Raw genomic sequence first — 65,365 nt, 5'->3', positions numbered from 1 at the left:
CCAGAAAATATGTATGAGCATGACAGCGCCCCAAACGGTGTTGTCGCGTGATGACTGTTATCAAAGATGACTAGAATAAGATACCTGACTCTTGCAGTATGTATCGGACACGATTGTCGCTGCGTGTGAACGAAAGTCGAACTAATTTGTATACTGGTATTTTGATGATGACGGCCAGGTGGCGAAAGTGAAGCAATATTTTTCGATATCCTTGTATGGTCCTGCTATCTAATTTTCAATACCTTTGCACGGCGCGACAGTCTAATTTTTTAATATCCTTATATGGTGCTGTTATCTAGTTTCTATTTGTATCAGGCGGATTATACACGTTAAATCGATATTGCTAATCACCACAAAATCGTGCTTGCGGATAGCTGGCGAGACATCAGCCGCGTTCGTAAGGTTGGTTGGACTGAAGCAGGGGGATGCGCTCTCCAACTTACTGTTTAACATCGCTCTGGAGGGTGCAGTACGAAGAGCAAACGTGGATAGAACGATCATCACGAAATCTCACATGCTTCTTGGCTTTGCGGACGACATCGATATCATCGGTATCAACCGTAAGGCCGTGGAGGAGGCCTTCGTACCTTTTAAGAGGTAAGCAGCGAGATTGGGACTATTCATTAACTCTGCCAAAACGAAGTACATGGTAGCTGGCAGAGAGCGTGAGAGTCCCCGTAGTGTTGGTGCTGAGGTGGAGATAGATGGGGAACGATTTGAAGTGGTTGACGAATTCGTTTATTTTGGTACGCTTGTGACATGTGACAACGATATGAGCGTGAAGTGAAACGACGAGGTGCATCTGCGAACAGGGCTTTCTACGGACTGCGTAACCAGCTAAGGTCCCGTAGTTTGCAAACTCGCACAAAACTAGCGCTGTACAGGACGCTGATACTTCCGGCGACCCTTTACGGACATGAAGCATGGACGCTGAAGGGAGCTGATCGACGAGTGCTGGCGCAGACGCATGAATCACGAGTTGTACCAGGTATACAAACATGCTGATATAGTGAAGGTAATACAACGGGGCAGGCTTCAGTGGGCTGGACGTGTAGCCAGAATGCCTGACGAGAGAGCCGCCAAAACTATCTTCAGTAGAGAACCAGGAAGAGGCCGTCGACTCCGTGGTAGGGCTCGCACGCGGTGGATGTGCGCGGTGGCAGATGATGCACGATCTGCTGGTGTACGAGGAGACTGGAGAACGGCTGCCCAAGACAGAAGAAGCTGGACATCTCTAATTCGTTCGGCCCTAGACCGGTTAACGGTCCGTTAGCCAACAAAGTAAGTAAGTGAGTAATCACCACAATTTTATGCGCATTTAAGTAATCAGTTGGCAGCACTAACCGTTGTAAAGGTTTCGTGGGCAAAATGTATGAAAAAAATGGTATCTTGTTCTAGTAATCTTTGTTGCTGGTTACTTTTGCGGTTATACTTCAGTCCAACAGATGTTTACAAAGTACACTTGATCCGTGTGTGCATCTTTCCATACCTTAGTGTATCCGTCTTACCCGGCCTAGCGACAAACTTTTCTGACGATCGTAGCGCTCTCTGTCGAAACATTTCATGAGTTTTTCGCTGTTTTTCGGCAAAGACGACTAGAACAAGATACCTGACTCTTGCAGTATGCAGCGGACACGATTGTCGCTGCGCGTGAACGAAAGCCGAACTAATTCGTATACTGGTAATTTGATGATGACGGCAGGGTGACGAAAGATGTAGCAATTTTTATCAATAGCCTAGTATGGTCCTAGCCATCTAGTTTTCAATATCTTGATAAGGTGCTGCCCTCTAGTTTTCATTTTCATCTGGCGGACTATGCACGATAAATCGATTTTGGTAATAATCAGTTTAATGTGCATTTAAGTCATAAGATGGTGGCACTAACCATTGTAAAGGTGTCGTGGGAAGCATGAAAAAGTTGGAAGTCGGGTTCTAGTCATCTTTGTTTTCGGGAAATGAAAATTACATCAAATAACGCGTTTATGAACATATTTTTGTTTTGTTTAAAAATATGACAATTTGCTCGCTGAAAATCATGTATCTTAAAAATATTCATGAATTCATGAAAGTATCAACTGACAGGTATTAGTAGTCAGATGATCCAATAAATGACACGAAATGAATATTCCTGCACAAGTTCAACAGATAAACGCGTTAATGCACTTACCATAGCTTATTTGACAGGTTGGCGAATGACTGGACCAAAGGCGCAATATTGTTCCGATATGCGAACTATTAGCCTTTCAGCTACCGAACCACTACCTCGTGTTGGTGCCGACCGGGATGTGAGTAACTAGTAGGAACTACTGGTTGCATACTGACAGGGGAAGCGAGCTTCCCTTCTCGGAAGGAAGTTTCCTGGACACGTAACGCCACCATAAGCGCTCTAAGTGACGCACCCACAAGGTTATGTCAAAGTCCTTGTTGCGTTCGGGACTCGAAACAGTAGCACTACGTCGGTCCTCCTGCAAAAAAGTGGAGATGACCGTGGGCCTTGCAAGCCTGCACCGCGCAAAACATGAAGCAACAAACGCTATAACAGCTTGTTTGACAATGTTCTAAAATTATTACAGTTTTACTGCATATTGGTAATCTCATCTAATCAAATCTCCGTATTATGACAATTGCATTTTGTAGGTTGCGTCATACTACGCTTATCTTGGCACTGCAACACATTTCTATACAACTTATATGCAAATACGCAGTAATATTTCGCGAACGCCTCGGTATCAAATAAGATAAACTCCATAATCCTGAGTTCTTTAAAACTTCATAATTTGCAAAAAATTAATAAAGAAATGATGATAAACCTTTTTATTTTCGTAATAATTTTCACATACAAGAGTATGTTTACTTAAATTTACAATTGAAAATTTGTTGGATTCGTTATTTCTTTGAATTAATTTGCCCAAGTAATAAAAATACAATTGTTTTTTTTTTCACTACTCTACTACTTGTCATCTTCATGGACCTTCAGTTCACATAGACAAGGTAGACAAGGTTATTCAAGGTTCAGTAGACAAGGTTATTCAAGATTTAGAAACTGTTTAAGAAAGGAACATTAATTCCACTGCTAGGTAATCCATATGTTTCTTGTTCGAAATTTTATCTAATCGGATTATAGCTATCCCTATTTAAACAGTAATCCAGCACCCGTGAGCCTCGAGTACCCAACAGTACGTATTACCAACATGTTCAAGTTCCTCGCCATCGCTGTCGTAATCCCGGTTCTGGCTCTGGCCAATCCGACTCCCTACCGTACATGTAAGTAGAATCGAGTCATAAGTCATGATCTAACCAAGCAGAATTCTAACTCACAGTTGTTTCTTGAAATCCAACAGGTCCCAATGGGGCCCCAACACCAGCGACCTTTTCGGTTGGAGACTGCACTGCTTTACCATGCACGATCGTTCGCGGAGAGGCTCTATCGGCTTGGGGTTTGGATATAATCAGCCCGGCGTCAACGTCCACCGTCGAGGCCTACATAGAAGTAACTCTGGCTGGATTGGATCTGGATTTTCCAATACCCGAAGATCTGATAGATGCCTGTGCTAATGGAATCACGTCTTGTCCACTTGTTGAAGGCCAGTCGTTCGATTATCACTTCCTCGACGAAAACATGAATCTGCCGCTGGGAGGTATCACTGTTCAGATCCGCGTAGGACTACGAGATGGCGCTACGGAAATTTCGTGCATTGAGTTCGATGGAAATATTGTGTAGACATTTTCAATAGGACAATTGACTGGAACTAAAATCGGTTAAGCATCATTAAACCGTTTATTTTTGTTTAACTTGTTTTGTTTTTGTGACTCTTTCGTGATAATTTGCCTAAATAAGAAAACAAAAAAAAATATCGAAGTTCTATCTCTGACACTTGACTGGTTACTTTGGAGAACCCATTGCTCTATTTTTTTATGTATTACTTTTGCATAAACTTTTTTATTCATACCGAAAAGAAATTGAAAAAAACCAAAATCCATCACTTAAAAGTAAATTACCAACTGACCGCATTGACAGAGCTATCGTGAAGAAGGCGTTGATCGAGAAATTCGGTTTCCAAGTCCAACGAAAATATTCAACTAACAGGTTAAAATAGTTTTAGCAGTCGTGAGGTGTACGATCCAAAAAAATTTGTTAGACAATGTTTGAATGGTTGAAAGATTTTTAGTTTAATTTGTTTCATTGACGTTGATTGTGAATTGTTACTGAATTTCCACTTTAAAGATCTCTTGAATGCGATCCTGTCTTAACTTGATTTTGATAGATTCAACTATTCAAGATCACCTTTTTGCCTGGTCATTAAAGCAAAAAAAAATAGTTTTTTGGTACATGTTCAAACTATTGGAGCGAACTGTTCGAACGATGCACTGTAAAATCAATGTAGGATGGAACAGCAAAAAATGAATGCGAAAGCTTGGGCACCGATTTGCTGCAGAGTTTTGTTCGAAGTTGCATATCTGTTCTGTGGTGTTACGGTCAAAAATTGGTCAAGCTAAACTGTGTGTAAACCGGCCGTTTTTTATTTAAAAAATCAAATCATTTTTTTATTATCAAATTCGATTCGTACAGAATAAAGGAAAAATATTGGCTCAAGCTTCCTTTTTAGCGAATGCGGACCTTCATTTTGACTCTTTTTATCAAAATTGTACAGTCTTCTTGGACACATTATTCGTGCAGAACACCAATTAGCCTTGAACTGCATCTCGTTGACAACTATTTTTCGTGTCTTCTTGAGGTTTCGCTTGATTGTAGCTCAGTATTTTTCTATAGGACGAAGCTCTGGAGTGTTGGGAGGCTTTATGTCCTTTGGCACTACCTGAACGTTGTTCGCGGCATACCACTCAATGGTAATTTTCAGTGATGGTAATATGCAAAATCCGGCCAAAATAGAACGGAACAACTGTGTTGCTTGAGGAAAGGCAACAGACGTTTTTTTTCAAGGACTCTTGCAGATAAATTTTATGGTTGACGGAACCTTTCGCAATGAAAAGACAAAATGTTGCTCTTCAAACCACAGGAACAAATGACATGCCACACGAGATATTTCTTTGCGAACTTCGACAGCTTATTGTGTTTGAAAATCTCTGTCACATTTTTTTCCCAGTTTCCGTATAACATTCCTGTCCAGGAAGCTGTTCAAAGTCTGCCTTGACGTATGTTCCATCATCCTGTACCACGCAATCAAACTTCGTCAGCACCACTACGAAAAACTTTCGCGATCGTTGTCTGGTCGACTTGTTTTGCTTATCGTTACGATTTGGGGTCACCTTCATTCGGTAAGTCGACAGTCCGGCTCGTTTTTAGCTCAGTTCACAGTTGTGAACGACATTCCCAGCTTACTTGAGACATCTCGGACGGAAAGGTTGGAATACCGCTTAAAATCGCTGGCCTTCGGATTTCAATTTTCCCTAGATGCTGTCTACCTGGTAGCCGAACGTTCTGCAAACACCTTTATTACGTTGGTGATAGTTAATTCGGCCAACTTTGCGTTCGAGTAGCTCGTATTTTCACAATGTGTGAGTAAAATTTTGTTGCGTAGCTTTTCTTGCTTGGAGGCCATTTTCACAGCCGAAGAACAAATGTCAAAATCAAACATAAGGCACGGATACACATCTTTAAAGTGAGAGGTGCTCAGGTTTTTTTTGATACACGATGAAAATAATACTACAAACTGATGTTGGCCAATTTTTGACCGTAACACCCTTTATCAGCTCCGAAATTGAAAAAAAAACAGATTGAGAGCGAGTTTTCCATTCAACTAACTTAAGGGCAGAGTAGCATGGACTAGTGATGACTAGTATAAGGTGATTTGGTCTGACGGGACGAAAGTAATGCTATTTGTGTCTGATGGTATCACAGGAAAATGGCGGCGAACCAGTGAATGTTTGGAAAAGGAGTGTTTGCGGATAGTCGGGCCTGGCGGTGGTAAGTTACTTTACCAGCATTGTTTTTTCAACCAACTGAGGATGACTAGAATCATGGTGTGGGGATCCGTCAACCTTAAATAAAGGAGCTTTATTTGGACAAAAAATAATAAATTGAAGAACAATTAACAGTGTTCTAATTCTCTAATGGGTTTTCTGGAAGAAATCTAATTTTTCTCTGGGGAGGATAAACTTTTTTCTGCATACTGCCGTTGAAGTGGCGTTACATACTTTAAAGAAAAGAAACAGCTTTTAAATGCAAACAGTTTTTATCCAACTATAAAAGATATTAAAATGAAAAAAAAAAGCAAAGCCTTGGTGCTACATTCCGATTCGGAACTTGACCTTCTGTTTATTATACACAGACTTCGCAGCCGACAGTTGGTGTACAGGACAATTGCGGGGCTAGCGCTACCATCCTACTGACACCAACAGTATCTCCCGAGCCGAGACTCGAACCTACGACGACTGGCTTGTTAGGCCAGTATCGTACCTCGAGACCATTTGGGAGATGTGATATTAAAATGAATGTGTCGTAAATTAGCTAGAATATGCAAGATTTCAAAGATATGATATTATCACTGACATGTAATTAGAAAGATTCTGAGAAACATGAAAAAGCCTAAGAAAAAGCCACTATTCGATGGTTCGACACAGAAAAATAATTGAAAAGTTCGTTTCAAGTGGAAATAAACGATTCTAATATCAGGTTATCAGGTTGCTACCCAATTGTAACATTATCACATCTACACGATATTTCCGTCAAACTCGACGCACGAAATTTCCGTAGCTCCATCATTTGCACGGTAATACCGCCCAGTGGCAGGTTCATGTCGTCATCAACGAAGTGATAATCAAACGGCTCGCCTGCAACCAGAGGACAAGACGTGATTCCATTAGCACAGGCATCCACTAGATCCTCGGGTATTGGGAAATCCAGATCCAATCCAGCCATTGAGACTTCGATGTAGGCTTCGACGGTGGACGTGGATGCCGGGCTGATTATATCCAAACCCTCAGCCGATAGAGCCTCTCCGCGAACGATCGTGCACGGTAGTTCGGTACAGTCTCCAACCATGAAGACCGCCGGCGTAGGGGCTCCATTAGGGCCTGTTTGGATTAAAGTAAACAACTGATGAACTCAACTCTGTGTGGTTAAACCGTTTTCTGACAAAATTTCACTTACAGGTACGATAGGGAGTCGGATTGGCCAAGGCCAGAATCGGTATAAGAATAGCGATTGCAAGGAATCGAAACATGTTGCTAATACGTACTGTTGGACACTTGTGGTCCAAGGAAACAGAATTTCTGTTTAAATAGGGAACTGCCATAAGCCGATTAAATAACATCGTTGACCGAAATTTTAGATTTTTATTTGGTACTGCAATCAATATTTCCATATTTAGGTGAATTCATTGATTTTACAATTCAATCGATTTATTATTAACATGAACCCCAAACAACAACATTTTTTTGTTTCTACAACATTTGGTAAATAATAACATCATTCATGCGATGCTGCACGATGTACTCTCTCGCATGTTTATGCTTGAAAAAAAAAAAATAAACCGACAAAATAAATTAGACAATCCAATTTGAATTGTCTACTACTTCAGTAACAATTTATTATAAAAACATATAGGATCATATTCTGTATAAAAATAATTGTGAACTAACGTAACTGTTAATTGACCTCCAACATTTGGTGAAAGTGTTGTATAATGCACCCTGTTGCGCATTTGTTGCGAGCCATATAACCTTATCAAACTGCAACAAAACTGAGTGGTACCGAATTAGCAAATGTCTTGCTATCATCAGCCCCGTGATATAAAATGATGCAAAAAATCGGAAAAGGATTAAAGTCAATAATGCATAACTGAATTTTGCTGAGTTCATTATTGGACTTTACCAAATAATATTAAAAGCACTGATAACGAAATGAATGAAAAAAAAAGCATTTTTTTCACAAAACGATATAATAAGTATAGCAAACCAAATAAGTTGCTTAGATATATCAGTTTTTTTTTTTGTATCATCAGAAAGAGCTGCACTTTCTAAGCAAAACGTGATTTTCAAAAACTTCGGTTTTTAAATCACGAACAGCTAGCTGGCATCTCTATCTTATTTGCTTTATTTCATCGCAGCTAACATCGCAGCGGATCCGCAATTTGCCGGCCCCATTGACAGATGCTATGTTATGCGTATGAAAAGTGGCGGTGATATGCTATCTCGTTTACACACACGCTGAGATGTTAGTCCTCGAAACATGGCGGGATGCAAGCTAGCTGATCATGAATTAAAACTGCTCGAAATCGCTTGGATGACTGTTCGCCCATGTACCAATTGTCATTCTTGTGATTTAGAGCAATTTTTATTACTCATTATCAAAAATCGAAGGACAACGATATAGCGTATGGCGACATCCCACCCCCCATATGTAACGAAACGTAACGCCAACACCTATCCATAAAAATTACGTAACACTGTAGAAAGATTTTCTTGATAGAAATGTTCGTTTCTATCAGAGATTCAGAGATTTTTTGTTACGTAACGCTGAACTCACCTCCCCCCTCCCCTGTGTAACAAATCGTAACGCTCAATAATACCTCCCTCCTCCCCTCCCCCTATGAGCATTACGTTATTTGTGGTAACCACCTTTACCCATTTGTCGAATTTGAAAATGTGAAAATATGTGAGATTGCATGATAGCGCTTAGCGATAGCGACAGTGTTGTTATGCGACGACTGTTATTTGACCGGAAATTTGAAATGATCATTTATTGTGGCGATAAAGTTAATTTCCAGTGATATTGGTGTTACTCTGTGCTTAGAGGTCTTTGTTTCTATATTTAAAAGCTCCAGGTATCATTCTGAGCTCGACTTATGTTCTTAAAATGATACTCACTCGGACAGTGCTCAGTAATGAGTTATATGTATGTACTGAGCGTTCTTTTATGAGCTCTATGCGATTTTCTGTAATTGTTGCCTCTAGAGTTATAACCCTGTTTGTCCTATAACATCCTCTGGCAGCCATTGATCTTCCCAGCATTTAGTTACATTTCTTTTGTACAGCTTGTTATTTCACTGAAAGGTTCCGGGCCAGACTGGGCTTCGCTAAGCTACTGCCTGTTGTTTGCCTTCAATGCCGTAGATCAGAATACCAGCTCAAATTAACAGAATTCGTTTGACATATACAGTCACTCGACAATAGAGCTTTCTGACAGCTCAGTTACGCACACTAAATGCGGGTTGTTTGCCTCATAAATAACTCTTGCTTAACTCTACCGGGGTTAAGAAAATCGAAATATGTAGTCTTTTTTAGTTGCTCGGCACTGGAAATGAAATACTCATTTTGTAAGATTCTATCTGTAAACCAATCACACAACCCGGGCAGGAATAAATTAACTTCAAAGTCAGCGGAAGGAAATAAAAATTTCGCAGTCAATGCAGGCATTTTGACAGCTCTTTGTTGGCCTCATTTTCCATCCGATTTAAACGGTGTAAAGTGCACCAATACATGCACGATTGGAAAGTTTGACGGCGCAGGAAGGTATTTTCAGCTTAAAACTTTCAAAACTTTTGAAAAATTCTACCCAACATTGTTTTTTTTCACAATTTTTTTCGAAATACTTACTAAGTCATCACTGTTAACAGAAAAAAAATTAATCCACCTAGCAGTGCAGAAACCTTCGTTATACTAACTATTACTACATATAAATTTATATTAACTATTACTACATATAAATTTGTTATGCCAGTAAACCATAAATCGTTTATAATTTAATTCAAAAGATAATTTTCCAGAGGGTAAACCAAATAACATCACTGAATCAAACCTCGATGAGGTTCTCACATACATTCTCAATACCACAACGGCTTCGTTTTCAAAAATCGCGAGACCCAGAGAATAATGATTATGCCAGAGTATGGAATAGCATCGAATATATCCTACGAATTTCAGCAAAGTTCTACAAACATGCTCTCAAGAAATCATAGTCTAGAATTATACAGCGCGTTAAATGCTTTGTTACCATAAAAAAGTTGCTTGATTCATACGTGTGATTATTTCAAGAAATCAACAAAAAATTTGATAAAATCTGTGAGGATGAAGTGCTAAAAGATTTCATTGAAACTTCTATAACTGTTGTTGGAATGTCAATTCCCAGTACACATCAGATGCTGTTTAGAGTTGTTAAATTAATTCTATTTCAAATGCATTTTTTCAAAATTAAAGTTTTTCGCAAGACTTAAGAATTTTGACTGTTTAAAGTGTACTCGGAAACGTAACTCTTGTTAAAGACCTAGGTTGTATCGTGAAATCTGAAACACTTTCAGAACTTTATAGAACATGCTGCCAAAACGAGGATTGGGATAACATTATTACTCTGTTTGCACTGACCTTTAAATAAATTTAAAATAAATTTAGAAAACAATATTTTTATTAAACAAAAGCGAAGTGAATCAAGTAAACGAGAACCGGACTCAAATAAGCATTGCAGTTTCCTCTGAAATCTATTGAATATTGTTAGTGAAAAGCTATTAAAAATAAAAGGTTCATTTATTTATACCAGTTAGAACGAACTACACAGAGTATGAAAATTAGGCACAGATGTCTTTTACTCTTAGTTTCTTCTGAGGAATTAATAGTAGTTGAAAAAAGAGAGAGCGGGAGAAAGAGAGATAGTGATATAAAAAAGGATCGAGAGAGAAATGATCCAAAAAGTAAAATACTCCATGTTTAAAAATTCTTTGGAAAATACTCCAAAAATCAAGCAACCAATAAAAAACTCGCTCAGTATGATTTTCGAAAGGGCTTGGAGCTTCCATTTGCACTTGTAAACACTTAAATCGAATAATGCATTCTTGTGAAAGGTTTGATTTTTGTTTGTTTTTTTTTGTTCGATTTTGATATGCTACACATATAAACAACATATTTACAAATACTAACGTACATACACACATACACATGTATATAGGCAATGTTCATTTAGACAAACTGAGTCGATTGGTATACGGCACTTGACCCTCAACAGATTCATTTTTTGTTTAAAGTAAATACCCTATGTTAAAAAATACTCTATGATCAATATCTCAAAATCTGAGCCAGTAATCAAAAATCCACTCGGTAGCATTCTGGGGGAGCACAGTAGCTTTTGTTTGCATGTAAAATCATCAAAATCGGATATTGCGTTCTATAAGAAAGGTACGTTAGTATTTTGCGTCACATACATACAGACAACACACATACACACACAAATAAACACGAAAAGACATTGCTCAGTTCGTTGAACTGAGTCGAATGGTATATACCATTCGGCCCTCTGGTCTTCGGATCTATTTTGCGTTTTTCGACCGATTTTATAACTTTTGTTTAGTATAACAAAGGTAAAACCATTTAACCTGAGACTCAAACCATCTCCGTACCTTTCTTAATTCCAATGAACGTGTATTATAGCCGTGTAAAGTTGCTTTTGTTTCTCTAAACAGTGAATCATCGCATCTCGATATTCAAACTTTTTCTTACTTTTTACCGATAACGTTCATTAGGTTCTGTTGATTGCTGGTCACGGATAGAAAGCCAACATGCTTGAAGGGATGAAACTGCCAGGACAAATCAGGAATAATATTTGATGTATAGACCACATTTTGAATACGTGTGTTTCAAAAGTGATGGAACACGGAACCATCTCAAAACAAATTCGTTTTTGCAAAAAAAGAAATTGCTTCATTGACACATAAATCATCCTTATGCCAAGAAAGGATAATACGGGCTTGTGATGACTGTATTCCTGAAGGTACGATGTTAATCAAAAATATTTTTTCTTATTTTATTGACGGATATTCTTGCAGTTCGTTTCAGGAAAATTTACCAGCCTGTTGTAACGCGATGGAATAGTTTGTTTTACTGCATACATTCGATAATTCATTTGAAGATTCCGTTATTGAATATCCGAAGCATGGATCGAGGTACAGAACTGGCTATGATTATTCCAGATGAAGATGGTTTCGAGTGGTTAAGATAATTAATGATGCCGTTAGACGACATTCGTGTCGCTTCAGGACAACTGTCCTCCGACAAAACACCTACTTTACAATATGCTATGTGTTACTTGGTAACTCTAAACAACCTTGAATTAAAGTATCACGACTTTGGCAAATACGCTAGAGGAATCAGTTGCCTTTTTATCAACAATCTTAATAAAAGAATCCCTAACAAAGGAAAAGAGGAATTTTCGGTAAGCACAATATTTTTCTAGTTATATATATATTCATGGCAACCTTGCCCGTTTGTTATTGTGCTTATTTATTTTGACCGTGTTTTTTTTTGTTATTTCGATTGTTTTAAAGTTTTTTTTTTTTTTTTAAACTCTAATATTTATTTAGGCCCAACCGCAAAGCATAACGGGGCCGAATATCTTTTGGAGTAGGGAAAAGCCAGCTTGAGTAGAGCCTGTATCCCGACTGCTCCTCCTCAAACAGGCATAAAAACCCTCTCATCTTTTCTCTTCTATAAATACAATTTAAAAATACATATCATTTAAACCTACGGCTAACAATAACAACAATAAATAAAGTTCTTCTCTGTATGAGTAAATATCAATTCTTAATACTATTCGTTAAGGTGTGATGGTTCTCCTGTTTTAAAGTTTTGATACTTGTACTAATCAGTCCGTGGTTTGTTGCGATGTCGCTTTCTGGGAAGATAGTGGAGTTTAGTGCATTACCAGTATTCTGAGTGAACTTGATCGAAGTGAAAAGTGCTTTTGATCTGCATATACATCAGTTCTACCCTCCCCGCGCATTTCGTTTTCTCCTGAAGCGCCATCTGTGAACAAGCATACTAAGCTCAACAGATCCTCTGTATACATTCATTGCAAGCTACGTAACCCGCTAATAATTCGCCATCATTGCTTATTCGGCAGCCGAAGAGGAAAGTTCATTTTCTTGTGCGCTCCGCAGTTCGCTTAAATTAATTTACCGTTTTTTCTAGCGCTCGCTGGTAAAGAACAGTGCGTGGTAGTGGTGAAGTGCTTGCTTTTGGCGCGTGTGCTGGAAGGTGCGGCGCTTGTTTTCTGGTTTGCTTCTTCTCCCAGAAGAACAGGGCGATTCGATCGAAGCTCCGGCGAGGTAAAGGAGGCGGTGACGCCGTTTCTCAGACGGTGCAACATCGTAACTGTGCTGGAAGGTGTCGTGCTAGTTTTTGGCGCGTACGCTGACAGAGGAAAAAATCGGCGGCGCCGTTTTGCAGTCGATGCAACTCGAAACCGCTAGTGCTGATTACAACTACATACAAAGATAAGTGACACTTCTTATTTATTCTCTCTCCCACTTGTGTATATACATAACTGATCCATCTTTCATACTTTTTATACATACATATATTCATTTTTTTTACCTTGTTAGCATTAGTATATTACATATTCTTATATTCGATACATTGCGCAGCCGTTGAATGGCGGTTGGGGGTCTGGCTACCCCACCGGACCTTTCATCCTCCTCAGAGGCTGAAGAGTCTGGCATGGACTTTGCCGAGATTCCCATAAATGACAACAACGCTTTCTTTGACGTAGTAAAGAAGCGTAAAAGGCCCCGTAAAACTGCCCCGATTGTCCCATTCACTGATGATGTGCCAATACGGGTCAAAAAGTACCAGGTGAACCAACCCGGTCTTCGTTGGGTCGTGTTTTTCCGACCCAAAAATAAACCTCTCAGAGTTATGCAGATATGCAAAACTCTGAAGAAAGATTACACCAGCTTGACTGAGATTTTTAAAGTCAAAACGGACAAGTTGAAGGCAACTTTTTCCGATCCTCGACAAGCAAATGCTGTCGTCCAGGATCCAAATTTCAACATCGAGTACCGCGTTTATATACCGGCAAGCGTTGTTGAAATAGAAGGGGTTATTACCGAGGCTGACCTCACTGGAGAAGATGTCATGAAAGGTGTTGGATGTTTTAAAAATCCATCCCTTCCTGAAATAAAGATCCTTGAATGCAGAAGAATGTATTCCAAGGATAATACGGGCAAATATTCCCCAAATGACACGTTTAGAGTCACTTTTGAGGGAAAAGTACTCCCGAATTTTGTCGAGCTCCACAAGCTTCGACTACCCGTAAGACTTTTTTTTCCGAAAGTCATGACGTGTACGAACTGTTTGCAGTTAGGGCACACGAAAACCCACTGCAATAAGAAATCTAAGTGCTCCAAGTGTGGTGAAATCTCCAAGATTAACCACACTTGTATCGAACGGGACGTAAAATGCTGTCTATGTGGAGGTGAACCACATAAAACAGAAGCGTGCCCAACATATAAATCACGCTCAGAAGCGTTGAAAAAAGCGACCAAGCAACGCTGTAAGCAGTCATTTGCACAGATGCTAAAGACTGCCTTACAGCAACAGGAAAATCCATACTCCAGCTTGGAAAATGACGAATCCAATGATGATGAAGAGACATATCAACCGCTTCCGTCAAGCGAAGCAGTGCGAAAACGGCCCAACGCGTCCTCTCCTAAACTTCCTAGAAAGGAGCAGAAAAAGACGCTTACAGACACTCCAAGAGGAACTCCTCCTAAGCAAAACAACGCAAAATCGTCACCTCCAGGATTCAAACTTAATGCCGAGGCTAACAATTTCGATAAAGAGTTTCCCAAATTACCAGGAAAACAATCTGCTTCCGCCAAAACACAGTCATCGGAATCAGAAATACCGACCACTGATGGACGTATCTCATTCAGGATGATCGTTGAATGGATATTTACCACTTTTGGTCTATCTGATTCCCTCAAGAGTATGATTTCGGCTTGGCTTCCAACAATTTGCATGTTGGGTAAGCAACTAAGCACCAAATGGCCCCTCCTCGCGTTCGTATCTTTCGATGTCTAATTCAGACAGCCGAAGTGACGAATCGACAACAAGGATCATACAATGGAACTGTAGAAGCTTGACCCCCAAATTAGATAAATTTAAACTCCTGCTTCACGATATCAAATGCGATATTTTCGCGCTATCTGAAACATGGTTGTCAACTGATACGACACTAGCCGTTCAAGACTTCAATATAATCCGTTTAGACCGAGGAAACTCTTATGGCGGAGTTCTCCTTGGTATCAAAAAATGCTACCCATTCTTCCGTATTCCTCTCCCAGCAATTGATGCAATAGAAATTGTTGCTTGCCATATAACAATTGCTGGGGAGGGCCTCACTGTCGCATCAGTCTACATTCCGCCTAGAGCGGTTATTAACCGGTTGCAGCTGTCACAAATAACGGAACTGCTTCCGACTCCACGCCTCATCCTGGGAGATTCCAATTCTCACGGTACGGCGTGGGGCGCATCCAGGGATGATAGCCGCGCTGTTCTTATTGAAAGCTTTCTCGATGACTTCGATATGACCTTATTGAACATACCTGGGTTAGCTACGAGAATTGCAAGGCCTCCAATACGAGAGAGCACATTAGACTTGTCGATGTGTTCCTCCTCAATGGCTTTGGACTGCAAATGGGAGTTTATTCAAGATCCCCATGGTAGCGACCATTTGCCAATCAGTATTTCGATTATGAGCAGGCTCCATTCTGCTACCACAGTCGAAGTAGAGTATGATCTTACCCGAAATGGGGGGAAAAATTCTCGTACACAATATCCCAGGGTCTCGAAACAACGGATTAGCTTTCTCCATCCGACGAATACAACTTTCTTGCAACATTAGTGCTAGATAGCGCGTTGCAATCTCAGAAGAGACCTGCCCCTGAGAACAAGTTGAAAATTCGTCCCAACAAACAATGGTGGGACAAAGAATGCACCGAGATGAAAAAAGCTCTAAAAGCATCATACATAGCATTCAGGGATGGTGGTTCAATTGAGCTTTATGATCAGTTTAGGGAGCTGGAAATAAAACAGTCTAAGCTGCACAAACTGAAAAAAAGATCATACTGGCAAAGTTTCATAAGCACGTTACCCAGAGATGCTTCTATGAGCTATCTCTGGAATACGGCTCGAAAAATGCGCAATAGGTCCGACAGTAATGAGGCAAATGAATACTCTGAACGTTGGATCTATGAATTCGCAAAAAAGGTATGCCCAGACGCTGTCCCATCACAGCAAAAATTCAGTGACCCAACGGCGATTGAAGAACCAGAATTTACCATGTTGGAGTTTTCAATTGCCCTCGCGTCTTGCAAGAACAAGGCTCCAGGACCGGACAGGATCAAATTTAATTTGATGAAAAACCTGCTGGATTCAGCCAAGATACGATTTCTTAAACTGTTTAATAAACTTATCAGGAACAATATGGTCCCGAAAGCTTGGAGACAGGTTAAGATTATCGCAATCAAAAAGCCAGATAAACCTGCCGCAGATCACCGCTCGTACAGGCCGATTGCGATGCTCTCATGCATACGCAAATTGCTTGAAAAAATGATCCTGCGTAGGCTCGACAACTGGGTGGAATCAACTAACCAACTATCAGAGACCCAATTCGGCTTTCGTAGGGGCAAGGGCCCTAACGATTGCCTGGCATTGCTAGCCACAGAAGCGGAAATGGCTCTTGGTAGCAAACAACAAATGACCTCGGTTTTCCTGGATATCACAGGCGCATTTGATTCAGTTTCAATCGAAATTCTTTCCGAGAAACTGCATCAAAGAGGATTCTCCCCTATATTGACACATTTTTTGATCAACCTGCTGTCTGAAAAGCATTTACTTTTCAACCACGGTTCTTCAACAATAACACGAACAAGCTACATGGGTCTCCCCCAAGGCTCTTGTCTGAGTCCGCTGTTGTACAACTTCTACATCAGTGACATCGACACATGCTTGACGAACGGCTGCACGATGCGCCAGTTAGCTGACGACTGTGTAGTTTCAGTCACGGCGTCTCTAGCCGCAGACATGAAGAACAGCCTGCAAAACACGCTCGACAATCTGACCGTTTGGGCCAGTTGTCTTGGAATCGAGTTCTCGCTTAAAAAAACGGAGATGGTAGTCTTTTCAAAAAAGCAACCACCACCTCGTTTTGAGCTATTTCTGTCCGGAAGACCCATCACTCAGTCACCTAGCTTCAAATATCTCGGAGTATGGTATGACTCTAAGTGCACATGGGAAAAACATGTCAATTACCTGAAGCAAAGATGCCAACCAAAGATCAATTTCCTTCGAATGGTAACAGGAACATCATGGGGAGCTCATCCAGAGGTTTTGATACGACTCTATCAAACAACGATTCTGCCCGTAATAGAATACGGCAGCATATGCTTCAGAGGTGTCGCCGCTTCACACATGCTGAAACTCGAGAGGATACAATACCTTTGTTTGCGTATCGCTCTAGGCTGCATGCAGTCGACACATACCATGTCCCTAGAGGTCATAGCTGGAATACTACCACTCAAAGAGAGGCTGTTTGAGTTGGCTTTTCGTTTCCTCATTAGATCGGAAATAGCAGATCCAATGCTTATTGCGAACTATGAGAAATGTTTGGAAGTTGTTCAGAAACCCTGTATGTCAGTATACCAGCGGTTCATGTCCATGGAGATAAACCCTTCGGTTGTTGCTCCATCCCGTGAGATTTCAACATCGCTCAACAATTCTTCTGTTGTATTTGATTTGACGATGAAACAAGAAATCCATGGAATTCCCGATCACCTCAAACCAACAGTTGTGCCATCAATATTTTCGGCAAAATTTGGCCACCTCCCAAAACAGAACTCCCTTTTCACGGACGGATCTGTGATGGATGGACAATCCGGATACGGCGTTTTCAACACAGATCATCGCATATCTCGCAAACTGGCACAGCCCTGCTCGATATACGTAGCTGAATTAGCTGCCATACACAATTCGCTGCGAATTATCGAGCTCAAGACACCAGACAATTACTTCATCTTCTCGGACAGCCTCAGTTCTATCGACGCTCTCCGATCGATTAAACCGGTCAAGCAGCCGTCCTATTTCCTTCCGGAAATTAGACGGATATTAGAAGTGCTGGTTGATCGGTCTTTCATTATCTGCTTTGTGTGGGTCCCCTCTCATTGCTCAATCCCAGGCAATGAAGAAGTTGATTTATTAGCAAAAAGGGGTGCCATAGAAGGAGATATATTTGATAGACCGATCACCTATACCGAGTATTTTCATCTGCCCTGACAACTGGCTCTGGAAAACTGGCAGGAAAAATGGGATAAAGACGACCTTGGGCGATGGATGCACTCGATCTCGCCCAAAGTGTCTACAAAAGCTTGGTTCAAAGGGTTAGATTTAACTCGAGATTTTCATTCGAGTTATTTCGCGCCTAATGTCCAATCACTATGTTGCAAACGCACACCTCTATCGAATAAACTTAGTCGATAGTTATCTGTGCGGAAGTGGAGGGTACGAAGATATTGACCACATAGTCTTCGTATGCCCTAAGTACCACAGAGCAAGGGCCAAGCTTATAGATTCTCTCCGGAAACAGAAAGTGACGTTTACAATGCAAGTACGGGATGTGCTTGCTAGCCGCAACCCCGCGCTTGTAATACCCATTTACGACTTTTTAAGAGATATCAAGTATCGAATTTGATTATCTCTATGCTTTCTCTCCTCATTTCTCCCAACACAACAATCTTAAAAAGTTTCACACTAATTCTGTTTTTTTTTCTTCTTTCTTTCGTTCATCTTTTTTATAGAAACATGAATCATCGCTTCTTTTTGAGAGACATGATCCACCGAACTTAGATATAAGTTTTGATTTCAAAGAGATAAGAAACCATCACCCTCATCGAATAGTAGTAAGGATTAGTATTTAGTTATAAAGAGAAAAAACTTTGATGTTAATGTTAGTCGTAGGCTTAAATGACATGTATTTTTAAATTGTATTTTTAAAAGTGAAAAGATGAGAGGGTTTTTATGCCTGTTTGAGGAGGAGCAGTCGTAATACAGACTCCACTCAAGCTGGCTTTTCCCTACTCCAAAAGAAATTCGGCCCCGTTATGCTTCGCGGTTGGGCCTAAATAAATATTAGAGTTTAAAAAAAATCCGCACACACGCGATATAGACTGGATCAAAGTCCATACAACAATAAATCAAACTTCATATAGATGAAGAAGTACAAAAATGAACATCTTTTATTTATAATTTATCTTTAAATTACCGAAAAAGTATATTTGAGTATCAACTGGCTCCTAAAGTTTCACACGGTTTTCAAATTTTTGATATCAGCTGAAATTGTGCAATTTTCGTAGCGTTTCGTAGTAACCGGAACGCCGGAACCTCTCGAAGCTTCCCGGTACGACTTTCCCTTGCGCACCTCAGTCACAGCTCGTTTAAAATTGTTTGCCGTATATTTATACTTGTTTTCTTCCATTATATGCTGAAAACAAGAAGAAAGTTCAACAATATATGCATGATACACACGCTGTACGGTTTTCGATTCAAGCAAATAAAAAGAATCAAAATCCGTACGGCACAGTTTTTGTTGAATAAATACAACTTACACTATTTATTAGGCAATATACAGTTCGAAAATGACAAAGACTTACCTTTTCCATCAATTTTAAAAAGATTCACAGAGTAAAACACTTATATCCCACTTGAAAATCGTTTTTATCTGAAGAACGTTTCCTTAGTAAATTCTCTAACGATACAACGAAATGACAACTGAAACCGATACACGATTGATTTTTCATTTTTAATATTTTTATTTCATGGCCTACTGGCGCATAGTTTAATTTAACAGAAAGCCAACAACTCAACGGATATGTACATGTAACTATCATATGAATTTTCACTTTTATAATGCTTAAAACTGAAGGAAAACATCAAGGTGTACGGATTTCGATACTGTACGGGTTTCGATCCAGCACGGTATAACATCTGTTGCTGAGTCGATTACTTGTTGTATGAATGATGTTAAAAACGAACTTGGTCAAATTAACACATTCATCGGGTCGATTTCGGATAAACTGTTGGCGAATGTAGCACCGGCAATTCCGCTTTCCGTTCGCGGAATTAAACGCCCAAGGGTTGTCTCACCGAATGAAACTCCTAGAAGACCGAAAGTTTTATCAGATTTGATGGGTGAAACAAAATCGGTAGAAAATTGTTCCAACCTGGTGGCTACTGTTCCGCAACCAACAGAAAAATGTTGGATTTATCTCTCGCGCATTGACCCTCATGTCACTGAGCATCCTCAGTGACGCGCTTATTAAAGAATGTGTGCCAGAGGCTCAGCCAGTAGTACGCAAGCTCGTGAAAAAAGATGCTGATATTAGGTCATTTGCGTTCATCTCATTTAAAGTAGGCATTGAAATTGGGCTTAAAGACGTTGCGTTGGACGCAAAGAATTGGCCTAAAGGAATATATTTCCGCCTGTTTGAGGATTTTTGGGGACCAAATGCACCGAAAATTCCTCGCATGGTACATGGAATGCAACCGCCTGCTTCGAACAGTGCACACGCTACACCTCTGGCCTAATTGTGAGATCATCGTTGCATGCTTGTGCCCAGACAACGGTTATTCCAGCTAAATCATCGCTTGAAGACGTTTCCACTACAATCGACTTGACGGATTATACTGACGACCAATCTGTACTTTCTGGATCCTGCCCGGGACGCACCGAATTATGCAACTTGGAAGCCCCCGATCCGCTCAACACAGTCGCGCCACTGCAGCCTGCGCTCATCAGTCGTCCCGGTCCTGTGTTTGAGTATGGAGAAGGGGTCTTCCAGCTTGCTAGTGTTGGCAAGTATTCTACTGTATATAACAATTCAACACCTGATATCCCCGCACCTTCTAGACATTCACCGACAAATCATTCCGACATCGTGACTAATCCTGGCCTACGGATATTCTACCAGAACGTTCGCGGTCTCCGGACAAAAATAGATGACTTTTTTGTGGCCGTTACCGATTGGTAGTACGACATAGTTGTATTGACTGAAACGTGGCTAGACGATCAGATTCATTCAGTACAGCTTTTTGGCAGCGCTTTCACCGTGTATCGATGCGATCGCAATCAGAGCAATAGTTCTAAGACGCGTGGTGGAGGAGTTTTGATTGCTGTGTCTAACCGTTTTAGTAGCTATTCTGACCCCGCTCCCGTTTCTAATACTCTCGAACAGTTGTGGGTATTAGTTACAATGCCGCTTTACAAAATCAGTGTCGGCGTTATCTATTTGCCTCCTGATCGCAGAGCCGATGTCACTGCTATTGAAAATCATGTCCAATCTATCGGATCTGTTTTGTCTCGTTTGAACCGGGACGATCCCGCATTGCTATTTGGTGACTACAACCAGTCTGGTTTGATTTGGAGTTGTAGAAATGATAATATGCCAGTTGTCGACTATATCCAGTCGCAGATCTCAGCTGGGAGCTCAGCCTTGTTAGATGGTTTCAGCCTAAACCATCTGTCTCAAATAAACTACGTGACTAATAGTAATGACCGTCTCCTTGATTTGGCCCTGACTAATAATGAAACATTGTGTGCACTTTCTGAGGCAGATGAGCCGCTAATACCTCTAGACTTCAACCACCCTGCGCTGGCAATCACGGTCCAGCAATTAGTGCCCGTTGAATTTGAGAATTGTCCAACCGAACAAAATTAAGATTTTCGCAGAACTGACTTCGACCATTTGAGCTATTTAATTTCTCAAATCGACTGGCAATTTTTGGAAAGTGGAACCTCCCTCGATGATGCAATTGGGTATTTTAATGACACCATCAAGACTACACTTGTTCAGTGTGTTCCTGTTCGCCGGCCAGCACCTAAGCCTCCATGGTCTAACACTCGCTTGCGTCAACTGAAACGACAGCGGTCTTTGGCGCTACGCAAATATTGCAGAACACGTAACCCGTTAACGAAACAAACATTCAATCATGCTAGTAACTCCTATCGGATTTATAATCGCTACCTGTACAAACGGTATGCTCTTCGGATGCAGAGTTGTATCAGACGAAACCCCCGACGTTTTTGGTTGTTTGTTAACAGCAAAAGGAAAGAAGAAGGTCTACCAAAGAACATGTTTTTGAACAATCGTCAAGGAAACACGACATTCGAAAAGTGTGCTTTATTTGCTCAACATTTTCAGCAGATCTTCCGCTGCTCTACTGCTACAACTACAGAAATAGATTCAGCTTTAGATGGTATCCCCAGAGACGTCATTGACTTCAGCTCATTCACGGTTACCGACCGCCAAGTGGAAGCTGCAATCGACAAAATGAATTCCTCTTTCGCTCCTGGGCCTGATGGCATTCCATCTTGCGTCCTGAAAAAATGTAAAGCTGTTTTCGTACGCCCACTATGCTTGCTATTTAACTTGTCGCTTCGACGATGTGTTTTTCCAACCAGTTGGAAAATATCGACCATGTTTCCGGTGCACAAAAAAGGTGACAAACGCAACATTCAGAATTACAGAGGCATAACCTCTCTTTGCGCTTGTTCAAAAGTATTTAAAATCGTTTTTTTTGATGCACTTTTCGCTAGTTGTAAACACTATATCTCGATCGATCAGCATGGTTTTTATCCAAAACGCTCTACCGCTACTAACCACGTTCAATTCACTGCAACGTGCCTGCAGAATATGACCGAAGGAGCCCAAATTGATGCGGTTTATACTGATTTGAAAGCTGCATTTGACTGCGTCGACCATGGTATCCTGCTCGCTAAGATGGAGAAACTTGGAATGGCCCCCGCTCTGGTACAATGGCTGAGGTCCTATTTGGTAAATCGTACACTCTACGTGAAGATTGGATCGCAACATTCTGCTCATTTTTCAAATATATCAGGCGTTCCGCAGGGCAGTAATTTTGGACCACTGCTCTTTGCATTGTACATAAATGATGTATCGTTAGTGTTGCCAGAAAATTGCCGAATGTTTTTTGCAAACGATGTAAAGTTGTTCAAGACAATAAGAAATACTTCAGACTGTCTCGAACTTCAGCGACTAGTCGACGTTTTTTTAAAGTGGTGCTCCATTAACCTGTTGACAGTTAGTATCCTGAAATGCTGTGTGATTTCGTTCCATAGGAAAAATGTTCCGGAAATGTTCAGCTATACTATGCTTGGTCAAACTCTGACAAGGGTTAACCAGGTCCGAGATTTGGGCGTTACGTTGGATTCAGCCCTGTCCTTCAGGCCACACTATAATGAGATCATAGCAAAGGCGAACCGACAACTCGGTTTTATTTTCAAGGTAGCCTCGGATTTTCATGATCCACTGTGCCTCCGATCATTATTCTACTCTCTGGTGCGATCTGTCCTTGAAACAAACTCCGTAGTGTGGTGTCCATTCAACGCAAACTGGATGGCAAGAATTGAATCCGTGCAAAGGAAATTTGTACGGTACGCTTTACGTTTTCTTCCGTGGCGAGACCCGCAGCAGCTACCGGCGTACTCGGATCGCTGCCAGCTTTTGGGCATGGAAACGCTGCAGCAAAGACGTTTCGATACACAGGCTGTGTTTGTCTTCAAAATTTTAACCGGTGAAATCGACGCCCCGAAAATTCTGCAGCAGTTAAATTTGTATGCTCCGGAAAGGTCTTTAAGGCGGAGAAACTTTCTATCGCTACCGCATCGCACTGCATCATATGGGCGTTTCATGTCAGCTAGCTTCAACGTCGTAGCAGATTCATTCGATTTTAACATCTCAGTAACAACATTCAAACAAATTCTTCGTAGACGACAGGTTTAATTGTTTTTGAAGCGTGTTTCAATTGTTTTTAAAGTGTTTCTTATCGTTTGTAAATATTAATTAGCATTTAGTTAGTAATATATATTATCATTAAGACCACCAATGTGTCAGATGATTTAACAATAAATAACAAATAACAAATAAAATAGAAAAACAATATCATTGTAAATTTCAGTTCTGGGTAGGAAATTTTTTACACCCTAGATTTAAAGGTTCTGTGATGAAATTGGATGACGACCATTAAACATTTGAAACCGTGAAGAACAAAATTTCGCGAGAGCACTCATCTCGGACTACGACAAAGCCAAAAAAGGATAACGCTCTGATGAATACATACGTAAATACAGCCAATTCTACTTGAAGGGAATTAGAGCAATTAATTGAACCACTCATGAATCGGGAAGCCGAGTACTTAAACCTAGGTGTGAACAGTAAACCTGACCTAAAACGTGAAATACTTGTATATTTGAACCACACGCCCCGAGCAGATTCGGTAGGTGTTGACATATTTGATGGTGGAGAGCTGAACATGTGAATCTCCCATTATTATCATGTATTGCTCGGCAATATCTTTGCATCCCAATCACCTCAGCGGCTTCAGAGAGAACATTTTCGGCAGGCGGAAATATTTCTACTTCACAGCGTCACTCTTTGGACCCTACAAACCTCGAAACACTCGTATATAACAAGGAGAATTTCGATAAGCTACAAAGTTCCAAATGGATTTGGAATGAAGAAAGTGCTATAAAAATAATTACTATTTAACTCATTTGAACCATAAGAATTAATAACCTTAAAGAATCGATGTAAGTAAACCAAAATATTTTATTATTATGTTTAAGAAACATTTATGTTTTTTTCGGAATTTCGTTTAGTTTCGATCGAAACTAGAGACCAACTTCGTTTCGTTTCGAGAATTCGAATTCTATCTTGATTTCGTTTCGCCTAATTTGACGAGACTGAAATTGAGGGTCAATTTCGTATCGTTTCGCTTCGACACCTGAAAAGTCTATTTCGCACACCCCTAGTCTATAGCGTGTGTGGCTAGCTAGAGCATGTCTTTACCGTGTGTGGCTAGCTATATAGCGTGTGTGTGCATGTCTATAGCGTGTTTGTGCATGTCTATAGCGTGTATGGCTAGCATTAAAGCGATTAAAATTTACATATATACTTGCAAATAAATCACCTCATGTTGATTTTAATATCACAGTAATTCATTCAGAACTAAATCAAAAATTTGTCATGTTGGAAAAACAATATTAAGTTGTCAATAAATGGCATTGACAAACATAATTAACTTTTTTTTTTTTTATCAGAGCAATAGTTCTAAGACGCGTGGTGGAGGAGTTTTGATTGCTGTGTCTAACCGTTTTAGTAGCTATTCTGACCCCGCTCCCGTTTCTAATACTCTCGAACAGTTGTGGGTATTAGTTACAATGCCGCTTTACAAAATCAGTGTCGGCGTTATCTATTTGCCTCCTGATCGCAGAGCCGATGTCACTGCTATTGAAAATCATGTCCAATCTATCGGATCTGTTTTGTCTCGTTTGAACCGGGACGATCCCGCATTGCTATTTGGTGACTACAACCAGTCTGGTTTGATTTGGAGTTGTAGAAATGATAATATGCCAGTTGTCGACTATATCCAGTCGCAGATCTCAGCTGGGAGCTCAGCCTTGTTAGATGGTTTCAGCCTAAACCATCTGTCTCAAATAAACTACGTGACTAATAGTAATGACCGTCTCCTTGATTTGGCCCTGACTAATAATGAAACATTGTGTGCACTTTCTGAGGCAGATGAGCCGCTAATACCTCTAGACTTCAACCACCCTGCGCTGGCAATCACGGTCCAGCAATTAGTGCCCGTTGAATTTGAGAATTGTCCAACCGAACAAAATTAAGATTTTCGCAGAACTGACTTCGACCATTTGAGCTATTTAATTTCTCAAATCGACTGGCAATTTTTGGAAAGTGGAACCTCCCTCGATGATGCAATTGGGTATTTTAATGACACCATCAAGACTACACTTGTTCAGTGTGTTCCTGTTCGCCGGCCAGCACCTAAGCCTCCATGGTCTAACACTCGCTTGCGTCAACTGAAACGACAGCGGTCTTTGGCGCTACGCAAATATTGCAGAACACGTAACCCGTTAACGAAACAAACATTCAATCATGCTAGTAACTCCTATCGGATTTATAATCGCTACCTGTACAAACGGTATGCTCTTCGGATGCAGAGTTGTATCAGACGAAACCCCCGACGTTTTTGGTTGTTTGTTAACAGCAAAAGGAAAGAAGAAGGTCTACCAAAGAACATGTTTTTGAACAATCGTCAAGGAAACACGACATTCGAAAAGTGTGCTTTATTTGCTCAACATTTTCAGCAGATCTTCCGCTGCTCTACTGCTACAACTACAGAAATAGATTCAGCTTTAGATGGTATCCCCAGAGACGTCATTGACTTCAGCTCATTCACGGTTACCGACCGCCAAGTGGAAGCTGCAATCGACAAAATGAATTCCTCTTTCGCTCCTGGGCCTGATGGCATTCCATCTTGCGTCCTGAAAAAATGTAAAGCTGTTTTCGTACGCCCACTATGCTTGCTATTTAACTTGTCGCTTCGACGATGTGTTTTTCCAACCAGTTGGAAAATATCGACCATGTTTCCGGTGCACAAAAAAGGTGACAAACGCAACATTCAGAATTACAGAGGCATAACCTCTCTTTGCGCTTGTTCAAAAGTATTTAAAATCGTTTTTTTTGATGCACTTTTCGCTAGTTGTAAACACTATATCTCGATCGATCAGCATGGTTTTTATCCAAAACGCTCTACCGCTACTAACCACGTTCAATTCACTGCAACGTGCCTGCAGAATATGACCGAAGGAGCCCAAATTGATGCGGTTTATACTGATTTGAAAGCTGCATTTGACTGCGTCGACCATGGTATCCTGCTCGCTAAGATGGAGAAACTTGGAATGGCCCCCGCTCTGGTACAATGGCTGAGGTCCTATTTGGTAAATCGTACACTCTACGTGAAGATTGGATCGCAACATTCTGCTCATTTTTCAAATGTATCAGGCGTTCCGCAGGGCAGTAATTTTGGACCACTGCTCTTTGCATTGTACATAAATGATGTATCGTTAGTGTTGCCAGAAAATTGCCGAATGTTTTTTGCAAACGATGTAAAGTTGTTCAAGACAATAAGAAATACTTCAGACTGTCTCGAACTTCAGCGACTAGTCGACGTTTTTTTAAAGTGGTGCTCCATTAACCTGTTGACAGTTAGTATCCTGAAATGCTGTGTGATTTCGTTCCATAGGAAAAATGTTCCGGAAATGTTCAGCTATACTATGCTTGGTCAAACTCTGACAAGGGTTAACCAGGTCCGAGATTTGGGCGTTACGTTGGATTCAGCCCTGTCCTTCAGGCCACACTATAATGAGATCATAGCAAAGGCGAACCGACAACTCGGTTTTATTTTCAAGGTAGCCTCGGATTTTCATGATCCACTGTGCCTCCGATCATTATTCTACTCTCTGGTGCGATCTGTCCTTGAAACAAACTCCGTAGTGTGGTGTCCATTCAACGCAAACTGGATGGCAAGAATTGAATCCGTGCAAAGGAAATTTGTACGGTACGCTTTACGTTTTCTTCCGTGGCGAGACCCGCAGCAGCTACCGGCGTACTCGGATCGCTGCCAGCTTTTGGGCATGGAAACGCTGCAGCAAAGACGTTTCGATACACAGGCTGTGTTTGTCTTCAAAATTTTAACCGGTGAAATCGACGCCCCGAAAATTCTGCAGCAGTTAAATTTGTATGCTCCGGAAAGGTCTTTAAGGCGGAGAAACTTTCTATCGCTACCGCATCGCACTGCATCATATGGGCGTTTCATGTCAGCTAGCTTCAACGTCGTAGCAGATTCATTCGATTTTAACATCTCAGTAACAACATTCAAACAAATTCTTCGTAGACGACAGGTTTAATTGTTTTTGAAGCGTGTTTCAATTGTTTTTAAAGTGTTTCTTATCGTTTGTAAATATTAATTAGCATTTAGTTAGTAATATATATTATCATTAAGACCACCAATGTGTCAGATGATTTAACAATAAATAACAAATAACAAATAAAATAGAAAAACAATATCATTGTAAATTTCAGTTCTGGGTAGGAAATTTTTTACACCCTAGATTTAAAGGTTCTGTGATGAAATTGGATGACGACCATTAAACATTTGAAACCGTGAAGAACAAAATTTCGCGAGAGCACTCATCTCGGACTACGACAAAGCCAAAAAAGGATAACGCTCTGATGAATACATACGTAAATACAGCCAATTCTACTTGAAGGGAATTAGAGCAATTAATTGAACCACTCATGAATCGGGAAGCCGAGTACTTAAACCTAGGTGTGAACAGTAAACCTGACCTAAAACGTGAAATACTTGTATATTTGAACCACACGCCCCGAGCAGATTCGGTAGGTGTTGACATATTTGATGGTGGAGAGCTGAACATGTGAATCTCCCATTATTATCATGTATTGCTCGGCAATATCTTTGCATCCCAATCACCTCAGCGGCTTCAGAGAGAACATTTTCGGCAGGCGGAAATATTTCTACTTCACAGCGTCACTCTTTGGACCCTACAAACCTCGAAACACTCGTATATAACAAAGAGAATTTCGATAAGCTACAAAGTTCCAAATGGATTTGGAATGAAGAAAGTGCTATAAAAATAATTACTATTTAACTCATTTGAACCATAAGAATTAATAACCTTAAAGAATCGATGTAAGTAAACCAAAATATTTTATTATTATGTTTAAGAAACATTTATGTTTTTTTCGGAATTTCGTTTAGTTTCGATCGAAACTAGAGACCAACTTCGTTTCGTTTCGAGAACTCGAATTCTATCTTGATTTCGTTTCGCCTAATTTGACGAGACTGAAATTGAGGGTCAATTTCGTATCGTTTCGCTTCGACACCTGAAAAGTCTATTTCGCACACCCCTAGTCTATAGCGTGTGTGGCTAGCTAGAGCATGTCTTTACCGTGTGTGGCTAGCTATATAGCGTGTGTGTGCATGTCTATAGCGTGTTTGTGCATGTCTATAGCGTGTATGGCTAGCATTAAAGCGATTAAAATTTACATATATACTTGCAAATAAATCACCTCATGTTGATTTTAATATCACAGTAATTCATTCAGAACTAAATCAAAAATTTGTCATGTTGGAAAAACAATATTAAGTTGTCAATAAATGGCATTGACAAACATAATTAACATTTTTTGACGTCAGCTAAGCCTCGAAGTTTACTGAGTGTATTTTAACATTTATCTGAAAGTTTTTTGAGCCAGTGAGCCTGAATCACAAAATTTGTCGCTCAAGTCCTAATATTTACAGCAATCAGTTGTAAAGTTATCTACGTATCCGCAAAATGCGAAAAAATTGTTATTTGAGCTGTTGTACTATGGGAAATTGTTAAATCTTGTTCGTGTTAAACCTAGTTAACCGAGAATGCACTATATGCGCTCGACTATCATCATCTCTTCATAGCCACTGTCTAAATTAAGGTATCTTAGTGCAACTTGATACAGAAATCAGCCTCAAAACAATTCAACTTCATTCTTGTTTCGAATACGGCATCAAGTGAAATCGTATAGCTGCACATAGCTTCTGCTGTTGTTCATTGTCGTTACCGGTGCCGGCTATAGAGGTAAACGTCATCTGGAGCAGAGAGACCATTCAATTGATTAACCCCAATTGAGTGTATTCCCAAAACCTATGGCAAGAAATTCATTGACATGAGACAGGCTGTCGTATTCTACGTTAACTCTGCGGTCGTGTCGAATAAAGAACCTCTTAAACTTTTTTTTTGAAAAAAAAAACGGAATATTTTTTTTACCGTGTATATTTTTTCGGAAAGACAAAGTTATTATCTACAACTTTGCCGCAGACGTCACACCGATCAAACAAATCGTGTTGGCCCTAAACATGTTTGTAATCATTAATACCTTCCCAAAATAGCATTTTTCAATTGCTGCTCAAAAATGAGACGTGTTCCAAAAAATTCAACCGATAGTTCAAAATGGCATCTTTTGCCTATAGAAACGTCAATACAATGTTCCAGTCAAATCAAAAATGGTCGATTGAGTTGTTTACCCGTTTTTTTTATGTAATTGCTCGTATATTAAGTGTTCAACTAAATATTTGTCCAGCTGCTAAAAACGTAGACTTGCAAACAAAACAGCGAATTGATTATGTTTTCCTCATCGAGCGGCACTAATACATCCGTACATTAATAGGTCTATAGAGATAAGTGACTTTTCACCTACGCACACCAGTAAACGTGTAAACCCGTGTAAAGTTGCTTTTGTTTCTTCCAACCTGTTAATCATCGCATCTCGTTGCTTCGACTTTTATCACTTCTTCATCATTTTAGGTTGATTATATTTAGCACCTTCTTCCGAATTCTGATCACGAATGAGAAAATTTATTCAGAAACAAGTTTTAAACATATAATGAGTGTTCAACTGAATTTTTGTCCAGCTGCTAAAAACATAGCATTGCAAACAAAACAGCTAATTATAAATATTTTCCCCAACTAGTGGCACTAACACATTGTATTAGTGTATTAGTGCACCTAGTTGAGGAAAGTATTTACAAATCGCCTTTTTGTTTGCTAAGCTATGTTTTTGGCAGCTGGACAAATATTCAGTTGAATACTTATTATAAGTTCTAAACTCGTTTCTGAATGAATTTTTCATTCGTGATCATGAATCGGGGGAAGCTGCTGAACATTATTGACCAAAAATGGTAAAAAGTGATAAAAAGTCGGAGCAACGAGATGCGATGATTTACAGTTTGGAGGAAACAAAAGCAACTTTACATGAGTTTACACGTTCATTAGTGTGCGTAGGTGAAAAGTCACTTATCTCTATAGCGACACCAGCGGTATTACAGGCGGTTTTTGTCTTTGCTAATAAGTGTGCTAGGGTGTTCCAAAAACAATCGATGTCGAAAAAGTCAAGGTGCTCAGCCCTAAATTGAAAGATAATGTTATTTATAGCATTTCTGTAGAACATTTCGACTTTCTAAAAAATCATTTTCAGGTTGCCCAAACGTAATTTATGAAAAAATGACTTTTTCAAGCTACAAACCCACTCTTTTACACTTTTTTCAATTCTGTTCGATTCCTTAATTTTTCCATATATTTTTTTTTATTTTTGTGGGGTTGTTGTTGAATGTTTTGCATGGTTCAGCATTGCATTTAGTTTTTTGACTTCCAGAGCCCATTAAACATCACAAAAAAATTATTTTTCTAATAATTTTTAGATAAAACCCTTCAAAACACAAATAAAAAAAAATTTGATCAAGAACTGAAATTTTCTTTGCAAAGCGGGATTCACGACGAAAATTTACATGAAAAAAGATACTTGATATCTTATCGGGGAGCTGAGATATTGGCATTTTTCTATGTGATGGAAAACTGCATTTTAAAAAATATGTTAAATAACAATTTCATTTTGAGAGATGAAAAATAACAATGTTCAGAAAACAAATGCATTTTTGGATGGGTGATAACTTAGTAGGAGGTTTAAAAATTCGGAAAAATCTGCGAAAGAGGTTAGAACGAAAATTGTGATTTTTAGTACCTTCTTAATGAAAACTCAATGTTGCTCGTAATATGCAAGAGATAGAAACATGATGTCTTCGGTAAAGTTTCTTGTTTCAAGATAACCTAAAACTTTGCCAAAGACACCTTGCGTTTATCTTATTCTGATTAAAAAGTAAATTTTTTATCTCACTCATTGGTAGATCAATCACCCATTTTCCCACATTAAAATATGCATTTTTGAAAATACTGCAACTTTTCCTAACATACCTTATGGCTTTAATCAACATTTGAATAACTATTCAATTAATCGCACAAAAAAGGCGAAATAAAACACTGTGTAATGGAGATATTGAGCTTTAGTGGCATCAGTGCGTCTTGAGCTGCCCGACAGATCAGACGTGTTTTCGGTTGCTTGTGGGCTGGTCTTTGACTGCCTATAGCTTCAAAGTTTGTGTTTTGTCAGTGTATCTTTTAAAGATTACCTGGAAGTTAACTTACATCAGTCTTTCTCAAGACTACCTATTTCTTTCTTTCTCAATACTTGCAATTTGATATTATTTTTGTACTTTTTTCGTATCACCTGAATTGGCAGGACGAAAAAAGAAACCACGCATCGCTACGGGGAGGAAAAGAGAGGCATCTCTTTCTGAAACTAGCTTTTGCAGTGAAAATTTATATGATATTCTGCCTGAGCAAGAAGCCGGCGAAATCGAAATGTTCGAAAGTAAAACTATTCAAAGTGAAATTTCTGTAAAAAAGGAGAAAGTTCCACCTATTGTGGTAACTATTGCTTCTGAATTCAATATTTTTAAAAGAGAACTTTCTACGTTTCTCTCCGACGTCAAAGTTACTTATCAAATTGGCCGAAGAGGCGAATGCCGTTTACTGGCCCAAACATTGAAAGATTGGAATCGTCTTATTCAGTATTTAACTGAAAAGATGTATAAATTTTTTACATATGATACAAAGAGCGCCAAGCCGTTCAAGGTCGTATTGAAAGGTCTCACCAACGATCAAACCGTTGATGAGATCAAAATTACTTTGACAGAATTACTTGGTATAGCTCCTACTCAAGTAATTCTGATGAAACAAAAATCACGAGGCGAAAACATTCAGCGAACTGGAATTTCCCTTGTAAATTATTTAATTCATTTTAACCGTAGTGAGGTTAATAACTTAAAATTTTTAGAACAAGCACATGCTTTATATAACGTGCGTGTAAAATGGGAATTATATCGAAAGTTTGGCGGAGGTGAAAAGCATATCACCCAATGCCGTGTTTGCCAACGTTATGGCCATGGTTCAAAGTTTTGTAACATGGACCAAAAATGCCTCATTTGTGGAGACTCTTCTCACAAAAAGGACACATGTCCTGTGAAAGAGAGTAAAAATTTTCGCTGTGCGAATTGTAACGGCAACCATATGTCGAATTTTTATCAATGCCCAGCCCGTTCAAAACAAAATTCTCCAAGCGTACCAGTGACGCATAGTTTACCTACTCCTTTGCATACCCGTTTAACTTATGCACAGGTTACAGGTAGTTCGAACATTATACCGCCTAGTGTTGGTAGTTCGAAAATGACCGTTAATATGGGTAAGCAAAACACGCTAGAAAATAATTGTACACCTATTACTCCAGCTAATATTGCTGCCGAAAATATTTTTTCTAATGTCAACTGCCTGGGGCCTATTACGGCAGGTAAACTTTCTTTTTTGCAACAGGCAATGTTCGATCTTATGAACGCCATGTTGCAGGCAAAATCAATGTTTGAAGCCATTCAAATAGGCACAAATTTTACTATTATAATTGTTTCTAATTTAAACTATTATAATTATTACTATTATAATTGTTTCTAATTTAAATGAGAATGAGCTTTTTAATTTTTTAACAGTAAATAATGTGCATATTGCAATTATTACTGAAACATTTTTGAAACCTAACATAAAATTAAAATATGATCCCAATTACGTGGTTCATAGATATGATAGGATTCAGGGTTCCGGCGGTGGAGTTGCAATTGTTATTCATCGCCGAATCAAACATCGTGCTCTTCCCCATCTTAAGACGAAAGTTATTGAAACTTTGGGAATTGAAGTTCAAACTGAACTTGGGATTTTATTTATTGCCGCAGCATATTTACCATTTCAATGCACACGCGAGCACAAAAATTATTTTAAAGGTGATTTACAAAAACTCACCAGAAATCGCTCGAAATTTTTTATAATCGGCGAATTTAACGCTAAACATCGTTCATGGAATAATTCTCAAAGTAATTCCATTTACGCTAAACATCGTTCATGGAATAATTATCAGGTTGATCACCGATTATTTCCGGGGTAAAAATACCGACTATAACTATGTTTTCAATGATAACGGAAGCACTTAATATTACACAGCTTTAGTGGCATTTTTGACAAAATCCATAGTTTTCCATCACATGTAAAAACGCCAATATCTCAGCCCCCCGATAAGATATCAAGGCTCTTTTTCCATGTAAATTTTCGTCTCGAATCCTGCTTTGCAGTAAAAATTTCAGTTCTTGATCAAAAGAAATTATATGTGTTTTGAAGGGTTTTATCTGCAAGTTATGAGAAAAATTCACTTTTTTGTGATATTCAATAGGCTTTGTGAGTCAAATAATTGAATGCGATGCTGAACCAAACCATTCAAAATATTAAAAAACAACCCCTCAAAAATAAAAAAATATATGGAAAAATTTACGAATCGAACAGATTTGAAAAAAGTGCAGAAGAGTGGTTTAGTAGCTTGAAAAAGTCACTTTTTCATAAATCACGTTTGGGCAACCTGAAAACGATTTTTTAGAAAGTCGAAATGTTCTACAAAAATGCTATAAACAACATTATCTGTCAATTTAAGGCAGAGCACCTTGGCTTTTTCAACATCGATTTTTTTCGGGACAGCCTAGTATGCACGCTTTGTCATAGCAACACCAGCGGCATTACTGCCTAACAAAACAAAATTTTAAAATAATCGTTATTTTTCTGGACGACTCGTAACCGGGTGGAACGTTCGCTTGTCTGTGGTTTTGCTATCTTTTGTTTAGGTTGTTTAGGTCATCAAACTAAAGAAAGAATTAGAATCCCGATTTGTGAGGGACCGTTAGTGCCAGTAGGACCGTAGCGCTAGCCCCGCTATTGTCCTGTAACTGACTTTTAAATTTACTGTCTATACCGGGAAAACTCAGGAGCAAGAGACCCAAGGACTGTGGTCACAGGATCGGCTTACTACTGGGTAATCAGCGGGGCTTCGCGATCATCTGTGCGGACTACTCTCACTTTGCTATTTGGGCTATTGTGGTATTTTGATTCGTATTATTTGTATTCAAAAAGCAACTGATTATGTAAGAAAACTATTTTATTGAAAGAAACTATTTTTGACGGGAATCTTACGTAATTTATTGATTCTACTCTCTTGTAAATGTGACACTGCTGCCGCTGCTGCGGGGTGATTCTCCGCTGCGGGTTGATGCTACTGTGGTTAACGACGGAGGGGGAGCGGGGGTGTATGAACTCAAACGCTGGCTGCTACTAAACTGAACGATCGCTAGTCTTTTACGAGTTAGACGTAGCGGGCACCCAGGGCTCGCTAGGCCGGTCGTGTGCTTCAGGAACCTTATGCGATGATCCAATCAAGGTTCGGTTTGCTAACACAGGTCCGGGACAACTCCTGCTGCCACTCACAACTTGCACAAAATCTTTTAAATTTTCGAGATTACAACGTTTAGCACACGACTACCAGATATTTGTGTTAAAAAATTCCGGATATAAAATTTTTATTTTATTTTGACTAACCTATTTTTTACAAACAACATACAAATACATTTTATTAACCCTACTTATTATAGCCATTAAGGGGTAATATCTACGAAAAAAAAATTTTTCTTGTCATTTTTTATTGGCTTAAATCATGCAAAAACTATCCTAGAATCAAAATCTACATCGCTAAAGTACTGATCTAAACTCAAAATTCGTTTAAATCAATTTCTGCCGAACAACTTTTATGCTGCAAAATCACATTTTTCGATTATTTTGGCGATGCTCGTTTTTCGAGGCTTTGTAAACAAGCAGAAGTTACCTCTGATCGTTATCGTGTTTCAAATTTGAAGTATAGAGGTCACTGCATCAAGTTTCGATCGTCATAGCGTCTCTACAGCACGTGCTTACTCACAATTTCCCTTTGTTACGTCGATGAGCCGTTCTCGTTGTGTATGTTCTTTGTTTGAGTTTTTCTATACTTTTTAACTGTAAGTTATACTCAAATATGAGCGACAAGTTTGAGTTTTGCGTGGGATTTGACGCCAACCACGTCAAAGTCGCTAAGCATCGCATGTCTGATATCGCGAAAGAGGCTAAGCGCAGCCTAACATCAGATAACAAAAAGGAATAAGAGGAAAATAAAGCCCAGGAAGGACAACTTTACGGCGCAGGGATAGCTGAAAAAAAAATAATGGGGGTTTTATTATTGCGATTCTAAAGATTTATAGCATATTGAAACTTTGAACGCATTTTTCTCAAAACCATGTTTTCAAAATCGGTGAGCAGTAGAACTGAAAAAGTTTACATCCGATTGACTTGCAATTTTAACTGTAGCTTCTATATTAGATTATCTAGTGAAGTACTAACGATTTTAGTGATTGATTAAAAACAACAAAAGTTATAAACAATAAAAGTCGATTTTTTTTGTCTAAAAAGATTTTTTTTTAAAGCGTTGCCATTTTGCGAAGAAAATTTTTGAAAATATAATCAAGCGTACTTCACAAGCGACGCTTATGTAGATTTTGAAAAAAAAATTATTTTGGTTATAGGTGGCGTTGGGCACGTCTTCTACTGCTCGTCGCGGAAGAACTTAAAAAAAGCGTTTCACGGCAATCGCTGCACAGCCGCCATTTTGTAAAAAAAGCAATAATTTTTTTTTATATTCTCCAAGAGTTGCCTAATCCAATGGTATACTATTTATGTACCTTACATCTCAAATGTCCTTGTGTTTTCGAGCATTTAGTAGATATTACCCCTTAAACATAAACGTGAAAATATGACTAAACATTCATTCACAAATGAAAACCTTACAGGACTCTGTAACCTACGGTTACAGTCCCGTACACTAAGGCCGATGACATAGTAACCGCGTTGCGAAGCGCTTCACCTTGTCGAGGTCAAATGTACAGCTATTTATATTACACGCGTAGATGTTGATAAGAATACTTTCAATAGCAACTGGAATTAAAATTGACATTTTTAATGGCTAAAATGGATACAATTATAAGACAGGAGCCTTATATGAATGCAAATTTTAAATAATCGTTTTTCGTGGTGAAAGCAAAAACGCGTTAAGTTACAAATAAATACTCTGCCAAATACTGAAAATTCAACATATTAAAGATTAAACGATGCGATGGAGTTTGAGACCTTTTTACAACAAACACGAGCGTGCGATACAATCTCGAATCTCTAGCCCCCTTGTGGGCTCAGATTTCAATACATCAACAATCTACTGTTATACGGAGTAATATGTAACATCTGCATCATTGACAGTTTAAATTTGATAAGTCCATTTGTCTCTTATCCATGTATTTTAACTTTGGTAGGATAAAACCCAAGATGACTAGAACAAGATATCTGACTTCTATAGTTTTTTCATACCTTTTTACCCACGACACCTTTACAACGGTTAGTGCTACCATCTGATGACTTGAATAAAACTGTGGTTAATAGCAAAATCGATTTATCGTGCATGATCCGCCAGATAAAAATGAAAACTAGATATCAGCACCATATAAGGATATTGAAAATTACATGGCAAGACCATACAAGGACATTGAAAAAAAAAATTTCTTCACCTTTCGCCATCTTGCCATCATTATCAAATTACCAGTATACAAATTAGTTCGACTTTCGTTCACGCGCAACGGCAATACTGTCCGCTGCATACTGCAAGAGTCAGCTATCTTATACTAGTCATCTTTGATAGAACCTAACTTTTATCTTGAACTTTAGAGACTTCATTATGAAGTTCAGTGTAAATATACTCTATGTGACGGTAATAATAAAGAGCAACTAGATCCGGCTAATGAGATAAGACTGCTTGGCACCTGCCACTAGATCAAATATTTGACAGTCATGATCTTTGTGCAAGGTGGGGGGTCCATTTGGAAGAAACAAGCAGTAAAAATAGCCCCATGGAGCTTGGTGATTGGCTCCAGAAAGTCGCACTGATTTTGTTTGCAATGGTAGTACTCAACGGATTAGATAATGATATTGTATATTGGACACCAGTCTCGTCAAATTGCTATAGATTATTCGTATAATTAGTGTAAGCTGTCTGCACCTATTATCAATCGAGCTCCGTGCATTGCGTATCGGGTGATTTGATGTGGTGTTGTGTTTAGCTGATCAACAGATCTAAATTATTTTTAGTAAATAATTTAGTGATGTTATATTGTTATTGCGGTACCAGTTATAATTATTCTATAGTCAAATGGTTTACAAGATATCTGACTCTTGCCATATGCAACGGACACGATTGTCGCATCGCGTGAATGACAGTCGAACTATTTTGTGTACTGGTAGTTTGATGATGACGTCAAAGTGGCGAAAAGTGAGCAATTTTTTTTCGATATCCTTTTCCTGCCACGTAGTTTTCAATATCCTTGCACGGTGCGGCCATCTGTTTTTCAACATCTTATATGGTGTTGCCATCTAGTTTTCAATTTTATCTAACGAATAATGCACGATGAATCGATTTAGTTAATAATCATAGTTTTATGCGCATTTAAGTTAACAGATTGCAACACTAACCATTGTGAAGGAAAAATGGATAAAAAAAACTGGAAGGCTCTTGTTCTAGTCATCTTTGATGTACTGCATTAATGGCGGGAGTAGTTTGATTTGAATCATACTCGCAACCATTCAACGTTTCTTTTATTAGGATACAAATTCAAGGGATCCAATTATCAGTAGGAGGCGGTTTTCTCTTTTTTTTTCGAGGTGAAAAAAGTGATACAATAGAAATACTCTTCGGGTAAGAAATGATCTTATAACAACCTTGCACTGCGGCTCGAGTTGGATGAACGTGCATGATTATAAAATATGCACTTAAGGTATTTATACAACATGGTTATAAATATAATTTGAATACGCAACTATTCCACCACAGTTATTTCACAAATTTGTATATTTACAGTTATCAGTGCTTTTAAAGCAAAAAATTAGCCTGAAACATAATATATATTTATTTTTTGACAGATCTTAACAACACTCACGGAACGCGACGAGAGACAGGACACAACACTTATTGTTCTAACAAAATAAGAACAATAAGTGTTTTGTCCTGTCTCTCGTCGCGTTCCGTGAGTGTTATCGGGGTTCTTACGTTGGCACAAACCAATGAATATTGAGATCTTAACAAGAATGCATGATTATATGTCGAAGATCCTTCCGAGCATGAAAATATTTTTATTGGGCTGATAAAAGGGTTGAATTATGCACACCATTGGAGTCGAGTGCAAAATTGTCAAAAAGTCCACTATTCTGTTTTTTTTAATCCAAAATCACCCTGAAAAAATTTAAGAAAAAACACCTTTTTGAAGCCACTTATGTGAGACGATTCAGAATCAAGCAGTAGTAGATCATCCGAAGCTTTCAAACATTTCGTGCCAGCAAAATTTTTATTCATGTTTTTTTTGTTATGCACTTAGCTACCGGTAAATTACAAGCAATGTAATTTTTGTTTAATCGCGTGATCAATCTGATTAGTTCAGGGTCAATACACATAACTGAATGCTGATTTATTTTAAGCGCAACGCAATTATCTTATCAGAAGGCCTCAACCCACGATTAAACCGTATTAGATAACTTCCAAGGTGATTTTTCTGTATATAAGCTACAACCACCATTCCGTAATACTTTGCTGTATCCTGTAGTATCATCAACCGAATAACGATGCGTGAATACTTGCTCGTTGCAGTGCTGCTTCCGGCTCTAGTTCTAGGCCAAACTCCTATCATGTCATGTGAGTACAGCTTTGGTCCAGCGAATCATCAAAACACTAACACTAATTTATTTTCGAAACAGGCCCGAACGGAGCCCCAGTGCCAAGAGAGGTTGACCTGAACGGTTGCACTACTGCACCGTGCAATATTCCAGCCGGTGCACCGATAGTGGCCCACGCAAAGGGAATCGTTAGCCCCGTCGCCACAGAAACCTTGACTGCACATATTTCCATACGGTTACTGGGTCTCGAGATTCCATTCCCGATTCCAGAGTCGTTAGTGGACGCGTGCGCTGCCGGTACAGAGCCCGGTACCTGTCCCGTGTCGGCAGGTCAGGAATTCGATTATACACTGAATTATGAAGGTGATCCGCCTCCGGTTTCGGGAGTTACAGTGCAAATCGAGGTTGGACTAGCTGCCGACGATGGTTCGGACGTAACTTGCGTAGCTGTTGATGTGTATATTTCTAATTAGATTAAAATAATGATTTGAAATGTTCTCAATAGAAGTGCTTCAATACATTTACTAATTATTGAGCTATAGTATTATTTGTTTGTTTTCAACAACGTGTCTTTTATGTGTTATAAAAAAATTAAAAAGTTTCTGTAGTAAAGTTTCTGTTAGAAAGCGATAACGCAAGCCCATCGCTGTGTTAGCGTCATTCAAAATAATTCTTACAGAAAATTTATGCAAAAAGTCCAAGGTAATTTGTCAAATCTTTCGATTTCTCAAGTTACAATCTACCGTCCGATTTCTCAAGTTACAATCTACCGTCCGACGATTTACTGCATCTCCATTGAAAAAAACTCACTCACTTTCCTCCAGATGTAGTGGATTTCGTCGGTGAGATCTGAGCTTCCTAGTGGCTGTTTGTGCACATACGCTTATGGAAGCTAAACAGGACAATTAATCGACTGTTCTATACTGGCGTTCCAAGCATAGTTGCCCCATGTTCTACACAAACCTTATGTTCGCTGCGACATAGGCTGACCAGACGTATCGTTTTAAACGGGACAGTGCCGTTTTTTCGGCCTTTTTTAATCGTCCCGTCTTTTTGTCATTTTGTGCCGTTTTTTGGGATACTCTCTGAAATTTTTTCGAATAAAGCTTCAATGAACACAGAGTCGTGACAGTGGCAAACCGTTGCACACTGGGAAAAAATGAACCCAAATTCCCACTAATTAGAAGCCGCTGGACTGGAAACCTGAAATATAGCATTTCTTATGTAAAATTGGTCAATAAATCGATTGGTGAATGTTTCATCCTGTGCAGGGCACGGAAAATCGTTTATTTTGGATCTTTTCACCTTGTTTTTGCGTATTTTTGGAAATATAGACCTTTTCCTGTGCCCTGCACAGGATGAAACTATCACCAATCGATTTATTGACCAATTTCACATAAGAAATGCTATATTTCAGGTTGCCAGCCCAGCGGCTTCTAATTAGTGGGAATTTGGGTTCATTTTTTCCCAGTGTGCGTTGGGTTCGAATATTTTACGAAATGGAAAAATTACTTCTAAGTTGCCAGGAATTTGTTTAAAGTTATTGCATACCCTTTGCATCTTTCTGGTAGTATCACGCCTATTCCCTATCCCAAACGGTATGTGGACTGATGAAAAGTTACGATTGTAAGCTGAGGCCATGGAAGCCAAGATAATTGATAGGCAAAACTTCGATTTTTTTTGTCACAACTTTCACGACCATTTTTCCGAAAATTACACTTTATTGTGCATCAGCCAAATATTTCTTTGTATCGAATGGGGCAGGTGCAGCAAAACAATCAATGCTTTGGTTAATCAAAATTTTCAGAAATCTATCTTCTTAAGTGTCCCGTTTTTGAACCCATATGTCCCGTTTCCTTCCGAGAAAATCTGGTTAGCCTACTGCGCCAACTATGCTTGGAACGACAGTATACTGCCGTTCCAATCATAGTAGTCCCATGTTCTACACAAACCTTATGCACCCTGGAACAACTATGCTTGGAATGACAGTATAGATCACCGAACCTACTAAATTCGATGCAGTCGGTCGATTGACTGCTGTATTTATCAGTGAACAGCCGACTCCATCTGTAAATTGACTATTTCGGTTAAGGTGAAACAGTATAAGAACCAAAATGGCCGATTTGCAATTTTAAAAGACTCAATACTCGGAAAAAGTTAATGAATCACCTGTGAAAGCATATTCTCATGATTGCTGGGGTGATGCAAACATGAGGATATGTTAGTCTGTGGTCGGACAATATCTTAAAATCTAAGGAACCAGCAAAAATGTACTAAATCTTAGTAGCTTCCATTTACGCCTAAAAATATCGAAGTCAAACAATGCCTTCTGCAAGTTGTCAGGTTTAGCGAAACATACCTACATACGGACAACATACATCCACACATAAAAACATTGTTCAATTCATGGAATCAGTTGGTATACAACCGTTGGTTCTTCGAGCCTTTGATGCATTTTGCGTTCACCACACCTTTTTTTTATCTTTTATGTTAGTAGAACAACTAGCTGGATTGTTGGTACCGAACGCAGCGGATTTTCCGGTGTTGATGTTGCTGTGAAAAAGTGTTGGGGATGTGCTAAAGTAGGTAACTAATTTGTTCAGCTTCTATGGCAGCAATCTCAGGTCCCGTAACCTTGACGATGTACGACGTTGATTAATTCAAGTGTTCGATGCGCATGAAGCACGGAGATTGAATAAGTATTTTGGGAGTTCAGGGCCAAGACACAGAGAGCCTGAGATCTAAATTATATAAAAAGAAAAAAAAAAAAAAGCAAATAATTATATTGGTTCTTTGGCTTCGACCGACAGCATTGAGTTATACCTGGTAAGTGATTTGGGGTAGTGAAATGTCTGGATTTGGCACACTAGGAGCCGAACATGATATGAGTGATAGCGATATCTTCAGACTGGGTATTCCTGAAATATACATGATATTTAAGGTGGTTATCTAATCGTAATACCTCTTCGGTACTATTTGCGATTCAATCATATTGACGTCTGTTGAATGGTGATTTGATATCACATTACGCGAAGATAAACTTGGGAGTAAAAATACTGTAATCGTATATAAACATTGAAAACGTTAACGCTGGGAAGATTTGTCCAATAGTTACCTTCAAATCGGTCTCCTCGACAAGTGTAGTGATCTTGCAATGTTCAAATTTTTACTCGTAGCAGCACTTGTGCCAGCACTGAGTCTGGCTCAAAGTCTCTTTCCACGACAATGTAAGTTTTTGCGGCAACTCAACAATCAATTGTAACAACCTAAGGCATTTCTTATTACTGATCAGGTCCAAACGGTGCCTCAATGCCGGCATACATGGAGATTAACGGTTGCACCACATCACCTTGTACGATTCCGGTCGGAGATCCGATTGCTGCCTATGCCAAGGGCATTGTGAGTCCGGTGGCCACGGCAACCCTAACGCCCAGCTTGGCGATCCGGTTACTGGGTCTGGAAATACCGTTCCCGATTCCGGATGAACTTCAAGATGCTTGCGCTGTCGGCACGGAACCTGGAACCTGCCCGGTAGCGGCAGGTCAGGAATTTGACTACATCCTGTACTACGAAGATGAACCGTTCCCGATCTCAGGTGTAACGGTCGAAATCGAGGTTGGACTGAAGGCCGATGATGGTAGCTATATTACGTGCGTTGCTTTCGATGTTTACATTCAATCGTAAAGTAGCTAGGATAAATAAATGTTCTGTTTCGGTAAAGTTGACCAATAGATATCAGTTTTTTAACTTTTTCGCATTTCACGAACGCGAGTTGTCTTATCCCAACCAAACTGCATGAATCGTAAGCTCTAAGGGCATCCTTAACAGTGCGCTACTATTTGAGTTGTTATGGCGACTGTGTACAGCACGGCTATTTTACCCACTCACCCGCTTTTACACCGGTCGTTGCTATCGTCTCTGTTTGACGTTTCATCCAGCATAAACTTTTAGCAGCGCTGTTACCGGGCTGCCAAATTTGAGAGCGCGATGCTTCCCGGAGGCCCGGCTACTATTTCTCTAGCGCGTTTAGCAGCGACCGGTACGGTATGAAGTGATGATAGAGCGCTGCCAAAAGGGGTATAGAAGCGCACTGTTAAGCCTGTATCAGGCTAACCGTTGTAGCGGTTGACCGCTACCGTTCCGTTCCTTTTCGACCAATCAGAGCACAGCGGTCGACCGTCGCTTGTTGTTGTTGCAAAAAATAGAATCTTTTCTATTTTTGCCGCCGACCGTTCCCAACGGTTGCCGGCTGCTGTCATTGACATGGCGAAGGCAAACGAATCTCTTCACACCTACACAAGATCACATATAGAGACTTGACGAATGAAAATGTGTACCGTTACTATGACCCGGAAGACAAAAGTATGTTATTGAAACATGTCTTTTGGATGATTCCTGAAGAAAAATCCTGAAGATAGAGGTGTCGCATGTTATATTTTATTGCAGATATGTAAATTCTCCAATTACGAGTTCCTTCGGGGCATCCAGGTTATATTTAAAAATATGCCTGATATGAAAGATTCCTGATGGAAAATCCTGAAGATGGAGCTGTCTCATGCTATATTTTTATGCAGAAATGTAAATGTCCCCTGATACAGGTTTCTCTGGGGATTTCCGGATGAGAAATAGCCACTTCTCAATGAGCTCTTTGCCGATTCCCGATTTTGATGAAACATTAACTTTAGAAATGGTTTTTTCATCTATGCCAATGATGCAAATAAGCATTTTTATCAGGTAACCAATTATCAAATCCATCCAAAAATTAGCAGGTTTGTCATGCCTTCCGGCACTTGCCTATTCTACTTATTTTGACCCATGTACATAGGCTTACCGGTGTGTAAAAATTACAAAATATGTCGAATAAGTTCCGAAAAAATCGTTGCAATTCTCAATTTTAGTCAGTAAAAGATAAATGTAAGATTAGGTTTGAGTTTTATTTCAATTCAATTTTTGTTTGAAATTTTCACTTCATTTTCATTTTCATAATTTTAATAAATAACTAACTGATACTACTACTAACTAACTAACTCACTAATAATCATACTACTAACAATGGCAACTGTACAGAAAACAGGTATGAAGCAGATTCAACGTATTTAGCAACTAGTACTTCTGCTATCGGTCTGTCCCCAGGCTTCAAGCAGAGTGTTTTATTAAGATGAGCACACCACTCGTCGCAACAATCAGCTGAGAGCAAATACCTGTAAAAATATAGAACGACGTATTAGTATCCGGTGAAAGCCATATATTCACGCAAACCTACCACTGAATAGCAGTATTGCCTTGCTTTGCTAGTACCAGCGATTCAACATCATCCGGCGACGCTGGACGCCGAAATTGTAATAATAATTTGTTTAATCGAGAGCATACCAGTCTCGGTGCAATAGTTACTTTCTGAGTGCAGCGCACTTCTGCAAATCGTTTTTCATCATCAGGATTGGTCCAATAGCGAAGGACATGACCATACAGTCGATACCAGCGCCGATGCCGTGCTCCGAACCCGGATACATACGCGAACACCGTCAGAAATCCATGATTATCAGAGTAACGGGTAATTCGCAATTCACCTTCACATGAACAATAACTTCCAGAGGACGACCGCATTTGGTCCAATTTATTCGCTGGATTTCCTTCAACGGTAATGTTACAAAACCGTACTGGAAGCTGAAGATGAATTCCTTGCGTGAGTTAGCATCACCAAACACTACGGCACTACACAAACATGACATAAACCCGCAATCGCAGCAGGAAAAAAAGCTGAGTCCGACCGTTTGACTATGTTTCTTCAGAGGAACACGAACGGTCAAGTTTTTTTCACTTACACTGTTTAGTTTTAACTTTAACAAATGAAATACACAGATTTAATAAAAACAAGTGGCGCACAATCAAAATAAAACTTCTTGTTTTTCCTTCCCGTTGGTCGAAATTTGGCGTCGCCAACCAGCGTTGCCGGTGCTATTGATGTTTTGACTGGCTGTCGTGTGTGCTAAAAAGAGAAGCACACATTTTCATTCGTCAAGTCTCTATATGTGATCTTGTGTAGGTGTGAAGAGATTCGTTTGCCTTCGCCATGTCAATGACAGCAGCCGGCAACCGTTGGGAACCCAAGTAACACACAAAACATGTTAGAAAATAAGTAACAGCGAAAGTAGTCATATAAGTGTACTACAAGCGCAATTGAAAACTTGTGTTATTATATTGTGTTTGAAGTTGTTTTTCATCAGTAATACAACTGCATTTCGAAAACAAGCTCGTTTTTTCTGGTTTTGGAGATGTTTTTAATAACATGAGTTCAAGAATGACAATCACTATCACTTGGTCTTTTCGTAAGACTTTACACCATCTAATAACAACACTACGTACCTGTAAAATGATTTTCCTTAGTACAATAGTCGTAGCATTCAACACCCAACTTAAAATTACTTAATCAAATTAATATTTAAATTATATGAACGATTTCTATATTTATTCGAAGCGGGTCGAAACGCGCCATCAAAAGATAAACACAACGCTTGCAGTGTAACCAATATCACTTCAGTTTTTTGTTATTGTATATCTAACAACGTTTTCTAGTTTTGTTAGATTTTGTATCCAGATAACGTACAAACTATGCGAAAACAATTTCAATATTCAAAGGAAAGAAACAACTCTTTTTGAAGAGTTGAATATAAGTTTTTGTCATCATTTTATAATCAATGAAAACTGCCACTGATAAAAGCAATTGTCGATCTAGTTGCACTGCGCAGACACAACACATTTGCGCATGCGCTTGTTAACAGTTGTCATAGCAACAAATTTGCGCATTGCCGTATTAGTACTCGAGATGTATTTTGCCACTAATTATATCAAGTTGGCTTGCTTTCATGCAGTTATCGGTACTTGTTCTACTAGCCTTCATGTTTTGCGCCTTTCTGATGATATTGCTGTCATGGAATAGGTAACGTCAACTATTTCATACCAACGTGTGTTACTTGGGAACGGTCGGCGGCAAAAATAGAAAAGATTCTATTTTTTTGCAACAACAACAAGCGACGGTCGACCGCTGTGCTCTGATTGGTCGAAAAGGAACGGAACGGTAGCGGTCAACCGCTACAACGGTTAGTCTGATACAGGCTTTAAGGATGCCCTAATGCAGCGGTTCTCAACCTGAGACGCGAAAGCCTTCAGGGGGTACGCGGATGGTGTTGTTTTATGCGCGCATGAGAGACGACCCAGCAATGCTAATGCAGTCAAATCTCAAACCAGAACATGAAATTCTGCCGTGTGAAGATTACGTGGTGAAGTATTTGGCAAAAGCGCATAGCGATCTGACATTGAGTTGCTGCAGAATGGAATCTCCAGCTGCTACCGAGTGGATATTATCAAATTTCCATCAATACAATCATCATAAAGAGCGTCCGTCAGGCGTAGAGTTGGTAGGGAAAACAGAAATAATTTTTTGATTTGTGTTTCTTCTAGTAACTAACGAGGCTTATCTAAATATCTACGCTGGGTTCTTTTCTGCGCAGGTTATTTTTATGCCCTTTTTCAAACACGATTTTTTGACGTAGGACTACATCTTTATTTTCTATACTGGAATGCATTCTGTAAAAAAGGGAATGAAACTGGCAAATGTAGCGTCTGATTTCAAACGATAATAACAGCATAACCACATAAAGAATAACAATAACCAACATATTGTTGGATAGATAAAATGTTGGAGATTTTTGTAATACGCTTGTTATTATTATTTCATTGCTAAGCGGTAAAATAATAAAAAAATTCAATGACAAATTTACGCAAACAATGAACATGCGAGCATTCCTAGCACAGACGACATGAATAGACACCAATCATTCCCTGTGATATTCTTTGTATTAATACCAACTAATTTGATGTCTAGAAGGTAAAGATTTTTTGAAAAATTTGAAACAATCCTTTTTCTTGAACAATTTCTAAATCGGCTGTATATGTGTAGCAGAGATCCGCAAGTCTCTCGTTGTCTATGATTGCAGTGGTACGCTTCTATTCGTACATTTCATAACACTTTGCACAAATTTTTCAAAAAAATCATTGTTCGGATGATTCCAGTACTTTACGTTAGTAACACCCCAGCAAACAATTTTGTTGATTTACAGCTTAATAAGCTATTATTCAGTGGATTTCGGCTGAACTATAGCTTAACAAGCTGTTATACAACAAAATTGTTCGTTGGGACCTAAGGGAAGACAACTCGGTACAGATTTGCATCCACTTTGGGAACCACTCGCTGATTGGTTGAAATTGAAAACCCCAATTGCGTTAAAATTTATCATCAGGCTTGCTGGCAGTGTTGCTGAACAACATTGTTCGTTGTTTTGATTAATGTTTTTTTAATGATGTCACCTGTTATAATCTATAATAATTTCAAGTGAACATTAAAAAAAAGTACAAATATGGGCATAGTAAGAGATCCGACTTGGATCATCGCTAATATCAATTACTAAAAGATCCAAAAGTGCGCAAGGAGTGATTACGGTTTTGCGTGAAGCATAAGAACAGCATACCACTGCTCAATGTCGGGAGTAAATAGTGTTGTATGAGCTCATTTCTACTTTTGAATCCGTTCAGGATTAAGTTTGGAACAAACCTGTTGAGGCTAGGGTGGTTTACCGGTAAAACAAAAACCGGTAAAACCGATATTTTTCCAATACCGAAATACCGGTATTGAAGAGGCGAATAAACCGGTATTTCCGGTATTTTTCTTAAAATTAAAAAAATTGATTGTCACAATATTAATAAATCATTGCAAGGTTAATGAATGCTACCATCTTAGGTAGGCGTTACAAAACACATGACGGTGTATATAATAAATATATTTAGAGAAAAGCAACATTGAATATTAATTTACTCTAACCTATTTGTCAATTTTTGTTTCCTTCTTGTTTGTTCTGCTTGGATTCAGATGATGTATTTGTGTGTATCGATAATATGTCAAAAAACTTCATATCAATAAAGCAAGACATTTATTCTTTAAGTAGAACAGCTAATCTCTTTACACACTCATACTTACAGAGGCAACCCGTGAATATTGAACCTACCAGTTCAACTACAAATTCTGAAAATCATAGTTTGAGGCAGTAATCACAATCTTGTCCGCGAACAAACGTAAATCGTTATTCGTTTTGTGCTATTTAAAGGTAAAACTAAAGTATATATATATATATATAAATATATATATATATATATATATATATATATATATATATATATATATATATATATATATATATATATATATATATATATATATATATATATATATATATATATATATATATATATATATATATATATATATATATATATATATATATATATATATATATATATATATATAAATTTGGGTTAGAGATTATTTTTTGTTTGGCGTCTCCGTGTGCATTGCACAGGTTGCGACTAGTTATGAACAAGTTGTTCCTGATGCAAAGCGTTTACAGGATGAAATAATCAATCAATAAAGAATTTCGTCCTAAAAATTACTGCTCCTTATTCTTGAGAAAGTGAAATTTAAATAGCTGTAGCATGGTCAAAGCTTTGTTGCCCAAACCGCAGCGAATTTTATAATAATTCTAGCTGAGAAAAATGCTTCCTCAGGATCAACTGAATTTGGAAGAACTGTTTAAAGAGCTTCAAACAGAATAGAGAAGCATTTACCTTCGATTCCTTCGGATTCGTAGAATGTAAATTCTTGTCTGATCGTCATTTCATTTTCTTCTTCATTCATTTCCTCTTCTCAACAGTTTCAATAATTGTTCCTCTAAGAATTTTCAATCTATACATTAATTTAAAACTAAGTTTCGCGATGTGAAGGAAATTTGAAAGAAAAATCTGCATGTTTTTTTTATCAATATAAGTTTCGAAATTATGTTCTTCGTATTCATATCACTGAATTCATTCATTCAAGTTTTCCAAACACTGTTAAATTTATCCAGTGTTGTATCTGGATCGAATACACAAGAGATCAAAACAAGTGGTCCAAATCTTACAGAAAAAAAACTGGGTCGTAATGAAGCATAGGTACTCATAAATGCAAAAACATAATTATGCAGTAACATAGATGCGACCTGAAATGCTAGGCAAAACATAAATTTCAAATCCAAATTTCTGTATATATTTTATAATTTTTCAGTTTTATTTTCAAATATTACAGAGAGAATGACTTGCGTTTTTCCACGGGCATGATTGTCATTATTTCTCCAAACTATGATTTTCAGAATTTTGTAGTTGAACAAGTAGGTTTAAAGACCACGAGTCGCCCCTGGTTTTTATTAGTCAAAAAAAAATAAAAATACCGGCTTTTTACCGGTTTTACCGGTTTTTATTTTTATGAATACCGAAATACCGGTTTTTCGAAAAGTCGGTAATACCGACCACTCTAGTTGAGGCATATTGCTTCTGCGGAAAATACAATTCAGATGAGTCAATGGATGAATCATAATCATTGATGGATGACACATTCGATTTTAAGTATATTAAAGATGCAGGTTCTCCGGTAACCCTCAGACGGTAAAACTATCGCCTGCAGGAGGAATTGTGCATAATGGTGATAATGAGCATTAAAACATTCAAGAATTTTCCGAGTGAATGGCAACACTTACGAAAAATACAACAGGGATCATCGAGGTGGATGAGGAAGAAGAGTAAGAAGCCAGATGTCGCCCCTTAGAGTAACACCGCTGTCGTGTTCGCGCTGCGTCATGTATTCCAACATCAGCGCCAGCGTTACTGCATGTGTTAAATGTGGAACCACAAAATATGTATGACACTGCATGACAGCGCCCCAGACGGCGTTTTCGCGTGATGATTGTTATTCGATTGGAAATTTGAAATGACCGTTTTCTGTGGCGCTGTTAGTGTCAGCAGGATCGTAGCGCTAGGCCCGCAATTGTCCTGTACACTAAACAGTTGTCTGCGAAGTCTGTGTATAAATAAACAGAAGGTCAAGTTCCGAATCGGAATGTAGCACCAAGGCACAGACTAACAAACATAACACGTCGAACAAATTTTCAATGAAATCATCGTTTGGATGATTCCACTACTTTACGTTAGTAACACTAGCACCATCTGCTGTCGTGTTCGCGCTGCGTCATGTATTTCGACATCAACGCCAGCGTTACTGCATGTGTCAAATGTGGAACTACAAAATATGTACGAGATTGTATGACAGCGCCCCAGACGACGTTTTCGCGCGATGACTGTTATTCGATTGAAAATTTGAAATGAATGTTTTTTTCGGCGATTGAGCTAGGTTCCAGTGTTACGTCTGTTAGTCTGTGACCAAGGCTTTGCTTTATTTTTTGTTAAAAGCTTGACAGCTTTGAGAGACGTGTTCCAAAGTCCGATTGAGCTGAAAAATTTGGAAAACTATTTTCAGAATTATTGTGCACATGCCTATCTATTTCAACAAAAAATAAATCTCGTTTAGGACAGGGAAGACCACACGACTAGGTAGATTAACTCATATTTACATTGCCGTTTCATGCACAGCCTTAGCACACGTCTTGCCACTCAAATAACAGTCGTCACGCAACAACACCATCGGATTGTGGTACCCAATGTGACACATGCACGGACGTTAACGCTGATGTCGAAATACAGGGCGCAGCGCGAACACGGCAGCAGATGGTGCTAGTGTTCCTAACGTAAACTACTGTTATCATCCGAATGATGATTTGATTGGATTTTTTTTTTCTAAGTGTTACCAGAGAGAACAGACATTTTTTGAAGTATGCGTCAACACTTGAAACCGTCATTTTCAACGTAAGCGGTAATACTTCCGCTACATGGCGCTCGTGTCATTTAAAAATCAAGCACTGATATTGATAAAATATCGCTACGGCAACATTTATGCAGTGCAACTGGGGTACCACAAAACAAATGTCGCTAGTGTTTTAATGTATTTTGATTCAAACTTTTACACACGATTTTCAATGTTTTTCTTTGTCAAGATTTGAGATAGGTTTTTTATATAAAGATTTCAGTAACGTAGTTGAAAAGAGAAGAGTAGACAAATCACTTTTTAACGTTTTCTATGCAATGGTACATTCTGTAAAAGCAAAAAAAATAACATCGGCCAAATGTTAAGTAAGAATTTTTAAATCGTTACGATAATCAATGATGGACATATTTGTGACATGCCAGCTATCATTATTACTACATTTTTCAGTGGCGAAAATTGATAAAAAGTTTCCAGGCCAAACTTCCGCGAACAATGAACTAATCACGTGCGAACATGCCTAGCACAGACATCATGATTCTCTATATCATCTCACGGTGATATTCTCTACATCAGTACCGAACAAATTTTGACAAAATTTCCCCTTCCCAACAGGTCAACTAATGTTCCGTGTGCCCATTCGATATCTCGATGGTGAAGCATATCTGAAAACTTAGATGAAGAAAAAAAAGCATATCTGAAAAGTCGGCAACAACATTTATTCAATGATCTGCTTCAAAAAATTAAAACTTGAGAATGATGTCTTGAAGTAAAACATCAAAGATGACTAGAACAAGATTCCTGACTCGTTTAGTATCTATCGGACACGATTGTCGCTGAGCGTGAACGAAAGTCGAACTAACTTGTATACTGATAATTTGATGATGACGGCTAGGTGGCGAAAGGTGAAGCACTTTATTTTCGATATCCTTGTATGGTCTTGCCATCTGATTTCTAATCATCTAATTTTCAATATCCTTATATGGTGGTGCCATTTAGTTTACATTTTCATCTGTCGGATTATGCACGATTAATCGATTTTACTAATAACCAGTTTTATGCACATTTAATTTATCAGATGACAGCACTAACCGTTGTAAAGGTGTTGTGGGCAAAATGTATGAAAAAACTTCGCTTTGCCATGGTATGCGTCTTCTTATACTCAGGTTTCAATGCAAATCAAATGCAAAAACACGTCGGAATACCGTGGATTCCAATAAAAATCAAAGTTAAAATGATTAGGTTGGTTTATTGGTATTCAGGTTAAAGAGCATTTAGAGCGTGTGATTTTTTTCAGTGTACGATTTGTTTGGGTATTTGCGTAAGTGAATAAAGGAAGAAATTTTTTATTTTGTCATCACGCACATTTTGACGTATGACTACACTGCGGGTCTGCACAAACATGCTTTATTCAATCGCAAAACCTGACGTATAAAATGTCAGGTATGTTTGCGGTGTAGCTATACCAGAAGTATACTTTTCTGCCCCTGTTTACATAGTTGACGTAACAACCAACACCATCATTGCGAGAAAAACGCGTTTTTGTTAACCCAAATCATTATATTGAGATACAATTTCATCAAAATAGTCTGTCAATTTTGTGAAAATCAAATGAAAATGTTTGAATAGAGGCCCCATGGACTATACGAGTTTGCCCGTGGTAATTGAACCAGAAAAACCGCTACACCAGTTTATGCGAATAACTTCAATTTAGGCCCCCAGACAATGCTAAACCTGCCGGATATGGATTACCCAAGTAACCGTAAGCATTAGACCACAGCATTTTATTGGCACTAATTTAGCATTCTCAATGCCAAATAGCTCTGTATCAGCTAATCTAATGCGCATAAACTTTATATGAAAATTGCTAATGTTTAACAACATTATGGTAAACTAGCATTACTGACAGCAAAATATGCGTTTATAATGCTACCGTGAACGCTAAGATGAAGTGCTTGAATGCGTTTGGAAAAAGCTTTTAACTTTTTCGTGCCGAAGTGCCAACAACAAGCTTAAAACGAGCGGTGATTCTTAAAAACGTGTAAACTCTGCTCATTCACCTAATTCAGCAGCGGCTAAAACAACAACGAACGAAAGCATAAAAACAACCATATGAATTACGTTTGAAGATTTTCATTGATTATATTTTTCTCGTTTTTTTATTGTTTTGTTTCTCAACGCAAATATCAAAGAAGAGCTCCAAATAAGCAATTATGATGCATAATAAGGGATGCCATCTGTAGCACTTTATTGGCTTGCTATTTCGCCTTTTCAACAATATATCATATGTATAAGCACTTACCCAGAATGCTGTAATCAAATATAGTATTGTTATAGGGCAATGATTTAGTGCTTACTGGTTACTTGGGTACTCATGCCTCTGATTTGTGCGTTACATTTGCACGTACATAAATTTGTATGAAAATTTGTATAGGAAAAGTTTTTCGCATGTTTCTTCCTAGAGAGCTATCGATCAATCCACTTCCGGTAGTGTCAGGATTGTTTGGGGCCCCAAATAGAACCATAAAAACTTTCTGGCAAATCGATTTAGTTTACCCACCGTAATATACACACACGTTTTAATTATTTCATCTGATGCAAATATCCACTAGTAGGGAGAAAGGACACGGTGACTTTAGACCTTCCGAGGCTGAGTGTTTTTGAAAATATTGATATACAACACAAGAATTTAATCCCCTTTTCCCCTCTCCAGGGAATACTTATCGAATTAAACAACTTAACTTAAACAAACAGACAGTAGTTAGACAGTCGAATAAAACGACTTGACATAGACAATTGCACCTTGTATGGAGTGACGCCAGTTTTGCAACCAATTGGCAGTTACGCCAAAACGTTTTTCCAATATTTCTCAAAAGTTTCAGAACAAAATACTTTACTTTTCGTTTGTAGTGTATGTATCTTAGGTAAAGGAAGCTGAATCAACGAAAAAGTGAATTTTGGTCATTTTGGCTCTTACGTCAACTATGTAAACAGGGGCAGTTTTGCTCTGTGGCTATTCGTTTTTGGTTTTCGAGCTAGAGAAATTCTTGGTATTCTTTCAATAACCACGATAGGCGTAACATCAGAAAGTCTAAATAAAATTATTCGGGTGTTGTCAAAGATGAGTAGAACAAGATACCTGACTTCCAGTTTTTCATACATTTTTCCTACGACACCTTTACAATAATTAGTGCTGCCATCTGATTACTTAAATGCGCATAAAACTGGATATTTGCAAAATCGGTTTATCGAGCATAATTCGCCAGATGAAAAAAAACTAGACGACACCACCGTAAAAGGATGTTGAGAATTAGATGGCAGGACCATACAAGGATAGTAGTTATACAAAAGTTAGTTCGAGTTTCGTTCACGCGCAGCGACAATCGTGTTCGTTGGATATTAAAAGAGTCAAAAATCTTGTTCTAGACTTCTTTGAGAATTCGCAGACAGAATCAATTCGTTTGTTCTTGTGTCCAGTGACTTTCGTATTTTTATTCTCAGCCTCCCCTCAAAACTAATTTTAGGAATATGTTTATCAACACGGACATCGTCCAGCTGATTGTATTGTTTTTTGCTTGACAAGTTCTTTTTCAGTTGCCAACAATAACATTCGCTGTATTACGGAGACCTTGTAATTTGATGAAGACGGCAAGGTGGCAAAAGGTGAAACATTTTTCTTCAATATCCTTGTATGGTCCTGCCAAGTAATTTTCAATATCCTTGCACGGTGGGCAATCTAATTTTCAATATCCTCATGCGGTACTGCCATCTAGTTTTTATTTTCATCTGGTGGATTATGCTCGATAAATCGATTTTTCTAATAATAATTTTTTTGCGTATTTAAATGATCAGCTGACAGCACTAACCGTTGTAAGGTGTCGTGAGCAAAATGTGTGAAAAAACTGCAAGTCCGGTATCTTGTTTTAGTCATCTTTGCCACCATCCAAAATTGCGTTACGTGGGCGTGGGGGTGTTGAAAATTGCCAAAATCTGCGTTACGTTGAACGGATGTTCCTTTAGGTAAATATTGCTATTACGTCCACACTTATCGTGATGGTCTTTCATATCGTTATTTGCGGATTTATAGCAGAACAACATCCAAATTCATGAAAACAGTCGATTTTTAATTATTGGTAAGCTATTCTTGACGTTATTGGTAGTAAGTGCAATTAAAACAGAATATTTAGCACAACATGTTTTGCTTTTCAAAGTTAGTTAGTTGAAGTGCTTTGGAACCCTGAACAGAGAAAGAACTCAACCACCAGGGCAGAGTTTTTTTATTAAATAAAACATTAAATATGCATTATGTTATGCAACGCATTCAATTTTATTCCGAATCATGCTCCAGATTATCAAGGTCCGTAAGATTTTTAGTTGATCACAGCATTGAATCGCAAGCAGCCGAGGGCGACACCACCATCACCAGTCAAGCCAACTTCGATTTCTACCTCAACACCACGGGCCGGAACATCCAGGGAATCATCGACCAGTGCATAGTTGAAAGCGGTTCCGGCGGTCAGCGGACATCCACCCGTAATTCCAACGGCGCATGCATTTTCTAGCTCTGATGGAATTTCAAATCCAACATCCAATCCTCCCAAACGGACAACGATGTGAGCGGTAGCCGTTGCACTGTCAGCAGGACTCACAATTCCAGTAGCCAGCGCATCAACAGGAGCTCCAGCTGTCAGTTGGCACGGGCTACCGGAACAATCGTTGACTGTCAGTGTGGTGGGGGTTGGTGCTCCGTTGGGGCCTATTGCGATAAAACAAAATGAGAAATTACTGAAGAGGTTACAACTGTGGCAGGGTCAAACTCACAAGCGGAGAATTCAACGGCAGCCATGGCCATGGCTGGCACCAAAGCTAGCAGGAAGAACTTGAACATTTTGCAAGGTTGGATTACTTGAGTCGTCGGAAACTGAAGTGTGTCCCGATCTACTGAACGAACTGTATTTATGTGAATCGATCGAATCTTTGTTATTCATTTCCAGTGGTAGTCTATTGATAAGATATCGCAAACGGAGGTCAATAAGAAAACCAATTGTTAGAAAGAAGTTCGACCCGGAGCAAACACGATTTTAATTGATAATTAGGAAATTACGGTTATAAAATTACACCGCAGCTGACGACAACGTATCACGTTAAAGGACTTGTTCGTTGCAAATTCTTATCGCGTTGCCGCATACATTGCGTTGTTCCAGGCAATCCTCTTCGTGATTGAATCTACCAAAATATAAACGACCGCTGGTGCCCTAAGAACATTGATCGACCCGTGAGTGATACTGTTATGCAACTGAGAAAGGGAAATTCAGTTCAATTTATTTTTATTGCTTGAGGAGACAGTTTGCTATTCTTTGTCTAGTATTTTTTCAACAAAAATAATGTTCTTATCATCTACTTACGAGGACTCAGAATATACAGTTTTTTCCATTTTTTGTTTTATTGAAACAAAACAATAAACTACAATACTTGAAAATTGCCCAGAAGATTTACTCATATGATTTCTTATCATTCATATTTATCAATTGAACACGGATATAGATTAAAATTTTATATTTGGCTTATTTTCAGATAAACTAAGGGGGGGGGGGAGTGTTGTTACGAAGCGAACGTTAATCAATTTTTAGTTTTTTAGTTTTAGAGTTAGAGTTGAAATAACATGCTATATAGTATTGAAAATTACAACAAAAGACTTCAGCATAATTCTCCAGATGCTCGATAAATGTTTCCTATAAGACCACGCCTCCGCTATATTCAGTTTTCATCAAAAAATCAATAAATTTTAATAATTTAAATTCACCAGTATGATATTTTCATGGCTTTCGTAATTTGCTTTTCTCCATTAAACTCAAATACTCGTAAACGTTTAATTTATTTCCCCGAAAACAAAAATTTCGAGTGGAAGGAATTACTTCTCGGAAACACCATTGAATTTTTTTAACTTTTGCTTTTCCATGGTTTCCATGGGCTTTCTCATTTCGAAACTTGATTGTAGTTATTTAAAAGCAATTTTTTGTAATTATTTTCATAATTATGGTGACTTGCTGTAAACGTTTTACAAACCAGAATTATTTTTCGTGTGTGTCTACATGAATAAAATGAGCAGAGGAAACCAATATTTTTCGAAATCAGTTTGGACCCAGTTTTTCATTGGTAGACTTTCCGGCAAAGTGCTGCTTTTTGCGATAAATTCAGTTCAAATTATAAGTGCTAAATTTTAATTTACTAACTCATCATTCATTTTTCAGTAATCATGCAAGCATACATTTTGGCGTTTTCTAAATCATCAGCATTTCTAAATCATCAGCATAGGTTCAGTTTACCAAATTGACACTTTTTTAAGACTGACAGACGCAACACTTTGAACAAATTTTTGGTAAAATCATCATTCAGATGATAACAGCACTCAACTAAACTAACACTCAAACCATGTGCTGCCGTCTTCACATCATTTTCTTTTTCGACAACAGCGCTAGCGTACATGTATGCGTCAAATCATAAACCTCAAAAATGTATGAGATTGCGAAACAGCGCCTCACACGGTGTTGTTGCCTAACGACTTATATTTGACTGAAAATTTTTGCGTATTTAAGTGATCAGCTGGCAGCACTAACCGTTGTAAGGTGTCGTAAGCAAAATGTGTGAAAAAACTGCAAGTCCGGTATCTTGTTTTAGTCATCTTTGCCACCATCCAAAATTGCGTTACGTGGGCGTGGGGGTATTGAAAATTGCCAAAATCTGCGTTACGTTGAACGGATGTTCCTTTAGGTAAATATTGCTATTACGTCCACACTTATCGTGATGGTCTTTCATATCGTTATTTGCGGATTTATAGCAGAACAACATCCAAATTCATGAAAACAGTCGATTTTTAATTATTGGTAAGCTATTCTTGACGTTATTGGTAGTAAGTGCAATTAAAACAGAATATTTAGCACAACATGTTTTGCTTTTCAAAGTTAGTTAGTTGAAGTGCTTTGGAACCCTGAACAGAGAAAGAACTCAACCACAAGGGCAGAGTTTTTTTTATGAAATAAAACATTAAATATGCATTATGTTATGCAACGCATTCAACTTTATTCCGAATCATGCTCCAGATTATCAAGGTCCGTAAGATTTTTAGTTGATCACAGCATTGAATCGCAAGCAGCCGAGGGCGACACCACCATCACCAGTCAAGCCAACTTCGATTTCTACCTCAACACCACGGGCCGGAACATCCAGGGAATCATCGACCAGTGCATAGTTGAAAGCGGTTCCGGCGGTCAGCGGACATCCACCCGTAATTCCAACGGCGCATGCATTTTCTAGCTCTGATGGAATTTCAAATCCAACATCCAATCCTCCCAAACGGACAACGATGTGAGCGGTAGCCGTTGCACTGTCAGCAGGACTCACAATTCCAGTAGCCAGCGCATCAACAGGAGCTCCAGCTGTCAGTTGGCACGGGCTACCGGAACAATCGTTGACAGTCAGTGTGGTGGGGGTTGGTGCTCCGTTGGGGCCTATTGCGATAAAACAAAATGAGAAATTACTGAAGAGGTTACAACTGTGGCAGGGTCAAACTCACAAGCGGAGAATTCAACGGCAGCCATGGCCATGGCTGGCACCAAAGCTAGCAGGAAGAACTTGAACATTTTGCAAGGTTGGATTACTTGAGTCGTCGGAAACTGAAGTGTGACCCGATCTACTGAACGAACTGTATTTATGTGAATCAATCGAATCTTTGTAATTCATTTCCAGTGGTAGTCTATTGATAAGATATCGCAAACGGAGGTCAATAAGAAAACCAATTGTTAGAAAGAAGTTCGACCCGGAGCAAACACGATTTTAATTGATAATTAGGAAATTACGGTTATAAAATTGCACTGCAGCTGACGACAACATATCACGTTAAAGGACTTGTTCGTTGCAAACTCTTATCGCGTTGCCGCATACATTGCGTTGTTCCAGGCAATCCTCTTCGTGATTGAATCTACCAAAAAATAAACGACCGCTGGTGCCCTAAGAACATTGATCGACCCGTGAGTGATACTGTTATGCAACTGAGAAAGGGGAATTCAGTTCAATTTATTTTTATTGCTTGAGGAGACAGTTTGCTATTCTTTGTCTAGTATTTTTTCAACAAAAATAATGTTCTTATCATCTACTTACGAGTACTCAGAATATACAGTTTTTTCCATTTTTTGTTTTATTGAAACAAAACAATAAACTACAATACTTGAAAATTGCCCAGAAGTTTTACTCATATGATTTCATTTCATTCATTTTTTTCAATGGAACACGGATATAGATTAAAATTTTATATTTGGCTTATTTTCAGATAAACTAAGGAGGGAGTGTTGTTACGAAGCGAACGTTAATCAATTTTTAGTTTTTTAGTTTTAGAGTTAGAGTTTAAATAACATGCTATATGGTATTGAAAATTACAACAAAAGACTTCAGTATAATTCTCCAGATGCTCGATAAATGTTTCCTATAAGACCACGCCTCCGCTATATTCAGTTTTCATCAAAAAATCAATAAATTTTAATAATTAAAATTCACCAGTATGATATTTTCATGGCTTTCGTAATTTGCTTTTCTCCATTAAACTCAAATACTCGTAAACGTTTAATTTATTTCCCCGAAAACAAAAATTTCGAGTGGAAGGAATTACTTCTCGGAAACACCATTGAATTTTTCAACTTTTGCTTTTCCATGGTTTCCATGGGCTTTCTCATTTCGAAACTTGATTGTAGTTATTTAAAAGCAATTTTTTGTAATTATTTTCATAATTATGGTGACTTGCTGTAAACGTTTTACAAACCAGAATTATTTTTCGTGTGTGTCTACATGAATAAAATGAGCAGAGGAAACCAACATTTTTCGAAATCAGTTTGGACCCAGTTTTTCATTGGTAGACTTTCCGGCAAAGTGCTGCTTTTTGCGATAAATTCAGTTCAAATTATAAGTGCTAAATTTTAATTTACTAACTCATCATTCATTTTTCAGTAATCATGCATGCATACATTTTGGCGTTTTCTAAATCATCAGCATTTCTAAATCATCAGCATAGGTTCAGTTTACCAAATTGACACTTTTTTAAGACTGACAGACGCAACACTTTGAACAAATTTTTGGTGAAATCATCATTCAGATGATAACAGAACTTAACTAAAATAACACTCAAACCATGTGCTGCCGTCTTCACATCATTTTCTTTTTCGACAACAGCGCTAGCGTACATGTATGCGTCAAATCGTAAACCTCAAAAATGTATGAGATTGCGAAACAGCGCCTCACCCGGTGTTGTTGCCTAACGACTTATATTTGACTGAAACTTTTAAATATTCGTTTTATTCAGACGATGGAGCTAAGCTTCAGTGTAATGTCTGTTAATCTGTGCTGATACTAAGTGAAACGGCTGTATATAACGAAAACATAAATTGCTCTTTCACCAAGATAACACTCGTGATACGACCAATAAAGCGATTGCGCTACGAATCGGTTACTCACCCTCCGTTTTCATCAGATTTAGCTCCGATCCCCGAAATGTGACTCTCTGACAAGCGATTCAACTAGAATGAAAAGGTAACCTACTTCAAAGGACTTGACGCGTAGTAATACCAGTGGTGAGCACCATTCCGCTAATTCGCTAATCACTAATTAGTGACGCTAATATTTAGTTAGCGGTTAAGCGATTTTGCTAATTTTTGAGCTGGTTAGCGGACTGTTAGCTTCATTAAAATTTTGGCCTTCGAAACGCTAATTTTATAGAAAAGCAACAAAAAAAAAATATTTTCAAAAACTGTGTGTCGCTGATGGCGTACATAAATTGCTTTGAATAATGAACATACCTTATTGCGATAGTTACTTTTGGAACCTATGTTTCATTCAAACAACGTTCAATTTTCCTAATTGTCTAGAATACACCTCTCTAAGATTCAAGTGCTACTACTACTTTACTACTTTTTTTTACTTTTACTTCAGTTATCGTATGAGACACAAGAGCATTCTGGAGAACAAGCTCAAGGTGATCTATATTCAATTTTTGGAACGCCGAAAATTTCAGCAAATTGCAGAAATTACAGAATTACACAACTTCGGTTCTACTTTTTCAATTTGGATAATATTTGAGTTTTTAAAAACATTCCCAAAAGTATTAGTATTATTATACAAGTAGAATCACTTTTGTTGCTCCTTGTTTTCAAAAAATTCTCAAGTATGATCGTTTTGTGAATTTTGAACTTCTTTTGATGAGCAATAAACATAACCACAATCTACGATATGATTAAGTTAGCGATTAGCGATTAGCGAAAGCTCTGCTAATGTGGGTTTAGCGTTTAGCGATTATCGAGCTTCATTTTCCAGTTAGCGAATTAGCGATGAGCGTCGCTAAATTTTCAGTTAGCGGTGCCCACCACTGAAAACTGGCATCGAAATGTAGGAGTAACACTTCAGAAGACCGCGAATGTCGAAGAATAAAACAGTTTTTTAATAAAACTTCCCTTACCAATCAGCCTTAGGACGAAGTGTCCCTTGCCGTTCAAAGGAGTTGCTCAATTCTATGCGGCCCATGGCTGCAGCTCAACAACCATGTTGTCTGCAGAGGCTCCGCAAGTCGCAAAGGTATCATTGACTGACCCACGATTGTGCGCAAAATCAACAAAATTAACACAACTCTGGGTCACTTTTCTCGATGCACCGATCAAGATTATTAATTTTTTTTAAGTGATATTGGCAAATTTGAAACATATCAGTCACCTATATAATGGCTCAATTGTGGTTTGAAAAATACAATTAATGATAATAGGACACCTGAAAAAATGTCCAATAGCAAGAGATGGCGCTTTTTCAGTGGTAGTAAAATCAAAATTTCTCCGAGTATTTTGCTCATTGGCCAAGAATACAGCTATCAAATGTCTTCTATACATTTTATTCTAACTTTCTGGTACTTACTTTCACTAAACGCAATTTATTTTTATCAAAACACATGTTTTTTCTATATAACTCCACAGACTAACAGACATAACACGTCGAACAAATTTTCAAGAAAATCATCGTTTGGAGGATTCCAGTACTTTACGTTAGTAACACTAGCACCATCTGCTGTCGTGTTCACGTTGCGTCATGTATTTCGACATCAGCGCCAGCGTTACTGCATGTGTCAAATGGTGAACTACAAAATATGTATGAGATTGCATGACAGCGCCCCAGACGACGTTTTCGCGCGATGACTGTTATTCGATTGAAAATTTGAAATGAACGTTTTTTGTGGCGATGGAGCTAGGTTCCAGTGTTACGTCTGTTAGTCTGTGATAACTCCATTGCGTCTTACTACCAATCGTCCATGAGCCCGTGGTATTGATTTTGACAACGGCTCAAAGTTAGGGTGAGAGCCGTGTGGTTAAAGCGGATGCGCACAATACTCATTAAGGTGGTTCAAGGTTGCAAAAAGCAAGTTATCTCTTAGAAATCTTCATACAAATTTAAAATGCAATACGATAAGCGGAGTCACCAGTAATTGACTTCCGATAAGATTAGGATTTTTGAGGGCTCAAATGGTAGCAATAAAATTTTGTTCTGGCTCTTTGCTATCAAGTTTTGACATTTCCATCTGACGATGAACCGCTTTAATACTCTTAGCCAAGCAACGACATCTAGTTCTGGTGTGAATGAAAAAAATCGATAGTTTCAGTAATTTTTTGATAAATGGCAATACACAACTGCGCACACTGGTGTGATTTATCAGCAAAAATTAGCGGCGGTGTCTCATTGTTCGATTTTTGAGAATGGGACACCCGAAACAATGTTCAATTCGAGTAAAATCGAAATTTCTACGAGCATTTTGCATAATGACAGGAAAATCTGCTATTAGTTACCCTGTTTTTATATTATTCTAACTTTCGAGTAGTTACTTTTACCACAGATAACAGACATCCAAGCTAATTTTGCTTCATGTGTAAAAAGACACAACGGTTTTCTAGCATGTCGCAATACGCAGTATGGTGGCGCTAAGAACACTTAGTGGTCAATGATTCGATAAAATCGATAGTTTTCCAGCTCTAATCGATATTATTGCAATAAAAAGGGTTTCCGGTTTTTAATGTAGAAATTTTGAGCAGTCGTAATTTGTACATAATCGACAATTTTATTCAATCCCAGTTTATATTTGCGATAAATTTGTTTGTTTTAGTGTTGATATGAAAAAAAAAATACACAAACCTCACAAAAACAGTGTTAAATCGTTGCAAAAACAGCGACTCTATAATCTGTGAGAATTTCTATGCGTCTGGCAGCTTTGACTATAATCCAGCGCTGCCATCACTAACGTAGTTAAAGTCGCAAGTTGCAGAAAGATGTCGTTAGCATTCCAAACGAGTAAGATTTTGAAATCTTACACACGATTTCTGGAGCTTTGACGTTGGACTAACGTCTATATCGAAGTTAGGCACCTGAATTTGAAAATCTAGTAATTCAACCAGGGAAAACCAGAGAAAAGTGGTCAGGTTTTGAGCGCTTATATATCAGTCATTTCTTTTCAGAATTTCGAGGTTTTGGCATCAGCCGATCAGTAATTCTTTTACGGTTGAATTTATGTAACAAAAATAACCTATTGTTCGAGATACACTATTGAAAAATTGATAAATCACATCGATTGTCTAAATCATACCGAGCAACCAATCACCACCTCTCTTCACAAGCACAGTCGACACTAGCGGATACAACCGATCTGACTTTGTAAACAGTCTCGCAGTTTTCAACCAATAACGAGCTCGCTTTCGGTAGCTGCAACAGGTGTTTCAACACCGTTTTAAAATGCTTCTTTTATCATTACCACTAAACAGATTCTGAACACCAATGGCTTGATTGATAGGGGAAATATTGCGCAAGATTGTCATATAATAATTTAAATATGTTTTTGATACTAAACTAGTTAAAAGTTGTGTTAAAAGTCGTGCACATTCAACCAATCACAAGCTCGCTTCTCCTTTGCTCGCGGATGGATTTTTGCTTTGGGCTATATAATAGCCTGCGTCGTCTCATAGCAGTCGTCAGTTAATAAGTGGAAGGCCACTAGAACGGTCCTGAATAATCAGCAACGGTGGCTGATTCCAGTGGCGAAACTGAGCTGCAGCAGAACCAGAGCGGGGTGGTATCAGGCAGCAGCGGCGGAGGTAGTAGGCAGCTGCATTTCGGCATTCAGTTCGGTTCCCCTTCGATCTGAGTTGGACCCTACCAGGGGTAATCCAATTCAGATGTCGTTGGGTGAAAACAGCCAGAAACTGCACGAGCCAGCACCGCCACTAGGAAAGCTACCGCCATTTAGTGTGTGTGCAGTGTGCACATATAGCGTATGTGCATCTGCATTGATGACATTTGCGATGATAGGGATGGCGCTGTTGCGTGTGTATGGCTAGCTATAGCGTGTGTAAGACATTAGCATGTGTAGCATATTATGGCTATTGCGTGTATATCTTCAGCGTGTGTACGGATAGTTATAGCGTGTATGTGGATAGCTGCTGCGTGTGTAATGATTAGTTATAGCGGTTATAGCGTATGTATGGATAGTAATAGCATATGGTTGGCCTATGCGTGTGTATAGATAGTTGTTTCGGATGTATGGATAGGAATAGCTACTGCGTGTGTATCAATAGTTTTAACGTGCGTATAGATAGTTATAGCATGTGTGTGGATAACTATAACGGGTGTTTTTCGAAGATTATTATTGTCATTAAAAATATTAAAACGTCTTAACGAACACAGTTGTGAATTTGAATTTACAGCAGCGATTTTAACTTCTTCAGCCAGTCTTTATTCATCGAGGAAAAATTACTGCCTATGAATGATTAACACTTATTTACTATAAATTTCATTTAGATCAAAACAGGTTCTTTTGAGTATCATAAATTATTGGTAAAAAAAGTTTTCATTCATTAAATTTTCGTTTTTGTTTCTCGGTGCGCGGTTTTGATTTTGTTTCTCGCACACAGAACAAAACAATTAGAAATGCTCTAAATCACAATTGAAGAAGTTAAGATATTTTCCTGTCACTCGCCAAAACCTTGATAACAACTACCGAAAATTGAACTCTTGCTATATTAAGTTATTGAAATAACGTTTTCTAGTACATGAAGTTATATGCTGGGCAGGAGCTAACCTAGCATGAGTTTTATCGATTTAATGTCAAACAATTTTTAAATTTAAAATTTTCGTTTGAATCGTTCTGGGCTCCAATTTCAGATAGTTTCGTCAAGTTTGCTTTTTGCTTAGATAGGAAAATTTTACCAATCGCTCAATTAAATTGTCTTGGTAGTGCAGCTACGAACAAAGGTGTGATTCGAATATGTATGAAATGACAGCGATTAAATAAAAGATATCCATTCTCTCAGTATATATTATTATTTATAACGTTTTAACGTCTCAGCATT

General features: G+C 38.6%; 5 protein-coding genes across 5 annotated transcripts; 3 read left to right on the top strand and 2 right to left on the bottom strand.

Moving 5' to 3' along the window:
• Positions 1-3,175: 3,175 nt before the first annotated feature.
• On the top strand, positions 3,176-3,792 carry LOC129718687 (uncharacterized). The gene is made up of 2 exons (XM_055669716.1): positions 3,176-3,264; positions 3,342-3,792. The coding sequence occupies exons 1-2, from the start codon at positions 3,192-3,194 to the stop codon at positions 3,719-3,721; spliced, it is 453 nt and encodes a 150-aa protein (XP_055525691.1). The 5' UTR covers positions 3,176-3,191; the 3' UTR covers positions 3,722-3,792.
• Positions 3,793-39,113: 35,321 nt separating this feature from the next.
• Positions 39,114-39,752, top strand: LOC129718217 (NPC intracellular cholesterol transporter 2-like). The gene is made up of 2 exons (XM_055668765.1): positions 39,114-39,230; positions 39,293-39,752. Exons 1-2 carry the CDS (start codon positions 39,161-39,163, stop codon positions 39,682-39,684), a joined length of 462 nt encoding a protein of 153 aa, XP_055524740.1. The 5' UTR covers positions 39,114-39,160; the 3' UTR covers positions 39,685-39,752.
• Positions 39,753-42,311: 2,559 nt separating this feature from the next.
• LOC129718503 (NPC intracellular cholesterol transporter 2-like) lies at positions 42,312-42,944 on the top strand. Its single transcript, XM_055669324.1, has 2 exons — positions 42,312-42,438; positions 42,504-42,944. Exons 1-2 carry the CDS (start codon positions 42,366-42,368, stop codon positions 42,893-42,895), a joined length of 465 nt encoding a protein of 154 aa, XP_055525299.1. The 5' UTR covers positions 42,312-42,365; the 3' UTR covers positions 42,896-42,944.
• Positions 42,945-55,247: 12,303 nt separating this feature from the next.
• On the bottom strand, positions 55,248-55,919 carry LOC129718332 (uncharacterized). The gene is made up of 2 exons (XM_055669009.1): positions 55,770-55,919; positions 55,248-55,704 (listed from the first exon to the last, which is right to left on the bottom strand). Exons 1-2 carry the CDS (start codon positions 55,834-55,836, stop codon positions 55,319-55,321), a joined length of 453 nt encoding a protein of 150 aa, XP_055524984.1. The 5' UTR covers positions 55,837-55,919; the 3' UTR covers positions 55,248-55,318.
• A 2,080-nt stretch (positions 55,920-57,999) lies between these two features.
• LOC129718333 (uncharacterized) lies at positions 58,000-58,680 on the bottom strand. The gene is made up of 2 exons (XM_055669010.1): positions 58,522-58,680; positions 58,000-58,456 (listed from the first exon to the last, which is right to left on the bottom strand). The coding sequence occupies exons 1-2, from the start codon at positions 58,586-58,588 to the stop codon at positions 58,071-58,073; spliced, it is 453 nt and encodes a 150-aa protein (XP_055524985.1). The 5' UTR covers positions 58,589-58,680; the 3' UTR covers positions 58,000-58,070.
• Between the last annotated feature and the right edge of the window lie 6,685 nt (positions 58,681-65,365).

The sequence above is a fragment of the Wyeomyia smithii genome, chromosome 1 (genome assembly GCF_029784165.1).
Source record: "Wyeomyia smithii strain HCP4-BCI-WySm-NY-G18 chromosome 1, ASM2978416v1, whole genome shotgun sequence".
In the NCBI taxonomy this organism is placed as follows: domain Eukaryota; kingdom Metazoa; phylum Arthropoda; class Insecta; order Diptera; family Culicidae; genus Wyeomyia; species Wyeomyia smithii.
Note: the sequence above shows the minus strand (reverse complement) of the source record. Positions and strands in the feature narration are given on the sequence as shown.

Excerpts from the sequence above, each read along its gene's own strand:
- LOC129718687 (XM_055669716.1), top strand. The coding sequence starts at position 3,192 with ATGTTCAAGTTCCTCGCCATCGCTGTCGTAATCCCGGTTCTGGCTCTG. Across the intron at positions 3,265-3,341 it reads TCCGACTCCCTACCGTACAT|GTCCCAATGGGGCCCCAACA; the intron begins GTAAGTAGAATC and ends GAAATCCAACAG.
- LOC129718217 (XM_055668765.1), top strand. The coding sequence starts at position 39,161 with ATGCGTGAATACTTGCTCGTTGCAGTGCTGCTTCCGGCTCTAGTTCTA. Across the intron at positions 39,231-39,292 it reads CCAAACTCCTATCATGTCAT|GCCCGAACGGAGCCCCAGTG; the intron begins GTGAGTACAGCT and ends TTTTCGAAACAG.
- LOC129718503 (XM_055669324.1), top strand. The coding sequence starts at position 42,366 with ATGTTCAAATTTTTACTCGTAGCAGCACTTGTGCCAGCACTGAGTCTG. Across the intron at positions 42,439-42,503 it reads AAGTCTCTTTCCACGACAAT|GTCCAAACGGTGCCTCAATG; the intron begins GTAAGTTTTTGC and ends ATTACTGATCAG.
- LOC129718332 (XM_055669009.1), bottom strand. The coding sequence starts at position 55,836 with ATGTTCAAGTTCTTCCTGCTAGCTTTGGTGCCAGCCATGGCCATGGCT. Across the intron at positions 55,705-55,769 it reads TGCCGTTGAATTCTCCGCTT|GCCCCAACGGAGCACCAACC; the intron begins GTGAGTTTGACC and ends TTATCGCAATAG.
- LOC129718333 (XM_055669010.1), bottom strand. The coding sequence starts at position 58,588 with ATGTTCAAGTTCTTCCTGCTAGCTTTGGTGCCAGCCATGGCCATGGCT. Across the intron at positions 58,457-58,521 it reads TGCCGTTGAATTCTCCGCTT|GCCCCAACGGAGCACCAACC; the intron begins GTGAGTTTGACC and ends TTATCGCAATAG.